Below are 72,089 nucleotides of genomic sequence, written 5' to 3' on the forward strand. Positions count from 1 at the left end.
GCTGGTGAGTATCTGCTTAGAAAATATTTTGTGGTTTAGACCCAGCAAAGAAATGCATATAAATCTTAAAGCATGATTGATTTATGATGAAAGACCGAGAGAATTAGTTAAGGATACAAAGTTCATGAGAGGTTCTGAACACGCCCAAGACTATTCTCTGATACAGCATCAAGAGTAGACCTTGGGAAAAATGGACTGGAAGAAAAAGGAATGGAATGGGGAAAAAAAAAAAAAAACTAGAGTGAAAGTACAATGACTGGAAGGATGTGGAGACTTATGCTAAGGGAAAGTATAAAAAATGTGTGGTAGAAGCGAAAAAGGCTGTGGTTGAAAAGAATGCATATAAAAGAATGATCGCTCAAAGGGAAAATGCTGTATAATGTATATAGACAGAATATCATTGTATAGAATGTATTCAAAGAGAGGAAGGAATGGTTAAGATTTAAAGAGGCAGAGAAAATGCAGAGCAATTTAGATGGAAATTTTAAAAATACATAGTTTGGGAGCAGGTAAAAAGGGTGCAAAACAAGGAGTTACCAGCAGAGGGCATGGATTTTTTTAAAAAAAGTTGTGAAATAATTTGGTATAAAACTGAACTACGTAAACGCTGGAAGGGCTATTATAGAAATTGGAATGGGAATAATATCTACGTAGTCTATGTGGTCTATCTAGGTGGTCACTAGGAGCTGAAAATGATTTGATGGCACATAATCAATTAATCATCAATCATGGGAATAATAATGATATCTCAAAGAATGGAACTAAAACAAATATTCGGAGTGTTAGAGGAAGGGAAAGGCGTTAATGGGAAGTCAAAAATGCTGTGAGAATATTGAAAATGGATAAGGTAGTAGGTGGAGTTTGTATAACTGGAGAAAGGTTTATATATAGGTTGACTATATTTCCTTGAGACAAAAACTGGACATTGGGATGGCAAAACGGGGCAGGGCTGGGCGATGGGCTGGATCGGCAGGCAGGAACTTCTCTGGTTTTCTTGGGCTGGGAATTTTCGGATTCTTTCCTTTGCGAGAGGCAAGGCTGGGCTGGAGAGTCTAGTGAAAGGTTGTCACTGACAAGCCATTCCTCCTCTGGCTGTGCTTTTACGTTCTTTTCTTCCTGCCGTTTCAAGGCAGGAGCCAATCGGCTCACCCTTTGATCACCACCTATCAGCTGATCCTGTTTTTTTCTTTTTAGGTTTCCCACCGGGTTGAGCTCTGCGGCTTTTTTCCCGCCGTTTCTGTCATGAGTAAGGATGGCGAGCAGGGGGCTCCCAACCAGACTGTTAAGTGCATGCATAGCACTGAGGAATTGGGCAGCCATTCAAAGAGACACAGATCGGGACCGCCTTAACCTTTGGGGTTTATATGCCTGGGTTTTTCCCACGCTTCTTCAGTTTGTTAGGATTCCTGTTATGTACAAGCAATAAAACATTAGAGACCAGTTCCTTGTCTCAGCGTGGTTCCTGGCTGTTAGGACAGTTTCTGCTGAGCTCCCCCTCCTTCCACTCAAAGTCAGACTGCATTCTGACAGGTTCCCAGGAACTTTCAAATTTTTAAGTAAGTTTTTTTAGAAAATGGGACAAAATGGACTTTTATATTAAAATGACGGGACAGGAAATGTTGAAAAAAATGGGACTGTCCCATTCAAAACGGGACGTATGGTCAGCCTATTTATATATGGATGTGGTTTCTTCAGGGAGTGGGTGCCTGATTTGTATAATGTGTGAAGACCGCATCTATGCCTGATGATTGGAAGGATGTCTTAATGGATCGCCTATTCCAAGGGAAAATAGCAAGAGTGGATGTAAAAACTGAGTTTGTCAAATGAGCACAGGAAGGTGTTTGGCAGAATTTGACTCAAAAGCGTATGACAGTTGACAATGGACAAAATTTGGGAAGTGCAATGAAGCTTTATGCCAGGCAGGGGGCAGGCAGACCAGCTTCAGCAGGCGCTTAGGATTGTACGAATGCACAGAAGAAAGTTTATTATATATTTGTTTATTTAGAGATAAAGTTTATACAGGTGAAAATGGCAGTATATGATGGAATTAAAGCTTGCATGAGAATTAATAAACTGCATATTAATTGACCAGGGACTAGGATGTGCAATGACCCCCTCAGTTGTTTAATGTGGAAAAACATATAACCAATTATTGTTGTGCTGATAGACGTGTGTTGGATATAGACGTGTGAATATATGTCAACTTTTGAATGCTGATGATGCTGTGTAGTTCTCTGAGAATCACAATGATTTGCAGTCAGTGTTAGAGAGATTGTATGATGCAAGAGGCTTAAGAGACCAAGACAGTTGTGTTCACAACAAAAACAGAGTACAAACAATTGCAAGTCATATATAAATGGTGAAAAACTGCAGCAAATCAATGAATGTGCATACCTTGAAATAATGTTTACGAAAGATGAGAGAAAGGTAGTGGATAGTTTGTGGTCTACTGCAAAGGATCTATGCTTGTCAAAAGAAGCAAAAATGGCTCTGAATAAAAGAATGCTACTGCTAGTCTTGTTATATGGAAGTGAAAGTTGCCTATATCAGGAATGGAATGGAATGGAATAGAATAGAGTCTTTATTGATTTTGTCATTTGACCATATCAAAAGAATAAAACCAATACAAGTATACAAGAAAATACAAAGAAAACAATAGGACAGATTCATAATAAATTGTCGCCCCTACAGTTAACTCCAATCTGATCTAGATAGTCTGTCCTCTTCTAAAGGACCTTTGATATAAAGAGTGCAGCCTTATTAGTGATATGCAAAACAGTTCCTCCTGGGTGCCCCGGTATTTTTTAGTTTTTAAATAAGAATCTAAGTAAACAGTCCTTTTTGCAGAATATAGTTTGCAATCAAAGAGTATAAGTGCAACGTCTTCAACAGCCGAAGCACCACAGATACACAGTGTTTCTTCAAATGGAACTCCATGAAACCTGCCTTTGCTTACCATGGAATTTAGTTGTTCAAAATGTGCTCTAGAAAATGCTCTTCTAAGAAGTTGGGGCATAGAAGTTGTTAAATACTTTTCTAACTGGGAGGCTGATTTGTGCTGAGCCAGCCCCTTCAAGGACTTAACATGTTTATGGGATGCAATATCAACTTGGGCAGCCACATCCATGACCCTTTGTTTGAAACTTTTCTTGGCCTTCAGATCTGATTGGACTGGGAATTGGATGGAGAAGCCATATCGTGAGATGGCATTTGAAAGTTGGGCAGCCCAAGCACAAGGAAGCATTTATTTATTTTCTATCCTGCCTTTATTATTTTTATAAATAACTCAAGGCGGCGGACATACCTAATTCTCCTTCCTCCTTGTATTTTCCCCACAACAACACTTTGAGGTGGGTTGGGCTGAGAGAGGGCGACTGGCCCAAGGTCACCCAGCCGACTTTCATGTCTAAGGCGGGGCTAGAACTCACACCCTCCTGGTTTCTAGCCCATTGCTTTAACCACTAGACCAAGCTGGCTCTTATTATGCAACTGCTCTTCAAAACAAAATGCTGGACCAGAAGAAACATCAAAATTAGCTCAATGCAATGGCAATGGGTTACTTCAGAAGCAGGGGTGGTTAAAAAAGAAGAGAAAGAATGAATATATGAACGGATGATGAATGAAAGTGGGTTGATTACAAAACTGACCAGCATAAAAGTCATACACTGAAGTGACTTGGTCATAAAGGTAGTATGAATCAAGAACTCACAAAGCAAAGATAGGAACATGAGTTTCCAACACACAGGGGATAAATGATGTTGCGGTTCAACCCTTGCAACTCTCAACTCACATCAGATGTCGGGACACACAGACTTAAGGGTGGGATTTGCACCGGGACTTCATTGAGCCACTCATTTTTGCATCATGTCTTGCTGTGGCTGCCCCTTGGAAAGAGTGAACGATTGAGAGGCAGGAGAAGATGGAGAAAGCTGTGACTGGAGGGACTTAACCAGAAAGATGAGAAATGTGAAGAGCAAAAGGGAATGTACAAAGTGGGGGGTGGAAGGAGGGTTTGTGAGAATACAAAGACATGTAGATGTATCATGGGTGGTCTTGTGTAACTAGGTTTAGCAATGTTCCCTTGTCTTGGTTTGATCCCGAGCCTTTTAATTGCTGTGTCCGGCTATTTCTTGGCTGCGCTTTGCCCAACCTCGCTTACCCCCAACGGAACTGCATGGTGGGCATATCACCTGCAGATTCCACAGGTGTCAGGAAACCGGCTCCATTTCCTCGCTCCGCTTCCTCTCGCGGCTTCTGGGACTCCTCGGCTTGCAGCCGGCGCTTCGGACGCGATCGAGGGGAGGAGTGGCGGAGAGCAGAACGGAACAGCAACCACGCACGCATATGTACACACACGCACAAAAGCACTCAAGACACCCGCCGGGGTCTCCGCCGCGGACCCCCCGGCCGCCACCCTGCCGCGCCTCCGCGCACATGCGCGCCGGCTTCCCGCCGGTCCCGGCCCCGCCGCCCCGGATCCAGCGTCCCGGCGCCGGCCCCGGCGTGCGGCATCCGCGCGTGCACGGGCGCGCGCCTGTCCCCGGCGGCGAAGGCGGCGCCTGCGGAGTCCCTTTGGGCTGGACGCCAAGCCGGTGGTATCGCCGCTCCTGCTTCTCCTCCAGGCAGCGGCGGCGGAGAGGGTCTCGGGTGCGAAGTTGGGGGGCTGGCGGTGGGGCGCCCCGTCGCCGGAATAGCCTTCAGTCGCCTCTGGCACTGAACCTGGCTCTGATTCAGCCCCTCTTGGGCTGCTGCGAGATACTTTACCTCTCTCTCTTTTTTTCCTTTTTTTGCCTTAAGTGGATTATTTCTGCTCCCCCCCTCCTTCCTTCTGTATTACAATAGCGGGAAGAAACAAAGGGCCCTTTCTCCCCGCCACCCTCCTTAATTTTTAAATGCTACTTTCCAACCCTCTTCTTTGCTTCTGACCGCTCCAACTCTAACCATCTTGCGCCTTTTTTTTCTCCCCGGTTGGGTGGATCATTTTTCCTTCTACTCCACTCTCCCCGCTCCCCCCCCCCCACCGCACTTTTGTCCGTTAAGTACTGAAATATTGGGAAGAAACAAAAGGACTCTATTTTTTCCCCCTTTTCATCGTTCGTTTTCATCGCAGAGCCTGGGTCGCAGGCAGCCTTGGGCACCTTTGGCCCCCTCTCTCCCCTTGTGGGGGTGCTTGGCTGGCTCGGTTTTCCTTCTCCCCATCCCTGCCTGTCCCCAGCGAGATCTCTTAAAGGAGCGGGGCCATTTTTCTCTTTCCCTCTTTTTGTTGTTCTTTCCACCCTCTTTTCTCCAAAAAGCCTCCAAGATGGGCTGCACCCTAAGTGCAGAGGACAAGGCGGCAGCGGAGCGGAGCAAGATGATCGACAGGAATCTCAGGGAAGATGGTGAGAAGGCGGCCCGGGAAGTCAAGTTACTCCTCTTGGGTAAGGAGATACTACCAGGATGGGTATCCTTGGATTCTCTTTCCTCCTCTCGGGTTCTGTCCTCCTCCCCCATCCCTGCTCAGTTCTTTTCCTATTGCAATATCCAGTGGCAAGCGATCCATGGAATTGGAATTCATTTGTTACCCTTTGGTAGCATCCAGTTGTGCTTGTCGGTCTGCCTGGGCTGAAGTAAATTGATTTTGGGGGCTGCCTCTGCAAGGCGATGGATCATGCTCCACCTCTACCCTTTCTCCTAGTTAACCAGTTGTTCAGAGGTCCAGTGTTTTTGGCCATAAAATTAATGGAACAGAAGGCCCACCAGCCTTCGCAGCACCCTCATTAAAGCTGGGAAATGGGAGAGGTTAACTGTCTTTTGAAAGACCATTAATTCTCCATTACCTGATCTTTTATGCAAAATTAACAATAAACGCAGGTTTAATGGAATGCAGCTTTATTGCCACACATTCTAAACTCTTCCCTGAAGAATGTCATTTTGGCCTCTCTTGTTTGATGAGCAGGCCTGTGCTCCGACACGCTCCGCCCATGGCAGAAACAGGATGGCCAACTGGATAAATAAAGGGCTGAGAACCCTCGTGAGTGCAATTAACTCGTGGTGACTTACTGTTGAGAAATGCAGTAGAAATGTCCTTTAATGCATACCATTTTAATCTCTGAATACCTGGAAGGCTGATCGTGGGATGAAAACGAATACAGGAGTAGAACATCTACATTCAAAAAACATTCCCCATTCAAAGCGTTCCCCCTATGTTTTATAGGATTTGTGTTAAATGGGAGAGAGAGAGAGAGAGAGAGCATTCCTCTGACATCTGGAAAACAGCTGGTGTGGAATGCAACTCTTAGTAGTTTTTCTTCTCCCCCCCCCCCCAAGAATTCATATGTCTTCCCCTTTCCTCAGTTTCTTTCAATTTTTTGATGCATTAGCTTACCTTTCCTAAGCTTGTGCTGACTGGGGATTCTGGGAGTTTTAGTCTTAGCACTAATAGAAGGCACAAGGTAGGAAACTCTACATTAAATTATTGCTTATAACACCATATGGCATGCAGTAAGCTGTTTGTACTTAATATATTTATTATTCCAAGGTGTTTCCAAGTCAAGGCCTCTTCACTGTGATAGCACAAAATCCAGAATGTATGTGGTGTCTTAAATCCTTTGTTGCTGCTTTGCTGCAACAGACTAACACAACTACTTCCTTTAAAAACTCCCATAATACAGTGTTACTATATTGTTGCATTCTACCATGTATAAACAATATGATTACCCCACAATAAAACACTTCCTTGTATTCTAAAGAAACACCTGCTTTGGAAAATCAACCCAGCTAAATGACTTTTACATTGTTAGCTGCAAATGTGTTTACTCAAATACAAGTTTGACTGAATTCTATGTGACCCATGCCTCAGTACATGCGTAAGCCAAATCTTTTTCGCCCATAGTATTTCCCTGTTGGCTACAATGTCTACCAGAACACATACCCCAAAAGTATTGTGTGATTATCAATGTAAAGTTCATGAGTGTCATCCCTGTGTGTGTGGTGAGTTTACAAGTTTCCCTGGAAGTCAGTCTCACTGGATTTAGTAGAATTGAGTAGAATCCTAACAATAACACCATTGTCTAACTCAGCTCTCTGCTCAGTACTGAATTTTGCAACTTCTTGTCTCTAATAGGTTATAATAAAGCTTTTGTTTAAACTTCCAGTGAAGGGAACTCACCACTACTCAAGGCAATGTCTTACTGTCCACAGTGCTTGCCTTTGGCTGCTGTTTAGCCAAACATGGCTTCTTTGCCATTTCTACCCTGTTCTCTCCAGCAACATAAAACAAGTTCAGTAAGTCTGTTAGGTAGTTGCAGACAGTTATCAAGTCTCCTTAATCTTCTTTTCCCCGTACTAAATACATTCAGCTTGTTCAGAAAAGTTAATTTAGTGACTGGGCTCTTCTCAATGTTCTGTCACTCTCCCCATCATTCTTAAAACGTGCCACCCAAAAATCGACACAACACTTTTCAATATGCAGGCTAACTAGCAGTATTCAAAGTGATACTATTATTTATAATAATCTGGTTAGTATTCTTATGTTAATACATGTATTCATGCATATGGGCTTATCTAATCTTTTTAATGCTGTATCTGGTGAAACCCCGATGTGAAATAGGAGAGGGCAGATGGCTGTAATGCTTTTCTGGATGCCTTGTAGCAAAGTCAAGAAAAGATGAGAAAAATAAATATAAAAATGGTGTTTCTCCAGAGTTAACTTGTTTCAAATAAATTGGTTTAGCTATTTTTTTCATATTTTATCCTTAAATTTGCCTATGGATAGTATGTTAGCTATGCATTTCATCTTCCCTTTTGGCCTAGGCTGTCAGCAGTGCCTCTAATTCCCAGTTAATCTTGCCTTAGATTTGGGATAGTACAATTTAGATTAATAAAAGAATTTTTCAACAGGTGTTAGATCTCTGGACAGTAAACTTTAAACCTTCCTGAATGTACCTGTCACATTTATCTGCTTCTACTAAGAATTTAGGCTCTGTTAGAAACAATGATGAAAATATTGTTGTGATGAAGTAATCCATCATTTGTAATATGGGAACCACTGTTCTGGCTTATGTGTGTTTTTATAGGCTGATGCTTATGTTTGCCAGATGAGAGGCTAGAAGAACATTTTCCAAATTGAAATTCTGTTCCTTTTATTGTCCTGTAAAGCTGTGCTAAGTACATGGGAAACAAAAAATGAAAAAGTGTATATATTGTCTATGAGTCCTTGTATATTCATCAGCAAAGTTAAGTTATTCATTTAAGTGTCAATTCACAGTAATATTGTGGTAGAAAATGCCTTCAGCATAATTTCCATTTTAAATGAGATTTTTTGTTTGTCTCCTTTTTTGCTGATAGAACCTGAAAGAATTGAGGAGTACAGTTTACGTACTATTGTGGTGAATAATATTTAACATTTCATGTGGTTTAATAAAGTACACCACGAACTTCCTCCTTAAGTGTTTGTCAAAAACTATTTTTGAGCATGATTCAAAATAGTTGTAAATCTTACCTGGTTTGGCTGGTTTGAATTTACAAGGCACAAATTTCTTGAAACGCATAGTTTAGATTTAAATCTAGTACAAAGTTATGTATATTTAACTCAGGAGACTTTACTAGTTTAACTAGTAAACAAGCTGTGTAGCTTTTCTCTAAAGATTGTGCAACAAGTGGCAGGTTTCAGCATTTTTGTTTTAAAGGAGAAAACCTAGAACCCTAAAATCCACCAATTTGCTATGCAGTTTTGATTGGGGTTGAGCTAAATATATAAATGTAAACGAGGCAGAGTCAGTTACGTAGCGTACTCTGTGAGCCATGCCCTTGTATAATATTGAAGAACAAGTCTATTTTTAAGATAGTATAAATCAAGGGTTTTTTTAGCAATCTGATTTAAATGGACAGCTCTTTGTTTTTGTGATTATTAAATAATTTGACATAATTGCTTAAACCAGTGTGAACCATCCAATAGTCCATTTGATCTCAATATACCATTTGTCTACCCCTTAAATATATAACCATTATATTTAAGAACACAGTTCCTCTTACTTCATCTGTATATTTAGGTAGCTATGGGGGAGTGGTATGTGGAGTTCCTTTTCCTAGAGGTCTCAAATCCTAGTAATAATCTGAATTATATATTTAGTAAATATGAAACTATATATAAGATACATTGAGGAGCATCTATCTTCCCCCAATAATAGTCCTGTCCAAGTAGGGCTTAGTTTCTGTTTCAATCTTAAATCTAAAAATCTACACAATTACAGAATCCTGATTTGAGGTCTGTAGGTCTAAACATCTTTAAAACAGCAGATCTTTCATAAACATGTTTTTCTGAGTTGCAGCATTGATGCAATCTTTAGGCATTCATCTCTATCCCATAAAGTTAATTTTATTTTTGGTCTTCAGGCTTCAGAAAAGTAGAAATATTCTTTTCTTAGCTAGAAATGTTATCTCAATTTCCAATGTGAGCAGTTCAAATTGCAAAAAAAAAAGGCTGGAGGAAGTACAGGTAAATCATTCAGACTTTTTTTCCAGTCAACTGAACAGCTTATCCTATTCAAGTTAAGTGTGGATCTTGATTTAATGAAGGAACAGTAGAGTATGATTTTAGGCTCACAAAACCAGTCTAGCTAATATAAGAAAGGAAGAATCAGATCTGATGCCTGTTGTCAAAGCTTTGTTGAGCTACAAATAATGAAAACAAGAGATGTTCTATGCAAACAAGTGGGTTATAAAAATGCCAGAGATCCCAGAAAGGATTTGGAATATGTGTGGGAGATCCTCGATCCCCGTTTGAAAGTAGAAGATTATTTTGTATTAATATGGAATACGGACCAGAAAATTTGATCCATATTCTAAGATGGTAACTGTCAGAGTTTAGAGATTCATTAAAGCAGTAAAGTGTTATTAGATAATGAATGTAACTGTATTATATATCCTTTGTTTTTATGCTATTAGAACAAAGACAGTATGATAGCTTATTAGAATGCAAACATTCTGCTGAAACTTCATGGGAAAATACTGAAAGCTAACAGTGCATTTTCTGCCATTTTAACTAGTTTTCATATTTAAGCCTTAGGTCACAAAAATAAGAAAAGAAAAGAACCTTATAGAGGAAAAATCTGGAGAAAAAAAATGGCCCTGCCAATACACTACTGCCCAGGTCTGCTAAATAACTAAACAAATAAACAAACAAATGAATAAATAGTGTGGCCTACAGTCACAAAAGTTGTACCTGCCCCTTAAAAACAGGGAAATTAGTTCAAGGCAAGAACCAGGTCATTGAAGTCTAGCTTTTTAAATATACAGCTGAACATGACCCTCTGCTTTGAAAAGTGTTATGGAAAATATGCCCTCTTTCCTCTTATGGCAGTCTTGGAACTTTTGAGTTCCTTTGCTTGCTCATCTCTTGACTTAGAAACAAAAATTTGAAGGTTGCTGAATTAGTCAAGAAAAGGAAAGGGTGTTTTCCCTAACTTATAGGATCTCCCCTATTTGGGCTCTGACAACTTTTAGGAAAGGCCTAAAGTTTCCACTTAAGCATTTCACCGAGTAAACTCTTGCTGGTTGGAGTCTTAGTTAGAAGTGATGCTGATTTTGGAAGTATATTTTAATTGTTTTGTACTGTGCAGGTTTTAATGTTGATTTGATTAAACATTGCTGCTGTTATAGGTATCCTGGAAATATTTTCAGCAAAACATTTGCCAAGTATACTAATACAATTGGTGGATTGCAGTATAGGATTTCAATAAATAAATAACAAGAGATTTCATAGCTATAATTTACTTAATGGTGTTAATTATATAATAATGCACACTTAGGTAATCTGTGTCCCTCTAGATATTTTTTACTTAAACTTTTGTCCATTCTGGGTTGTGGACCATGGCAAGAAATGATAAGAGTTGTAGTTTAAAACAGCTTCTCATTTGGATTAAGATTCTAGTTAAATATTTTTAGAGTCATGCTGCAAATATGCAATATAACCTCAGCAGAAACAAAAAATTCTGAAGTTATTCATCCATGCTATTCATCAATATATCATAAATTCTGCTGAAAATATATTCATGAAACTGTTCCTCAGGCATAGGTCACAGTTTTTGTGAGCCCTCTATAGATGGTGTCAGTGCTAACTAGAGGAGATACTTTGAGATTATGACTCCCTAGAGTCTATAACATAATATGTTTATGATATCCCTTCCACTTTCCATACACTTTTCAGTTTTGAACTTAAAAAACAGGTGGGGCTGTTGAACAGCGAAACAATAGCTTCTTTATGGTTCTGTGTGCCTAGAGTTCATAGCCATGTAGAGACCATTTTCTTGAACTTGGGTGGATATGAAATGGCTAAGTACATGGACATTGGAATGTATAGGTAGTCCTCATTTAGAGGCCACAGTTGGGACCGGCAACTTGGCCGTTAAGCAAAGCGGTTGCTAGGTGAAAATGCGACCAAGCTTATGATCTTACTTCAGCTTTCCTTTGCTTTACAGACCTGTGAAGGTCGCAAATGTGAGGATTGGACGGGAATTTACTTTTTCATCACTGTTGTAACTGCAAATGGTCGATTTTAATCCACATTCATCACTATGTTAGGCGTGCCATACTGAGAATATGGAATAGATGCAAACCCAGGTTGTGCCCAAAAACACCTTTGTGGCTCTCAGCACAAGAAGCATTTTATAGACAGGAAATAACAGGCAAACACAAATGGCTAACTTATTGTGAGATACTAGAACTTTGTCCACGGGAATGTAAAATAAAATCAAGAGAAGAACTGGTGGCAGAGGGAGATAGTTGTCAGTGGTTCTCTTACTTACAACTGTTAGAAAGATTTAAAGTAGACAAAATAATTTATGGTTTTGAACATTGTAAGACTGAGTTTGAAATAGAGTTGTGTACAAATAATGAACATGTAATTGCTAATTGAAATTTGAAACAGAAGAACAAGTGAACGAATGTATGATAAAGTGGGCTAAAAACCTTCATTATGATATACAGATGGAATGATGGGAAGATAGGTGGTTGAAAGGATTGAATGTTATCCTGTAAGATGTTATAATCTTAAAGAGAAAAGATACAGTTGTCTTGATCTCAGAAAGCTTCACATAGTTCTTCTGACCAATAAAAACACCATGAGGTGATTAGAAATTTCTTCAAATTGTTTGCTAATTTTTTTATAGCTTTTTTGTCTGTAGCCTATTTTTTTGTCACACTCCTTTCTATTCTCCTTGTATTATATATAGTTACTCTTGACATAAGTTGTAAGAAATTTGATGCAACCGATAATAGCATTCTTCCCCATGAATTATATCTTTTTACTTCTTTTGCCTTCAGGACTGATAACTACTATAGCTATAACTGCTATATTTTACAATTCAGGTAGTTTACAAAGAAACCTGCTCCTTAAAAAAATCTTCATAGCAATCATTATTTCCTTTGGGAAGGGCATATGCAAATATAAAGCATCTCAAAATGTAACATGCAGAATGTGAGAAGGCCCACAGTGCTAATAATTTAGCTCAAGTGGAGTTCTGGTGATGAATTGATGGCTGTTGTGGAAGAATGTCATTGCCACACTTAATTGGCCATTTCTTTGAGGGGTGGAATGAGGCTGGATTAATATATCAGAGAAGTTGGGGGAGTTGGCAGAGTGAAATGGAGATAATAAATGAAAATGACTATTGGTCCATAATCAACCGGTTTTCTCAGTAAATGAGAGACAGACTGTAAGACCTGTGCCCTATGCCTAGAATGCTGCACTACCAAGAAAGAGATGATGAGATCATATGTTAATATAATCTCATTTTGGTGTTGTGGCAGTGAGATTTAAAAGTATATTTAACATTCAGAAGAAATTGAACCACTTCTGGTTAAATTAAACCTGGTTTTCCTGCAGTGGTAGCTATAATAATGTTTTAGTTTCTCCAAAGGGAAACTCAGATGGTTGAGTGCTCAGTCTTAGGATCAAGCAGGTTTGAGGAGCAACCAGAGAGAGCATCTGCAGGCATGTCTGTATCTCATGTTGTGCAGAGATTCAGACTTTTTGAAAATGATTGATTAGGGCAGCCTTCTTCCTTCCTTGCTCAGCAAAACAGCAGCAAAAAGAAACAGCCTAATAAAACAGACTCTCATCACACCTAAGAGTTGTGGAATATTGACCACCAGCTAAAAAACATAGTTAGCATGTTAAACCTTGTTTCATCATATATTTATGGAGAAGGTATGTGGCTGGCACTGTAGCCTTTTTTTTCCCACCGAGCACTGCTTGATTTTCCAAATGGAAAAATTCTGAGTGGAATTCCACAGGAACCAGCTGTACCAAAAAAAAAGTTTGAAGGTACCAAACACCTGATATCCAAAGTGGCACTTTATCTTTCAAACATGTCAGTTTTAGTACAGCACTGAAGAGAATTCAAATGTGGGGGGGTGTCACTTTACATGGATTACTGCTTATATTACAGTCTGTATGTGCTGTTTGCATGTATGGTGACCGTGTCTGCTTGCCTCTCATAAGCAAGCACCCAGGAACAGAGTTGAAGAGGAATTAAACCCTGATCTATTAATAGGTCTTCAAGTGATTTACAGTGTGATTGCCAAGGGTCTTCAGGGTCTACTTGTTAAAAAAAAAAAGAATGTTGCCTTAAGCTTTTGGAGAAAGGAGAAGATATATATTTGAAAATAAATACGTTGGTAGGAACTCAGATGCTAACTCATACTTCAGTATGCAAGTTTGTAGTGGATGTGCATTTGTATGCAAACATGTAGCACACACGATTAATTAGGTAAATGGCTATGTTTTCAATGCCATCATTTCCATCTGCCTGTAATTGGTAGACTTCTGATTTCTACCATAAAGTAGAACCCACAAATCGGAGGTCTATAGTTATGCGTAATTAAGAAATGAAAAGGAAGATCACTAGTAATATACAGACTTCCTTTTTCAAAGAACTTGAACTTCAGTTCTATTTGTTCAGAGAATCTTTCAGCTGGAGTAGAAATACAGTTTGCACATAGCTGACATTGTGTATATTGTGCGCAGTTTAAAATACGGATTTAAGCAGAAGGTTTCCATTAAATAACACATTGTGTTTTTGTGGTTTTCTTAGGAGCTGGTGAATCAGGAAAAAGCACAATTGTCAAACAAATGAAGTAAGTATATGTAAGAGAGAGAATATAAACTAAATAGAGTCAATGGATGACATAATTAAATGCGCTCTACATGGGGCTACCCTTGAAAAGTATCTGGAAGCTTCAGCTGGTCCAGAATGCAGCTGCGCGAGCTGTTTTTGGTGCCCCCAGAAGGGCACTTGTGACACCACTGCTGCGCGAGCTGCATTGGGTACCAGTTTGCTTCCGGGTCCAATTCAAGGTGTTGGTTATCACCTTTAAAGCCCTACATGGCATGGGACCGGGTTACCTGAGGGACCGCCTCTTCCCTCAGTCCCACCCGATCGTGCAGAGAGGGCATGCTGTGGACCCTGTCTCTAAGACAACTTCGTTTGGCAGGGTCCAGGAAGCAGGCCTTCTCTGCAGTGGTGCCCGCCCTATGGAACATGCTGCCCCCGCAGGTGAGACTGGCCCCATTGCTCCTGGCCTTTCGGCAGAGTCTGAAGACCTGATTCTGCCACCTCGCTTGGGGTGGAGAGGGGAATAGAGCTACATGGGGATGGTTGTTATAGACCACTCCTCCCACACTTGGACTGTTTTAGATGTTTCATCGCTTGGATTTTTTATTCTTTATTTCTATTTATTGTATTTTTACTGTATTTTACTTTTTGTATTATTGTGATGGTTTTAATCGCTTGTTGTAATCCTCCCAGAGGCCTCTGATGGGAGGAGATGGGTGGGGATAAATTAGATAAGTAAATAAAAAATAAATAAAATAATTAAAATAAAGCGTGATTTTTTTTTCTTGGTCAGAATTATCCATGAAGCTGGGTATTCAGAAGAAGAATGTAAACAGTATAAAGCGGTTGTGTACAGTAATACAATTCAGTCCATTATTGCTATCATAAGAGCTATGGGGAGACTGAAAATAGATTTTGGGGATTCATCCAGGGCTGTAAGTATTAACTTCTTAATGTCCTCCTTAAATACTGTTCTTCATTCTGAAATTAAGAATTCTTAAAATTAGGAACTTTGATACTCCTATTACTGTTCATTCATTAATTAATTCATTCATTTTTATTTTTTCCAATTAATTTCTGCTTGGGCAGAATAAGATCAATCTCCCATCCTGGAAAGGAAAGGAAAGGTTAAATAAATGTATATACTGTAATAGCTTACTTCATTTCAAATGGGATAAAACCTAATATGTGGAGAAAAACAGCTTTTCCTGGTCAATTTCAAAGCCCAACCCAAATAAAGTACAATTGTGTAAGGCTCCTCAAATTGTAGTATGTAAAAATAAAATAATGTTCTTAGTTTTTTCTAGATGGAAATTAAAAGTTCATAACTCTTCTGTGTCATCTCATTCATATGACAGTTACAGTTCTTATTGGAAAACTCCAATGCCCCTTATGTCCTAACAGTCAGGAACCACGCTGAGACGAGGAGTAGGTCTCTAGTGTTTATTACTGCTACATAAACAGAATCCTAACAAACTGAAGAAGCGTGGGAAAAACCCGGAGAGATAAACCCCAAAAGTCAAGGCGGGTCTGATCTGTGTCTCTTTGAATGGCTGCTTAATTCATCAGTACTACGCATGCGTTTTCCCCCCTGGATAGGGGCCCCCTCCTGCTCGCCATCAGTACTCATGACACCTTATTTATTTATCTAGCACATTTATATGCCATCCAATTTTAGTTGGCTTGGAAAGCTTACACTGGTATCAACATATAATGGTGATATAATGCCATAGATCTCTAAAAAGAGTCAATAAAATATATATTTAGATATCTTTCTAGATTTAAACTAGAACAGGTCTGGGAAATCCCATGCAATTATTTTCATCAGCATAGGGAGAAGAGAAGAGAACATTTGAAGATATAACAGTATCTTAAAAAGATTAAGTCTCTCTTAGGACTGAGGAAGTGGCTTATGTTATCTCTTTGATTATTTAAATCAAGAGTATTAGAAATCTCAAGGCAGTCTACAATAAATCTTAGATAATTTCAGGTCTCAATCTAAGTCTGATTCTGGATTGGAATAAAAAGTTCACTTAATGCCCAATGTTAAATGGGAAGTAAAAGAAAGACAAAGGCCCCTTATTACTCCATGGGATTAGAGAGGAGGGGTGTAATTTGAATAATGAATAGGCAAAAAACATTCTTCAGGAAGGTGTGGTGAAAGAGAGAGGGAGAAAGAGAGAAAACTCCAGCATGGTGTAGTGGTTAAAGTGCTGGACTAGGGACACACAGGTTCTAGTCTGCTCTTAAGCATGGAAGCCAGGTGGGTGACCTTGGGCCAGTCACTTCCTCTCAGCCCTAATCCATGTCAGGCTCTGGGACAAGCTAGCTAAAAAAATGGACCCCTTTGTCGCATTGATCATTGATACCTTTGCTTGTGGGAACTGGGTGAACACAATGTGAATCAAGGAGACCCTGAAATTAAGTGAACAAATGCTAAGAAGAATCTTAATCTCTCTCCCCTCCCCAACCCTAACCCTAACCCTAACCCTAACCCTAACCCTTGACTGAGAAATTCCAGTGAATTATAAAATACGCAGCAGTCACTTCCTGAAATTTATACGTGAGTAGTTATCTCTTGGGTCCTGCTCCTAAGAACTTAGTGTTGATCATGGGGTCCTGGAAACACTTTTTCGTGATTAATTTGGTTTACATGAATGGATTTTCCCTTCTTCTAAAATCACCTCCCAATAAGATATAAACCTGCTCCACTGCATTACTGCAGTGAAAATCTCAAAGATACCCCTGAGAAATGAATAATGGTATTGGAGCACTTTTTCTTTTATGATAGGATGATGCACGTCTGCTCTTTGTTCTCGCTGGAGCAGCAGAAGAAGGTTTTATGACAGTAGAGCTTGCTGGGGTTATCAAAAGACTGTGGAGAGATACTGGTGTTCAAGCCTGTTTCAACAGATCAAGAGAGTATCAGCTTAACGACTCAGCAGCGTAGTAAGTATGAAACCAGAACTATGCCTTCTGCTGCGAATCTATGACACAACAAATAAGAGCTTTGATTTTTGCAAAACAAGAACAACCAAAGCTACTTTTGCATGGAAATATACCTCCCTATAGATCTAAAATAAAACCATTTCAGATGTTACAAAAAGTCTGTTCTTACACCAATAAATATCTTACTGGTACAGATCCCTGCTGCTCCTGATTCTATTGAAGAATCGGAGACCATTACTATATAACCACTCTGACTATCTCAGTGATGATTATTTATTACTCCTTGTTGAAGTATTCTTTCTATTGTTGTGGAAAGGGACTCTAGGTTAAAATACTGTATATAATTTCACCCTCCTTTTGAAAACCATCATGTTGTTCCGTTTTCAGCTCTTTGCGAAGATCATGTGTCATAATACTACATAATGTGTCATAATAGTAATCATATTAATTACATTTCATTAATGATAAGAATTTGAATGGCAAATTAAATTTGTTTTAATTAAACTTTTTCTTTGCTACACCAACTTTGCCCTGGCCCTAACTACTTTGGGAAGTGTGGTCACTAGCATAACCCCCAAGCATTGCCTGCCCTCCTCCCCCTGCCAAAAAAACCCTCCCAAACATTAAACATAATTTTAAAAAAATGTGCAGGCCTTCTTTGGTCCTTTGTTTATTTTCTAGTTGTTTTGTATTAGTTTTCTAGTAGCAGCCAATTCCACAGATCTCAGGAGATTACAAGGTACACCTCTCAGCTAAAAGCCAACTGAGAAGAACCTCTTTATTTATAAATAAATAAAATAAGCATCTTTAGGAAATATGGCTGTGCCTTCTGTTACGCCTGCGTTTGCAACAGGTGACTTAATTTCCATTGAGATTACAACACATAACACCTTTTTCTGTGGCACATTCCTTCCAAGCTGCTGGTTCCTTGGATGGAAAGCTAACGTTCTACAATTATTCCAATTAGAATAATGATTTCTAGTGATTGTTCCGTATTTATTTAAAAATAAGTTCCATTGAGTTATGATTCTGCTGATAAGATTCTGAGTTATGATAGATATGCTGATGATAGCATATCTATCTAGAAGCAAGTCCCATCAAGTTCAAGCTTCTGGTAAACACTGGACTGGGAGTAAGTCCTGTTGAATACAGAAATGTGCACAACTGTATATTTCAAGCATTCACATGTTACATTAGTGTAGATGTTCTCTGAACAAATCTTCCATTTTTCCATGTAAGCAACATGCCTGTTGATTATGCTTCAAGTTTATCACAGAACTGCTACTTCCAGGACTTGCCAACCACAGAGATAGTTTTGCTAGTCATAACTTGAAGAGAAGAATTATGAAGGCTATTTGGTGTTTAACTTTTAGCTAATAATTTGCTATTGCTTAGCATGGTGTAGAAGGGACGCGGTGGCGCTGCGGGTTAAACCGCTGAGCTGCCGATCAGAAGGTCGGCGGTTCAAAACCGCGCGGCGGGGTGAGCTCCTGCTGCTCGTCCCAGCTCCTGCTCACCTAGCAGTTCGAAAACATGCAACTGTGAGTAGATCAATAGGTACCGCTTCGGCGGGAAGGTAACGGCGTTCCGTGTCGTCATGCCGGCCACATGACCACAGAGGAAGTGTCTACAGACAACCGCCGGCTCTTCGGCTTTGAAACAGAGATGAGCACCGCCCCCTAGAGTCGGACACGACTGGACTTTACATCGAGGGAAACCTTTACCTTTACCTTTAGCATGGTGTACGAATTCAATCTTAGTACTTGACTTTGTAGCCATCTTCTGAATAGTTTTCTGTAACTTCTAAAAAATGAGCCTGTTGGCCATATAACATAGACCAGAGTTCCTGAAAGCAGTCTGCAACTTTAAAGCAATTAAAATAATATTTTGGTGAAGCTAATCTTTATTATACATACAGTTCATTGTAAAATTAAAAGGTCTTCAATATTTATTCTGTCTTATCAGCTATCTGAATGATTTGGACAGAATAGCCCACACTAGTTATATCCCAACACAGCAAGATGTCCTCAGAACTAGAGTGAAAACTACAGGAATAGTGGAAACTCACTTTACTTTCAAAGATCTCCACTTTAAGTAAGTAATGGCATCAAATATGTGATATTTTGTGTTCAATGTGTTATTAAAATATTTTCTCTGCGTTACACATGGGAAGAGGATCTCTCTCTGCCCAGAACATAGTTCAGAATATTTTTGAGCTGGCAAGTACTGGAAGAATTCCATGTCTTGTACATGCTGAAAGGTCACTGCTTCTGTGCTTCTGTTAAGTTCCACTTCTGCCATCACATTATGAAGAAGCTCTGCAGGCAGCCAATGAACCAAGCTGTATAATTGCAGTATTATAATTAATCAAAAGCAAGACCTTCTTAGTGTATGTTTTCAGAGCTTGGTTCCTGTCTTCTCATGCAGCTTGTAGAGATAGTTTTACAAGGACACGGGGCTTATAGGAGTGGTTAGGAGTAAGTTAGAAAAAAATAGTTTTGTTTCAGATCTTGTTTTCTTCCACTTCAGGTGCTGTTGTGTTTTGGTGGTGACAGGTGAGCTGAAGTGAAAGGAAGTGGCAATGAGAAAGGAGAAAGGAGTTTAATAGAAGTGGAACAGGTGTTTGAGTTATGCCTTGTTGCTTCTGTTATTACTATGAGCAGCAGCAAGTATTTGAAGTACAAATAAGGAATCAATAGAATCGGGATAAGACCCAGACTATGCAAGAGGAGATTTAGATTTTGTTTATGTACATGTGTACGTATTTACTTACAGAATTGCCTTCCCATTTTGCCTCCTGTGTAGGGTCAATACAAGCATCACCTTTTTATTTAGTTATTTGTTTCGCTATGCCGTACAGTGCTGGCCCTATCTCAGGACTGTTCCCCCCACATTGTTTGCACTGTCCTGGCTTAAATAGAATTGAAAGTTCTCTACCATTAATAAGGGACGTGGTGGCGCTGCGGGTTAAACCGTTGAGCTTGCTGATTGGAAGGTCGGCAGTTTGAATCTGCGTGATGGGATGAGCTCCCGTTGCTAGTCCCAGCTCCTGCCAACCTAGCAGTTCGAAAACATGCAAATATGAGTAGATTAATAGATACTGCTTCGGTGGGCAGGTAACGGCATTCCGTGTAGTCATGCCGGCCACATGACCATGGAAGTGTCTATGGACAAACGCCGGCTCTTCAGCTTTGAAACGGAGATAAGCACCGCCCCCTAGAGTCGGACATGACTGGACTTAATGTCAAGGAAACCTTTACCTTTACCTACCATTAATACTCTGCTCAGCACTAAGACCAATTTCTTATGTTAAGTATACTATGGATAAACTTTTGCTACAGCTGTATTCTGTGTAATCTATGCTCATTAGTAACCCCCCTTTCCTAATTATTTAAGAGTTCTAATTAGTTTATTCTATTTTGTTAGCAGAAATAACTGAAGTTCCACTGAGTCCTGACAGATATACCGTAGCAGTTGTTTTGTCTACTGCTACTCATCAAATAATGCAAGGCCCTTGTCCATCTAGCTGTGGGGGTGGGTTAAATTTTGTTTGTAAACTTAGTTTTATTCCTATTTGTCAAGTGCTTCTTCTTTTGAATCAGTGCCATTAACTTTAAGTTTCTTTTAAATTGTCTGATTGGGTTGTTTTACTGTCTGCTGGCATAAATCATGACTTTCTTAAGCAATCATTCTTCACTATAAGTCTTTCTGATTCAGGAGTTACTTGACCTGGTTGTGGGAGAACCAACAGGTAGTTCTAGTTATGTTTCCATCTGAGGTTTCCTGTCTTCTAACTTCTCATAATTTTACCCTTTTTAACCCTGACCGTCAGGCCCAGCCCAAGAACAACAGAGAATCAAACCAACCTTCAGTTCTTTATTTGCCAATGCCAAACAGACAGAATCTTGCCAGACTAAAGCTACTCTACCTATCCTAAGGGGAAATAATCCAGGAAGGCTCTAGGGCGGGGCTACTCTGAACCTCTTAGTCTTCCCACATTCCAGCTCTGGCCTGTGTTTTCTCTTATCTTGGTCCCCTCCTTGGAATGTGCCCCCTCTTTCCTCAGAACCATCTCACTGACTCTACCACAAACCACCACCACCACCCATCCCCAGTCCATGAATGCAGTAATGTCTTGGATCTTGTCTGGTCTTAAGATATGATCTTGACATAATTTACAGCAGTGCCATCTTCCCAATGTATTGTTCAGTTTTCTTTGCAAGGCTTATCAGCACTCCCAGAAATGCCTGTATAGTATATCCAGGCTAATCTATCTATCTATCTATCTATCTATCTATCTATCTATCTATCTATCTATCTATCTATCTATCTATCTATCCATCCATCCATCCATCCATCCATCCATCCATCCATCCATCCATCCATCCATCCATCCATCCAATTTTATTACCGCCCATCTCCCCCAAAAGAGGGACTCTGGGCAGCTTACAATAAAATCAAGCTACAACAATAAACGTTAAAATCTCATAAAGATCAGACACATTACAAATATAAAATGCAATAAATAAATATAATTAATATATAATTAATATATTTAATTATAAATAATTAATGAGGCTTCTCTCAGATCCTTTGCATTGCTTGTGCTCCTAATGTTGTCAGATATTAAACTTGGATGGGCCCTACAATCAGTAGATGCTTTCACATTTTCTTGGTTTTTTACAAGTATTTTAGACCATGTGCACATCAGTCTATATAAACCTCTAAACGTGTATTATGTTATCTTGTATTTTTAAGATTACAGCTGATCTAATATGTGGGCTATATGTTGATACTAAAGTTAGATCTGCTTATTTTTGAAAGTGGACTCTTCCTATCTCTATCAGGTTTTTGTCTTATACAGAGATGTTATGCCTTTTATGTTGTTACGTTATTACTGTAGTGTTCTAAACAGTACTAGTGCATACCTTCATTGCACAATGGAACTCATTAAAAAACCCTAAATAGGTAGCTCACTAATTGATGCCATAGTCAAACAGGTAATTACTAAGAATCTTCATCCATAACTTCATCAGGAATTGTGTGCAGGGAGAATTCAAGTCAGGCATCTAGAATGAAAATATTGAGAAAGTCCTAATAAATTGAATAAAGCTATTTTTCAGGGTGACCTCTCTAAAACGTTTACCTTCTTTAGGATCAAGCAAAACAAGTTTATTTGAACCTTTCTTTTACTATGAAGATTGCAAACAATTAATTTATCATGGCTCTCTGCAGCCCCTGGCCTCTTGCCTGACAAACAGGATCCAAGATAATACTGTCAGCTCCATGTACTTCTTCTCCCATTGATCCCTTTCTCTTTATGCTTTATTTTTGAAAAAAATATATTCTCATTTGTGCTAAGGAATAATTTGATTTTAATTGTATACTGTATTATATTTTGCTTATGAGATACTGTAGTTCATCATGTGTATCTTGTGGTAGATTTAGTGATAAGATGTGAAATAAAGAAAGCTACTACTGCTTCATAATTTTGATACTATCTTTGGTAAAAACTTCAAATGAATATAAAATCAGTTTCCTGAAAACTGTCATAATATAGTTTACATTAACCTTGGTTAAAAGAGGGGATTTTATAAGATCACCAACTCTGTTTTTCTGTACATGAGTGAACAGATGACAAATATGTAAAGCAGAATTGTTGTAGATAGGTTAAATTATTTTATTTTGCTAAAAAAAATGAAATAGAGTAAAAAAAATCAATCGATCGATCATTTATCTTAAAATATCAAAAGCCCAAAGGAAACTTAGCCATGCTGTCACAAAAGAACTCTGATAGGGAGAATGTTTAATGAGAAAAAAAAACACACTGGGTGGGAACGTATGCCAGTGTCAGAGAGCCTGTCCCACCATTCAGTCCCAACCTTCATGGCATCTGTAACCAATACTGATGATGCCAAAATAACAACTGCTGAGTGACATCATGCAAATGCCAAACTTAAATTCTTGTGTTGGGATACCTAATACAAGTATTATGTTGTGATGTTTGTGTGATGTCATTACACACCTGTCACCTCTTGCTCTTTCTCCCCCTTGGCCCTCCATGGATGCTCATGACTCTTCTCCAATTTTTGGAACAGAAGTTGCCACATTGTCTGTAACAATCCTAGAAGGAGCAGGAAATGCCGATGGAATCTGAAAAGTGTTTTGCAGCCATCTAATTTGATTTGCTAATCAAAGTGCATCCCTGCTTTGATTTTAGAAACAGCTTCAGTGCGGTGACTCAGTTGAAGCTTCAAATCCAAGGCCACTTCAGGGCTTTGTATAGACTTCAAGGACTAACTACAACAGCATTATAAGCAGAGATCATGAAGTGCTCTCCAGTAGATCTCCAGCACAAAAATATGTGCAGTGCTTCTATATTAAACATAAAACCATGAAGAATCTGTTGTTCATTCATTCAGTTTGTAACCTACTTTTTAATTTAGTTCAGTAAAAAAGATGGGCGGCAGAACACAGAACTGAAAAACAGAAATTGAAGATCCTGGGAAATAGCAGCTCCAGATGTGACACATTCGACAGCTTGTGAATGACAGTCTAATCTGCAGAACCCAAAAAAGAAAAATTGTCATATGTACTAATGAACACAGAGATATGTCATGTATAATGTGAAATGGGTTTAATTTTGCTTTCACATGTACAAGGTATTTTGGAAACTGTTTTCCATTCTCTAGGCTTTTTTTTATAGCCTTTTTCTTCAAATATAGCTGCTCTAATTAATTTTGGTCTCAGTAGAATCCGGTCTTAAAATCAGCTGCTGATTTGTTTGGCTCTTGTTTTACAGGATGTTTGATGTTGGAGGCCAAAGATCAGAACGTAAAAAATGGATTCACTGCTTTGAGGGGGTTACAGCTATAATTTTTTGTGTGGCACTTAGTGATTATGATTTGGTCCTGGCAGAAGATGAAGAAATGGCAAGTAATTCCTTTTTTAAAAAAAATCCTCTAATCTACAATTTGCCTAGGAGGACATCTGGTTTGTTTGTTTGTTTGTTTATTAAATTTATATGCTGCCCAACTCCCAGAACTCTGGGTGGTTTACAAATTGTTAAATCCATTAAAACCAGAAATCAACACAAAACCAAAAAAGAACAAAGATGGCAGAAATAACAAACCCAGTTGAGAATAAAGAAAAAGAAGAAAAGGTGGCTCTCACTCACCAAAGGCCTGGGTAAAGAGCCAGGTCTTCAGGGCCCTTCAAACACCAGTAGGATGGGGGCTGTTTGGATCTTAGGGGAAACCTCCTTCCTGAGGGCAGGTGCTACTACAGAGAAGGTGCACTTCCAGGGTCCCCAGATATGGCATTATTAAATGATGGAGCCTAGAACTCACCAACCCTGCCAGATTGAACTGGCTGGGCAGATACTATGGGTAACCAGGCCATCTTGAGATGTGTTGTTGCTTAAAAGATCATCTGCTGTATGTTCATAATCATCAAAGAAATGATTGCTTGGAAATTTTATTTTCAATTCTTGTATTTGACTGGATTTTGGCCCTGGTTTGTAGAGCTTCATTTCTATAATGTTAAAGTAAAATTCAATGAGTGATTAATAGAACGGTTTAAGTAGTGAAAGTGTGTGTCTTCTATATGCTTCCCTTGCTTGCATATATTGAGTCCATTCTTGCTTCTATGACTTGAAAATTAGAGTAAAATCTCAAATATATTTATATCCCACTTTTCTTCACAACCTTCATCTGGTCTATAGCACTCCATCATCCCGTTTTCCCCACAACATCAACCCAATGGGATAAGTTGGATTGGGAAATAATGAAGGACCCAGAGTCCTTTATGTTAAGGGTGGACTTTAACCCAAGACACTCCAGTCCTCAGTCCAGCACCTTAACCACTACCCTGGACCTTAGCATCATTGGAGTTGCCAAAGTATAATAGCCTATCTCTAATCATTTGTCTAAATGGACAATCAAATCTACCAGTATGATCCTACCTGCTCTTGCGTTCCTGTATCTTTTTCCTGCATTGAAAGTTGATTTTGAACTGTGGAGTTCTTGGTGCTCTCTGAGCCTTTTGTTTTCTTGCAGATGTTTCATTGCAGGATCAGGCAACATCTTCAGTGCGAAAAGGGAGTGGGCCTGGAGGAAACACAAGAAACCATCAACAATCTTCAATGGAATAAAATTCACAAGGGAAGAAGAAAACAACAACACACTGCCCTTCTTGGACATCCTCATCAGTAGAGGAAATGATGGCAAGTTAGAAACACAAGTCTACAGGAAAGCTACCCACACCAACCAAGTGCTCCGTTACCAAAGTAACAACCCAACCTCCCACAAGAGGAACTGTGTAAGAACATTATTCAGACGAGCACTTACTCACTGCAGCAACCCAGAACACCAGAAAAAGGAAACAGATCATCTGTACAGCATCTTCCAGCAAAATGGATATGCCCCCAACTTTATCAAAAACTGCCTCACCACCCAACCCACTACAACCCAACCAACAGAAGCTATGAAAAGGATAACACTGCCATACATCAGAAACATCTCAGAAATTACCAATAGACTGTTACAACCACACGGTTGTAGCACCCTAACCCTAAACCAACTAAAACTCTTCAAAACATCCTAAGTATCCCAAAAGACTCAGTAGCCCAAGAAGAAAAAAAAAAAAGGAGTTATCTACAACATACAGTGCAAGGACTGTAAGAGCCACTAGGTAGGACAGATGGGCAGAAGACTAGCAGAGCGCATCCACGAACACCAACTGGCAGTCAGAAGACATGACAAAAACTCCTTAATGTCATAACACATGGACAGACTTAACCATACTTTCAACTGGGAAACTATGAGCATCCTAAGCCAAACCAAATCCAAAAATGCCAGAGAATTCCTGGAAGCCTGGCACTCAGACAAAACAGCCATCAACAGACACATAGAGGTAAACAACATTTACGTACCATTCAAAAGGGACAATAGAAAAGCCAAAAGACCAGAACACCTCCTCGCCAGCAATCAACACCCAGATATGCAAAGATTAACACCAGGATTAACACCAGATGAACAATCAAACAGCACAATATACCCTAATCAAGGAGCTATTGACTCAGTCAATCAACCAAGCAGCAGACAACAGCCCAAACAACTCCCAAGGAGAGAACAACACCCCCACCAACACAAGCAGGACAAGCCACGGTATATAAACTGAGAGCAAGGCCCACTCCCTGTTCGCACTGATGATGTTGCCTAGTCTGGCAATGAAACGTCTGCAAGAAAACAACAAGGCTCAGAGAGCACCAAGGACTTCAAAGTTGATTTTGGACAAAATCCAAAACTTCTTCCCTAAACATGGGCATATGTGGAAGAAAACAATTCAGGTAGATAAAGGTTCGGTGTAGTGGTTAAGGTGCTGGACTAGGACCAAGAAGACATGTGTGCTATGCTTACTAGTTCTCCTTAGGCATAGAAGCCAGCTGGGGTGACTTTTGGCCAGCCACTTTCTCTCGGACTTTGGAAAGTTGAAGAAGCATTCTGAAAAAAACATGATGGCAAACCACTTCCACAGTGTTACCAAGAAAACTGTGAACCTATACATGAAGTCACCAAGAATCAAGACACTCCCCTCCCTACTCCACCCCAAAAATAGTGGTGGCATGGACTTGCACTTCACAGCATGCCAACTTCCTCTAAGTTATTTTTTAAAGAAAATATTTATGATAAATAAAGTTTGCAAGGCAACCAAAGGAGGCTGTGACTATATATCTGTGTTCATAGATGTCAGTTGCATGCTCCTGTTCTAAAAAAATGGTATAATTTAATCTCACTTGACCAATTTAGCAGGGGGAGGGGATTATTGCAATTTTCTATTTAGTTTGCCTTTAGATGAAACAGTATTCTGTTTTTAGGGATTTGCTTGTTTCTTTCCAAATAGTTTTCTCTCTGTTAAAAATACTTCTTAGAAATAATCATGATACTGTAACTACACTGTAAAATACTATAAAAATACTTTGTTTTGGTAAGGTAGCACAAGCAAGCAATAGCTAAACTATTTTAGATGGAGTTACATTAACTGAATTATGGATTTCATTGTATGAAATAAGTATCACAATTTTTTGTTCTTGTTTATGTAGACTGACTGTTCTTTTCTTGACGTATTTTTGAATTTCCTGATATACAGAGAAGTAAGGAAGGATAAACTGATATATTATCTTTTTTTTTCAATTGCAGAATAGGATGCATGAAAGCATGAAATTATTTGATAGTATCTGCAACAATAAGTGGTTTACAGACACCTCTATTATCCTCTTCTTAAATAAAAAAGATCTCTTTGAAGAAAAAATTAAAAGGAGTCCTCTAACTATTTGCTATCCAGAATATCCAGGTATATCTATATATGTGTTTTATGCAGGGAAAAAGGGGGTTGAGGGAAGAAGGTTGAAAAGGAGAATTAGTGTCCTGAAACTTCTGAGCACAGTAGATATTGACTAAAACATTTTTTTCCCCTAAATAATAAGTATCTGATAAGATTTGAATGGTTTTTATGGAATTACCTACATACTCTGCATTTCACCTCTCATATAAAGTAATGTGATATTTTAATATTTGAACTAGCATTGTTATTGAGTGAAGTGAAAGTAGCCTGCACAGACATAAGGTCTGTGTGATTGCATGTAAGTGTTTAACTTGCTAGCACTCTTTGCACTTAGCTGTAGCAGACTAACATTTACTGCACTGAATATAAGTAGTCCTCGCTTGACAACCATTCATTTAGTGATGGTTCAGACTTATGATGGTGCTGAAAAAACTGGCTTATGACTGGGTCCTCACACTTATGACTGTTGCAGCATCCCCACAGTCACATGATCACAGTTTGGGTGCTTGGCAACTGGTTTGCTTTTATGACCATTGCAAAGTCCCGTGGTCACATGATCGCCATTTTCAACCTTCCTGGCCAGCTTCTGGCAAGCAAAATCAATGGGGAACTGCGTGATTTGCTTAATGATCATAAGTTTGCTTAACGGCTGTGACGATTCACTTAATGACCGCTGCAAAAGGTCATAAAATTGGGTCGGATTCGCTTAATGACCTCTTCACTTAGCAACCAAAATTTCAGTCCTGATTGTGGTCATTAAGCGAGGACTACCTATAGTTCCATGTACAGAAGTAAAAAGTAATTTAGAGAGTATAGTAAATGGACCTATTAAAGCATTGGCAACTCAAAGCAAGGGCAGGCAGCCCATGGTCCCCATAGGGCTCAAGACTGTACCACTAAAATTTGGTGGCAAAGATTCCATGACTAAATTTCAGCTGCAAGATTTCTCTTCCCCTTTTCTTCCAAAATTAATACAGGAGTGGACATGGAAAGTCTCTTACTCCTAGTTCTCAACTTACAAGCGTTCGTGGTCCAAAACTGCTGGCTTTTGATCTGATTTTGGGCTTGTATAGTGTTTTTAAAAGGAGAACCCTTGATGATGGTTATGGGCCATCAAGTTGGTGTCCATATTAGTAACCACACATTTTCTCTGGGATAAATTCTGGCCCTTTTATTTCTGCTGGTGTTATTACATCCTTGAAAGATCTTTTCTGGATTAAGAGAAAGGCTGTATTTTGGGGTCAAAACTCATCCCTGTCATAAATAATCGTTTAGAAAAGGTAATAAGAACACCCTTCCATTTCCTGTGTAAATTTTAATTTTGGAATATTAAAAAGATCCTATTGTTGAGGAATTTTTATTGTAAACTGCCCAGAGTCCCCCATTGGGGGAGATGGGCGGTGATATAAATTTAATAAATAATAATAATAATAATAATAATAATAATAATAATAATAATAATAATAATAATTTAATCCAACCCAATAAAGTCAACCAGAGGGAATTGTAACAGCAGCAAAATATTTTATTTAACAAATTAAGGATCCATAGAGACTCCTACCATGATGTAGAGAGTTAAGACTAAGCCATAGAAAATGTCTTTTCTATAGGCTGTGGAGTATATTCAGAACTAATGTAGGTTATTTAGGGAATGGCTTTCAGTATGTTAAATTAGGGAAATCACATATATTAGTTGTAGCTAAACTTAACATTCTTACCTATGCATAAATCATGCAAGATCTATTCTAACAGAGGTTCTTTTGGTGTTGTTTGTGATCTTGGCAAGGCCTACAGTATGTACACTTACCTATTCCTGACGTCATGCCGGTCTGAGAATAGAGAATGAGGGAGCCATTTGCTTAGCTGTACAGACAATTTTGTTTCCTACAAGGGGAGGAGTGGCTAAGATGGGCACCAAGGTTTTTTTTTTAGTAAGGCAACTTACTAAAAGGGCTGTTACACACACAAGAAATATTTTATAAAGAATACTAAAGATTTCATGAAGAAAAATATTTTCCTCCACACTGTGAACAAGCTAATACAAATGATATATTATTACTTTTGGTACCTATTACAGTAAAGCCTAATGAAACCATTAGTAGTTTGGAGTAGTGGTTAAGGTAGCCTTTCTCAACTTTTTGACCCTGGAGGAACCCTTGAAATATTTTTCAGGCCTCAGGGAACCCCTGCACATTCAGGCTCAAAGATAGGCCAGAAGTTACAGAATTATTATATTCATTTCATGGGTAGGTCTGTATATATGCGTTAACACTGTTCTTAAACTAAAAATAAAGAATGCAACTTATCTCTTTAATAGGAAGTTGCCTGAATTTGAAATATTTTGTTAAATAAATCATGATCTCCCAGGCAACCCCTAGTGACCTCTCGCAGAACTTTAGGGTTCCACAGAATCCTGATTGAGAAACCCTGGGTTAAGGCATCAGGCTAGAAACTGGGAGACTGTGAGTTCTACTCCAGCCATATGCACAAAGCAAGCCGGGTATCCTTGAGCCAGTCACTCTCCCTCAGCCCTAGGAAGATGGCAATGGCAAACCACCTCTGAAAACTGCAGGGACTTGTCTAGGCAGTCGCCAGGAGTCAACCCTGACTCAAAGGCACCAATATCTCCATCTCCATCTATCTTAGGGATGTGCAAGGTGGTTGCAATGCACTTCAGCAAAGAGCTTTGTACCACAGAAGTGTTGATTCTGAAGGTGGCATGGAAAAGAAGATGTGCACAAACCTCCATCAAAGCCAAACACCATCAAACCTTTTCCCAGGCCTCAAATTTCTTAAAATGTAGCCCTTTGCTGAAAACAACTTCAGCAATTTTCATATCTCAAGAAGAGGATTGTTCAGTCAGTTTATTTAAAAGCTGTGTGCGTTGGTACTGTTCCAAACTTAACATGTCAAAATCTGCCCTTGTTTTTCTTTTTAGGATCAAATACATATGAAGAGGCAGCTGCATATATCCAGTGTCAGTTTGAAGATCTAAACAAGAGAAAAGACACAAAAGAAATATATACCCATTTCACATGTGCTACAGATACAAAGAATGTGCAGTTTGTATTTGATGCTGTAACTGACGTAATCATAAAGAATAACTTGAAAGACTGTGGTTTATTCTAAACATTTACATCCAACTGTACTTTTTTTTTTTTTTATAAAAACCAAATGTGCTTTTTTAAAAGACCATGAATACTTTCTGGGTTTTTTTTAAAATTTATTTATTTATATAATGTATTTTTTGTGGCCTTGGGTTAAAGAATCGGCTCACAAACTCAGTTTGGCTAGTTTATGTGGTAACAATGCATTGCAATGACCAGGCCAGTGTAGTCTTCACTTCTGTAAACCATTGTCTATATGTTCATTGGACAGGTTTGAATAATACTTGGCAACTGGGGGCACCTGCTGTGGAGCATTGTCCACAGAGTCAGTAGGATTCCTATGACTATACAATTGAAGTCCTGCCCCTTTTCCACGTGTAACACTTGTAAAAAAGGGCCAAGCCTTCACTGTGGCCTCCATCTTGACTTTTTTAAGCCGTACTGCAGATGCCTTGTTGGCAACAAATACCTTGATTGTGCATTTACTTGTGACCATCAGTGTTTGGTTTATATAAATATTGAACGCAACATTTAAATAATTTGTTGCATCTTATAGAGTGCTCATGTTTTGAAAGCTGTTATTTCAGTACGATAGCAGGATTTTGCTTTTTGGATTGTTCAGTATACTTCTAAAAATCCTTATTTTTCCTATTATGCATGTTGCCTTTTTTCTTAGATTTTATTTATAGATCTGTAATTAGTATTGTAAACTTTCTCTTGCATAAAGGAGTATTTCCACTTGCTCAGGATTAAATGGTAAATGGCTCAACCATTTTCCTAGAGTTAGTTTTCTTCAAACCCAGTGTTTAATGTTTGAACAACCTTTCCTCCCATCTTTATTCCTCAATGTCAAGTAATTAATAGAAAAAGAGAACTGTGGGTGAGAGCTAAAATGGGACGACACAATATCTCTGTGTGTTGGTCTCTCGAAAAAGCTAGTCTATGCATTCTAGATTTTCATTTGTCATCACTGAAAGCAACACACAAGTGTCAGAAGCATTCAGGCTGAGCTGGATTTTGGTCTATCTTGCAGTGGTGGAAAATGGTATCCTTATTGGCTTACTCGTCCTCCAACAAACAGGGATTGGGAACAGGCCTCTATGACAATGGACTTTCTAGCCATCACACAGGGCAGCATAGCAGTGGAGTGCTGGCATGCTTAAAAGAGAATGACAAACAGGAAATTCAGGATAGGCCATGGACACGGTGACTGCTGTGTTCCCTGTCTGAATATATAAAAAAAGGCAACATGCACATTGTGGGTTTAGAAAACTCTCCTGAGAGAATCTGAGACAATTGGCAAATGGATTGATGCCTAGTGCCTAAGCAGCAAACTCTAGCTGAAGTACTCAAGTTCCTTCTTCATTCTATGGACATGATTCCATAGAGTTCCTTAGATAAGATGTCCATATGACTAAACAAAGTAGAGTATTCATCATGGGCACATGAGAATTTAACCCATATAGAGATGAAGGACCCCAGAAGCCAAGTCCCTTGATGGTTATCATGGGCAGGTGCCAAATACACTAGGGATGAAAAGCATCAGAGACTTAAGGGATACAAATGAACAGGCAGTGCTGTATATGGTTATTTATTACTCAATTGTTTGTGGGGGTGGGATCTGGGAGCTGCAACAACTGCCAAGCGTCCCCTTTAGGCACAAATGGAGAGAAGTATGCCTCATGTCATCAAAGAATTAACTACATCAGACTCTTCCCTTCCTCTTCAAAAACAAATGGATATGAATTTCCACCAAAAAAAAAGTTCCATTATTTTTATAGGAGGTGTTAGCACCTCTAGGTAGTCTGAGAAAAGTAAATTCCAAAATCTTTAGTGCCACTTTAGGGGGGAAAAAAGGCAGGAAAACATCTAGCCAGAAACAAGGATGTTCCATCTTGGTTGAGGGTTTTCCAGCTTTGCTGCTTTAAAGCTGTTAGGCATTTCCTGGTGATGAGAAGTTGGAGTAGATGGTGTTACATCTAATAGTGGTTCCTAGCATTACTGCTTTGAAACTTAGAAGAAGTACAACTCAATCATTAAAATGGTGTGCATCTCTTTCCTATTATTGGCCTCAAACAAAAAATACCATCCTCCAGTATTGGGAATTAAAATGTTGGACATAAATAACTTTCTTCATTTTTTAGAATGAATTGTTAAAACCTCCCACCTTAATGATGGGTGGGAATTCTAGTGGATTCCAACTCAGCAGTGTTTGTCTCTGCATCTTGCACTACCTCACAGGAATCTTACTAATTTTTTTGTCTTTTAACTGTTAGTAAGTTAGGATTTTAATTTTTTAATTATTATTATTTTATGCTCCAAAAGTGGAAGGGTCGTCTCTCTCACAGAGGAAAATTCATATATGTCTGATGAATAAATTCTGCTCTTTGGAGCAATACATTAAAGAAATCTACATTTGAATGACTTACTACACTTTAGCTATTTAATATTTGTCTTCAGAGAAGGGTATTATGGCTGGCTTTTTAGCTTGAAATATACAAGGTCTTGAAATTACTATCAAGAGGGAAAACTGAACATTTAGTTTTTACTAAATGTTTTTGAAACGTTTTGTGAGTTTATATTTGCTACTTCATGTCTTCATTTCCATTTCTTTTAAACCTTGTTTTGTATCATAGTATATTATGATATAATACACAGCATTATAAACAAATTTGCAGAATAGTTTAATCATCTGCCTTTTTCAGAGTAGATCACTCTGAAGAATTACCAGCTCTGTGAAAGAGATCCAGGGACCCTGATACTAAGAGCAAAGTATTTCCAACTGTACATGAGACCATGGCATTAGTATATTGCTGCTGGATGCTGGAAATCTCCATGTAGTCATGCAACACTTCACCATAACTTGGGATTCTGTTTTATTTAGACTACATTGAAATCTTCTCATCAATACCAGCCTTCCCTTTCTTACCTCTTCTAGAATGAGAGATCTTACAGGCAAAGAAAATATTAAGCACAGTCCCAAATGACATACTGTGTTTTATGTTCTACTGGTATATCAATTATTACATTGAATTGCAGCTCTGTGGCACTTTGCCATATTGTAGGGCCAAATAAAGATTGTTTTAATACAGATGAAAATGAATTAAAGGTCTCTCTTCCAGTTTCCTTCATTTAATTCTCCTTTATCCCTCTTCCTGATTATTAATATATCTTGATATTACATCTTCAGTTGTGTTTTATTTTATATGTTATTTTTAATCATTATCATCACTCAGTTCATCACTCATCACTTGTTCTTGTTTTCTTTCGCTTCCCCTTAAATGCTTTGTTAGGAATATTTCAGCCTCATTTTTTAGCTTCACTGGAGTTTTTCAGTAGTCTCTGTTTGTGTTGTGTTTTTCTTACAGTTTGTTAGTAAAGGTAAAGGTTTCCCTTGACATTAAGTCCAGTCATGTCCGACTCTAGAGGGCGGTGCTCATCTCCGTTTCAAAGCCGAAGAGCCAGCGTTTGTCCGTAGACACTTCCGTGATCTAGTTGTTAAATTCTCATTTCCTGTCTTCTGTGCTAGCTTCTCTGTCTCTTCCACCATCTACTCTGGATGCTGGCCTTTTCTGGACTCTACTGATTTTGTGAATTCTAATTCAGATACACTAAGGAAACAATTGCTTTTGCAAATTCAGTCAGTGTACGTAGCAGAAAACAGCAAGGCCAGTGAGTTTATCCTTTATGCTTCGGTATTCACAAAGGGTCATCAACATTACATATAAATTCTCCCAGCTTTGCACAGATAACCCTCAGTTCATGTTCTGAAACAGTGTCATCATAGTAGGTGCACACATGTGCATACATAAAATAAATACATTTAGACTGGGTGTTCCCATTTTAGGGGCATTATGATCGAGAACAGAAGGTACTGAAATTTGGGGGAAAAAAACCTAACTACCCAGTTAAAGGAACCTTTGAATATCTATCTATATATCTATTTATCTCATAAAGTTCTAGCTTGTGTGCAAGTTTCATTCCATTCATCTGCAATACAAATGGTGGCAGATTATAGGTGTTTGAATTAACCTACATTTTAATGAATTTTATTGCTGATCTGGATCTTGGTACAAAACAATGTCTGCTTGAAATTGTGATGGCAGTGAATATGGGAGTTTCATTCCATTCAGAAGTGAGGGAAGATGGCCCTAGGCAGAAGGAAATCAGTCTAATATCCACCCTTTATCCCCAAAATCTGTACTAGGGAGGAATGAATTTAATTTTCATCAGAAACTGTACAAGGTAGCAAGCAATTCTTTCCTTAAAAGAAAAAAAAAAGAATGAAAACCCATGTGCATTTACAGCACTGCCACAATATTTAAAGTGGGTTCTTCTGTCTATATTTCTGAGAATTGTCATGTAGTCACAATTGTTACACAACAATTCCAAGAAACATAGGAAATGTATTATCTAACAGTCCCAGGAAATGCAGGGAGTATGTCACATGAACACCTCTTGAACAGTTCCCAGAAATGCAAGAATCAAAATACGTTTGAAAGATCTGCTGCTTCTATAAACACACCTGGTTTTTTAGTGTTAAAAAGGAAAAGTGCCTTTCAGAAATTGGCTAGGTCCAAAGTCTATCCCTAACAATGAAAAGCAAAATACAGCAGATATAACCCTGGTCTGCTAATCCACAAATTGGGACATTTAGATAGTAGATAGTATCTACTCTCTGAACCCTACCCTGAGGTTTGGTTGGTTGGTTGGAAATTCTAAGGCCACCTACCTGACCCAGGCTACCACCCAATGACCCAGGGTGTGGTGGTAGGAATGGTTAGAGGATTAAAAAGGGTTAATAGCAATAAAAATAGCAGTAAGAAAAAATGACAACCTAGGAAAGTAAACTGTGTTAAACCATCTATCTATCTATCTATCTATCTATCTATCTATCTATCTATCTATCTATCTATATCTATCTATCTATCTATCTATCTATCTATCTATCTATCTATCTATCTATCTATCTATCTATTTTCTATCCTGCCTTTATTATTTTTAGAAATAACTCAAGGTGGCGAACATACCAAATACTCCTTCCTCTTCCTATTTTCCCCAGGACAGCAACCCTGTGAGGTAAATTGGGCTGAAAGAGAGTGACTAGCCCAAGGTCACCCAGCCAGCTTTCATGCCTCAGGTGGGACTAGAACTTACAGTCTCCTGGTTTCTAGCCTGTTGCCTTAACCACTAGGCCAAACTCAGACATCTTCCCATTCTAGAATCAGGTCTTTAAAGTTCTCTTATAGGACAGTAGATCAAGGCCAAAAAGACCTCATTTATGCAGGTTCTGCAGGGAAAAAAAGTGTCCACAACACCCTTTACTTTGTTGTATATGGATTAAAAGACACAATCAAGTTGTGCTTGATTCCTGCTGACCATGTGGATATGTCCTTGGGATTTTCTTGGCAACAATATGAAATGGTATGTCACCTCTTTCTTTCAACTCTCTTATTATTTGAAGAAGCTATTAGTGTTATTCTTACTTCGATTTTGCAGGAAATTTCAGGATATTGTATAGTTGCTTCCAGTTGAACATTTACGTAGAAAATCAAGTGAATTCTGGAAACTGGTTGAGTAATATAAAATATATTCTATTTAGTTATTAGTCCTGGGAAATATCCCTGAGTGCCTGGGAATACTTAGAATTCTGCATCACTTATTTGTATGCATCCATTAATTCCATCATGGGGAAGCAACTGTATCTATGTATTTAAACATCAATTTTGTACTTCAGTGCAGTTTTATAGTAAATTCAGTGCATTTCAAGATTCTGATTGAAACTGTACCTTATGTGATTTTTTTAAAAACAACTCAGCCAATGACAATCCTTCTGTAACCATAACCTTGAGTATATGTAAAGAATTGTGGGATATACAAACATATGCTGTATTTGTGGCAATTGCTTTGAACTCCAAAACTCTGTTCTAATTAAAAGTAGGATTTTTCACCACATTCTCTTATTGATGATTTGAAGTGTTGTGTGAATATAGCCAAGTGTGGCTTATTGAAGATAAAATGGTTAATCACACAAAAAGTTAGCACATGTATGAATTCAGCCAATGTAGATATAACATCGCTAGATGCAACCACTGATCCTTCTCAAATTTTATCCTAGTTTGTTCATTAGCTGGTTTGAACTGTTTTTTTCTTTTTGTTAAATGTTTTTTCCTTCCATACCTGCATAATGTGACACTTCCTGTCAGAAACCTAGCAACTTTATTTCAAATACATCGTTTAAAAAAAAAAAAACAGGCTATCACTCATATATTATGTCTCTACTATTGTCATGAGTGCCGTTGAGCTGAAGACATCAGCGCAATGGCACACATGACAATAACAAGGAAACAGAGGAAGGGGCTCAAGATAAGTAGCCATCAACTTACAAAGACTAAAGGACAAGAGACAATGGCTAAGCGGATCGCGAGGCACACCCAAGCTGTTAGCGCTAGCGCAACGGAGATCGCCCAGCTGACAGCAATCACCGGAGGAATAGGGAAACCGATGATGGGCGATCCCGGAGCGCCAGCGGGGCCTCGCAACCCCTCACCTACCAGCAAGACAGCGTGTTGGACAAAGGGGGGTGACGTAACCACGAGTGAGGGGGCGCTGACCGGCGCGGGGTATTTAAACCCCGCACCGGTGCGCTCCTGTCACTCTCAGCTTTTTTCTATCACTGTATCTACACTGCGAATAAACCAGAGCCTGCTTCATCGGAATCAGCGTCTGTGTATTACTTGGAGGTAGGCAGCGCATGACATAAAGCTGAGAGTCATAAACTCAGCCTCGCCGAGCCCCACCAGACGACAACGATCCGCGGGAGGAGTAGACGGCGAGAAGACCAGGAACGATGAGGCCGGCGCGACGCGGACAAGGGGGGCGAGCCGCACGGCAAGAAGCAGAGGAGGACCGATCGAGGCCAGAGGCACCGCGGACTCCCGGAGCCATGGACGCCCACCCGGCCCAACCCGAGCCTCAGCTCCAACCCCAAGGGGAGATGGCGACGGAGGCAACCCGGCCTCGGGAGGGAGCAACATACCTCCTGAAACCAGCGGAGAACCCCGCGCCCCACATCGCACCCCAGCCACGGGCGTGGAGCGGCAGCCCAACGGCGGTAAGCACGGGGGAGGACGAAGAAGCAACCCAGCCGACGGCGGAGGAAGCGGACCAACGGTCGGGAGGGCCTGAACCCCACCGGCGACCCACCCCCGCCGACACACCGACGGAACCGGCCCCAGCGGCGGCGCGGATCGCGGACGAGGATGCACAAGCTAGACTCGCGGCCATGGAGACCCAACTGAAGGAACTCCGGAACATGCTTCAGTCGTTGATGCCCCCCGCGCCGCCCAACGACGTCCCCGCACAGGTCCACACCTCGAGCGAAGCGCCGAACTCCCACGGGCCAGATGAAGGTCAACAAACGGCCCAGGCGGACGATGCCACAGGCCGGGAAGCGAGAGGAAGGGGCTCACAAAACGCCCGGGCCCCAAAGGACTTCCCCATCTTCTTTGATGGGAACCCCGCGAAACTGTCGTTCTTCATCACGAACACCAGGGAGTTCATGGGGAGGCACGGACACTCCTACGACTCCGAAGCGGACAAGATCGCAGCCGTGGCGATCAAACTACAAGACCGGGCGGCGGACTGGTACGTCCAACTGTACGAGTCCAGCTCCCCCGCCCTCGCCAACTTCCCCGCCTTCATCAATGAGATGAAGAGCTACTTTGAGGACCCACTAGCCAAAGTGAGGGCGAAAAGCGCACTCCAAAGACTTAAACAGGGCGCACGCACTGTCCCGGACTACACCCTCGAGTTCAAAGCCCTCGTGGGGAAGGTCAACGACTGGTCCGAGACCACCCTGCTGGAAATGTTCAAAAGGGGGCTCAACCGCGACGTACTTCAATGGGCCCTCTACCGCGACGACCCAGAGACTCTACACGGGTGGATCCACCTCACGGGGAAAGCAGAACACGCGCACCGCACCTTCCTCATGACAACTACGGAAGACACGACCAACACCTGCACAAAGGTACCCGCACCACACGTGGGGACGGCCGGCCCCACATACCCAAGGAAGAATTTTAATTGTGGGCCCTGCGGGAGATGCGGGAAACTGGGGCACAAGACGGCAGATTGCTTCGCCAACCGACCGCCGACCAGTGTGCCTAAACCCACCCCGAAAACTAGCCCCAAACCACCTAACCCGCCGCTGCCCCCTCACCGCCGAATGACCGGAGCCACAGCGACACCAGAGGAAGGCTGGGACGCCTACTGGGGGGAAGAGGACGCCGTAGACCCAGACCAGCCGGTGGGAAACGCTCCCCGCCTGCCCTGAAACGCGTTGCGAGGCAGGCGGTGGGACAGCAGCGCGGACCACCTCGACGGAACGGCGAAAGCTCCGTTATAATGGCGGCAATCAAACTCTCTGCCGGCAACGGAGCCACCACGGCCGCGGCACTAGTGGACTCGGGGTGCTCAAAAAACCTCATCCACCCCGACTTAGTTGCCAAACTCGACCTCCGCTGCTCCCCCCTCCCCACGCCGCTGGCATTCCACCAGCTGGACGGCTCAACAGCGGGAGGGAAACCAGCCACGATGCAAACCGAGCCGGTCACCCTGCAAATGGGCACTCACACCGAACGCACATCGTTCGTCGTCACCCACATCGGACGACCCATTGCAGTCCTGGGAATGCCATGGCTCGCGACAAACAACCCGCGCATCGGCTGGGAGACCCGCACCTTCACATTTGGCGACGGCGAGTATCGGGCACCAGTTCCGGCGGGCAGAACCAACCCCACTGTGGGACGAGCAGAGGCGACCACACAGGACAACGCAGCTACCACAGCAGACCTACCGGAACAATACGCCGACTTCTCCGAGGTCTTCGGAGAGGCGGAAGCTGACCAACTACCCCCCCACCGCAAGACAGACTGTCGGATCGACCTGCTGCCCGACGTCCCCTTACCTAGACCGAAGATCTACTCAATGACCCCGAAGGAGATGGCAACCCTCCGGGAGTTCATCGATAAAAACCTAGAGAGGGGATTCATAGAGCCAGCATGCTCACCGGTCGGAGCCCCCGTCTTATTCCGGGAGAAGAAAGACAGCACCCTACGGCTCTGCACCGACTACCGGGGCCTAAACGCGGCTTCCCTGTCCAACAAATACCCCTTACCCCTGGTGAAAGACATGCTCGCCCACCTGTCCACAGGCAAGGTCTTCTCCAAACTGGACCTGCGCGAGGCGTACTACCGCATCCGAATCAGGGAGGGGGACGAATGGAAGACGGTGTTCAACTGCCCCCTAGGCGCCTTCCAGTACAAAGTGCTGCCGTTCGGACTCGCGGGGGCCCCGGGGGTGTTTATGCAGCTCATCAATGACGTCCTGCATGAACACCTGTTCAAAGGGGTCCTCGTCTACATAGACGACGTCCTTATCTACACTAAAACGCACGAGGAACATGTGACCCTGGTCAGGCAAGTCCTCGATAAGCTCAGAAGGGCGCAGCTCTATGCCAAACCCACAAAGTGCGAATTCCATAAAGCGCGCCTAGACTACCTGGGGTACCGAATCTCCGGAGACGGCATAGAAATGGACCCCGCAAAAGTCGAGGCGGTGCTGAACTGGGAGTGCCCCCGCAACAGACGCCAACTCCAGAGCTTCCTCGGCCTCGCGAATTTTGACAGGTCATTCGCCCGGGGGTTCGCAGAGATAGCCCTCCCCCTAACGGACCTCCTCAAAACCAAAGGGGTGGGGGACACCCGACGCGCCAAGAACCCGGGCACAGTATTGAATTGGACTCCCGCGTGCCAGACCGCATTCAACAAGTTGAAAGCGCTGTTCACCACGGAGCCAATCCTCGCGCACCCGGACCCAGAACGGCCGTTCGTGGTCCAAGCCGACGCCTCAGACTTCTCCCTGGGGGCCATCCTACTCCAAAAGGACCCCACAGGACTCCTGAAACCATGCGCCTACCTGTCTAGGAAATTCTCCGAGACAGAAAGGCGATGGCACGTCTGGGAGAAAGAAGCCTTCGCGGTAAAATCGGCGCTAGAAACATGGAGACACCTACTCGAGGGAGCCACCCAACCATTCGAGGTCTGGACTGACCACCGGAACCTCGAGGCCCTCCGAACGCCCAGACGCCTCAGCCCAAAACAGGTCCGATGGGCCCAATTCTTCAGCCGCTTCAACTTCCAGCTGAAGTTCATGCCAGGTAAAAAGAACTTCCTGGCCGACGCCCTTTCCCGACTGCCCCAAGAAGAAGAGCCCGCCCCAGACACCATTGGGACGGTCCTATCCGCTTCTCAACTGGGGATGGCCGTGACCACCCGGAGCGGCGCCCGGAGGCAGCTCGACTCTACGGCGCAACCGACGGCGGGACAACCTGCGACCAGACGACGCCAACCGCAACTACCAGGGGGGATACGCACGGACCTCGCCGCCACCCTCAAAACCGACCCCTGGTTCCTGGCAAACCCCGACAAGGTAACGATGGCACAGGACCTGGCATGGGGGGAAGGCAGAATCTATGTCCCGGACTCGCAACGCCAAGCGATCTTGCATAGATCCCATGACGCCAAGAAAGCGGGACACTTTGGGTTCCTTAAGACCCTGCACCTAACAAGGCGTCAATTCTGGTGGCCCGCGCTAAGACGGGACGTGAAAGCTTACGTAGCGTCCTGCCCAACGTGTGCCAGAGCCAAACGGGCACCAGGCAAACCCGCGGGGCTTTTACAACAGGTGGCAGAACCCTCCCGCCCATGGGAGGAAATCTCCATGGATTTTATAGTGGACCTCCCACCCAGCCAGAAGAAAACGGCCATTTGGGTGGTGAAGGACTATTTCTCGAAACAGGCCCACTTCATCCCCTGCACGTCGGTCCCGTCTGCACAACAACTAGCCAAACTCTTCCTCATCCACGTGTACAGGTTACACAGATGTCCCGCACGTGTGGTGACCGACAGGGGCACACAATTCACTTCTAAATTCTGGCGGGCCTTCCTAAAGCTGACGGGGACCCAACAGGCCCTATCCACTGCCTGGCACCCCCAGACGGACGGAGCCACAGAGGTCCTCAATGCCACCCTAGAACAATTCATACGCTCATACACCAACTATCATCAAGACGACTGGGCCGAACTGCTCCCGTTCGCCGAAGTCGCATACAACAACGCCGTTCACACGAGCACGGGGAAAACTCCGTTCGAGGTAGTCTCGGGGTGCGACTTCGTCCCCATACCGGAGCTACCACAACCCCCGGAACCCCAGGTGGACGCTAGCGACTGGGGACGGAAGATTGCGGAATCGTGGCCAATAATCACGGCAGCGCTGAAGGATGCACAGGCGGCCTACAAAGAGCAGGCCGACAAGCACCGGCGCCAACAGCCGACGTTCCAGGCGGGGGATATGGTCTACCTATCCACCAAATTCCTAAAGTCACCCCAACCCTCGAAAAAATTGGGGCCTAAGTATATCGGGCCGTTCCGAGTCACGCAGATAGTGAACCCGGTGGCAATACGCTTGGACCTGCCACACAACCTACGGAGACTCCACCCGGTGTTCCACACCAGCCTCCTGAAACCGGCAACCACCTCTCGATGGCACCGAAGCACGCCACTGCCCTCACCGGTGATGATCGACGGGCAACATCACTTTGACGTAAGGGACATACTCAACTCTCGCAGGCAACGGGGAACTTTACACTATTTGGTCAGGTGGAAACACTTCCCCCACCCAGAATGGGTGGCGGCGCACAACGTTAACGCGCCTGACCTGACCCGGGCTTTTCACCGGGCGTACCCCGACAAGCCTAAAACAAGACTAGCAAACTGACACCTGCATAACCCCTCCCCCTTGGGGCCCCCCCACCTACCGTGCCCCAAGGGAAAGGGCCCCCCCAAGCCCGCGACTTGGGTGGACCTCCCCCCCCGGGACTCACCCCCCCACCCCGGGCCCACGAGGCAGTAACAAGCGGTCGCCAGCACCCTCCCCCTGCCCCGGGCCCACGGGGGAGTGGCAAGCAAGTCAACAGTGCATCCTGGGGGCAACGCCCAGGAGCACACATAACAAAGGTGACGCACTTAGAACAAAAAATAAGGGCCCTACCTGGAGCTGATAAGCACCCGACCAGCCACGCCTCTCTCCTCATCTAACTGAGCCGAACAAACAGGGTGTGGCCGGAGCATGCGCACGCCCAGGGTGTGACCGGGGCATGCGCACTAAGAACACACCCTAGAGGGACACGTGGTAGAGGGCGGAACAAAGGGAGGGGCGAAAACACTCCGGCGGGAAATTCAAAAAAAAAAAAAAAAAACACCATTTTGACAGCTCTCCTGGTAAAAAACTGGAAAACCGGGGGGGGGGCACTATTCGGACAGGGGGCAGTATGTCATGAGTGCCGTTGAGCTGAAGACATCAGCGCAATGGCACACATGACAATAGAAAGGAAACAGGGGAAGGGGCTCAAGATAAGTAGCCATCAACTTACAAAGACTAAAGGACAAGAGACAATGGCTAAGCGGATCGCAAGGCACACCCAAGCTGTTAGCGCTAGCGCAACGGAGATCGCCCAGCTGACAGCAATCACCGGAGGAATAGGGAAACCGATGATGGGCGATCCCGGAGCGCCAGCGGGGCCTCGCAACCCCTCACCTACCAGCAAGACAGCGTGTTGGACAAAGGGGGGTGACGTAACCACGAGTGAGGGGGCGCTGACCGGCGTGGGGTATTTAAACCCCGCACCGGCGCGCTCCTGTCACTCTCAGCTTTTTTCTATCACTGTATCTACACTGCGAATAAACCAGAGCCTGCTTCATCGGAATCAGCGTCTGTGTATTACTTGGAGGTAGGCAGCGCATGACAACTATGAAGATAGCTGTCATGATCGCCGTTGCGATGTTTGCGACATCGTAACGGCTCGCATGACAAAGCGCGGATGCGTGTCAATGGCTGGAGAGGTGCGGGCAATAAACCGGACAAAGAAGGTAATAGGGTTGGGAGATCTACTGAACAAACAAGGTCCCATTGCCCGGTTATCGGCCATTGACGCCCCTGATAAAGAAAGGATCAGGGCAAGGTTCGGAAAGGCGCGTCCGGGCTTTCGAGGAATATCGAGGTCTAATCGCCCGGTAATGGACCATTACCTCTCAGGAAGATAAACAGGGCGATGCCCGGGGCGAATGGGGCTGGACGACCTCTCACCTATCAAGTCTTGATGGCCTGTCACCCCGTGGAACTCGTAGGGCACACCCGGGGAGTGTGGGGGTGGAGTGCTGTTTGGCGCGAGACTATTTAATTCAACTTTTGGTGTGCTTCCCTCACTCTCAGCTTTTTACTGGTGTGCATTCTATTCTAAATAAAAGCCAGAGCTTAAACTTGATTTAGAGTCTGAGTCTTTTATTTGGTCTTAGGCATTCCTTACAATAGCACACAGCCAAAGTTTAAACAATTGACCCAGGTGGACTGTGAATGTATCTTTTGCTATCTTTTGAGTAAGGTTTGGTTTTATATTGCATTGAACCAGCAAGATGTTGGTTAAGTAGCTATCTGTCAAGGACACAGCACTGAGAAGTAAAAGAATCCATATACATTTCTGTTGCTAAATTAGAGCAAAATACCATATTTTCACTTTGATTGTATATACATTGTGATTAGGGCTATTTGTATCAACTTGGCTTCTATAAATGAAGCTGTAATGCCTTTTTCTACTGCGGACCCAGTTTTTCAAGAGAAGGTGAAGTAAACATGAATGCACAGAGAAACTGAATGAACTAATATTAGATGAGACTTTATTGGCAGTGAGTAAATTTATGGATCCTTTAAAGGCTGAACTATAAAACTGAGAATATTGTTAAGACAGCTCTTGTCATCTGTGAAAATATATTTCTTTCAATAGGTGCACAAGGGAAACTCAGTCTCAACAAACTGCTCAAAAGGAGAGATGTATTTTGAAAAAGAAAAAAAAATATGTGTATCAAAGTGTATTTAATAGGCTTTATACCATGTGAACACGATCATTTCTCACCTCTTTTCCAGGATAAGCAACATTATCTAAACCATACAGAGTGAGAAATACTAAGCTAAATAAATTAAACATATGAGATAAGAAAAACAAAAGGACATACAGCTCAATCTAATTTATACCCAAACCATGCCATATACTACTCAATACATTTTTATCCTTGCTTCCAACAAGTCCATACACTGTTTATATGTTCTCTTTTGTTTTTTTAAACTTCTCTCTTCTTTTTTGGAAGATCTAACCAACTGTTCCAACTACAACTTCTTCAATTTCCTGTTCCAGATGACTTGTGTAACACAGCTTGGCAAGGCCAAAGAAGCAAGAACTACAGATTGCAATATCTTTAATACTAGTCTGAGATAAATAACAGAACCTTCAAAATTTCGCACCATCATTGAGAGTGAGTTCATTAAAGCTTTGAAGGCTTTGAAATGCTTCTTAGGCTTCTTACCACCTGGGCTGAGTTGCCATTTATCAGATAAGTCAACTGACTCACCCTCTGTCGCTTGACTGTTCATGTCTCTATTCTCTTTTCTTCCTTTTCTGGTCTTCCCAGAATCCCTCACATCACTATTAACAACCTACTTATATGCTTTCATATACATCGATGATACCCTAGGTGACACTAGGTCGTACATTCTGGCAGACAATTTAGCCATTTCATTATAATTAAAGCTAACTCTTGCTTCTCTGCATACACATTCACTCCACAACACTGGCTCACCTGCATTCAGATCTATTCTGGCCTTCCCCTGTCTCTTCATTGCACAGGCATGCAACTTCTCTCCTCTCCTCTCCTCTCTTTCATTTCATTTGTTATTTCATGATCTTTACCATTTACTCCTCTTTCCAAGTCATTATTACCCATACAACATGGTCATCCCCAGAGGACTGACGGATATTGATCTCCACTTCCCATGGTGGGTTTGGTCATTTGAGGCTTTCACATAACACTTTTCAATGAGGTAGAAAAGACATAGAATAAATTACTAGCCTTAGTTGTACCTGTGCCTTACAGACATTTTTTCCCTAATGATAAGGAAAGCATTGTTCAGTTTTGACACATTTCAGACAGTATGCCACAAGTGCAACCCAAGTCCAGTCTTATTCCAGTTTTATTTATTTATTTATTTATTGATTTGATTTGATTTGATTTGATTTCTATAGCTGCCCATCTCAGCGAGTGACTCTGGGCAGCTTACAACAGTAAAACTATAAAACAATTAAATTGCAATTGCAATTACAATTAAAACAGTTAAAATATAAAATAAATACAAAATAAATATACATGGCTGCCAAGGGAGCAATGCATGAATGTTAATACAGCCAAGAGATGAGACCATCCACACGCTCGAGGCCCCAGGCCTGGGCACAAAGCCAGGTCTTCACGGCCTTATGAAAGGCCAGCAGGGTCGGGGACATCCTAATTTCTAGAGGGAGGATGTTCCAGAGGGCAGGTGCTACAGAAGAGAAGGCACGCCTTCTAGTTCCTGCCAACCGACACTCCCTGGCTGATGGGACCCGCAGCATACCCAACCTACTAGATCAAACAACTGGGAGAAAGCAGTCCCTTAGATAACCCGGCCCCAAGCCATGAAGGGCTTTAAAGGTAACAACCAGCACCTTGAATTGCACCCAGATGCACACCAGCAACCAATGCAGCTCACGTAGTAGTGGCATTACATGTGTCGAGTACCCGGCACCATTTACTATCCGTGCAGCTGCATTCTGCAGCAGTTGAAGCTTCCGAATGCTCTTCAAGGGCAGCCCCATGTAGAGCGCATTACAGTAGTCCAGATGGGAGGTCACTAGGGCATGAGTGACTGTGAGCAAAGCCTCTCAGTCTAGGAGTGGATATATGGATGCTAGGAAATCTAATCTTGCAACCACATTGCAAGTTAACATACTTTGCTACATCCCATCAACTGGAAGTTAAACCCAGTCTATTGACACACACTCAAAGTTTCAAAAAAGAGATGAAAATCTCAGCCCCATTCTCTCAGATGGTTAGCATGTTACCATGAAGCCCTCAGAAGTCATAAATAATGAACAAAGGAAGGAGTAATTTTATTTTTATTAAATGTGGCTTTAGTTGGCCACCTCTTTGCTCAAGCGGTGTGGATTGGCTACTATAGCCCAAGCAGTAACCATGTTCCTCCATCCAACTATTCACAGTGAGGGTGATACAGAAACTACTCCTCTCCCTGAATTTACCTTCTGTGGTGGTACCAAAACTCTAATCATTTAGCAACTTAGTCATTCTTGGTTAGCAGGAATTCCAGTGGATAAGGGGCAAAATACCAAGAAGACAGAAATGATTCTGTAACTAAGACTACAGATGGGTCTTGTCATGAGAGACCACAGATGGGTCTCTGGTAGGCTAGAGTCATAACCATTTGGTCTCTGCAAAAGTGTGGATTTTTTTTGCATACAAACACGTAGTGCGGCAACAGTTCTGTGTGGCTAATGTTCAATGAGTTCAATGAACCTAGTCAAAAACTCATGTGCAGAACAGTTCTGCAAAAATATTGTTTTGTGGCATGCAAAACATTCAAAACTAGTTCACTATAAAAAGCTCAATGGAGTTTTGAGTAAATATATGTTGAAATAATAATACAAGCAAATGCTAACCCTTGAGGTAGCAGTTTCAAAACTTCTAGTGGCCTTTGTTGCAGGCCACTAAAATGTTAAGTACTGTCATAAAGTTCTGTCATAAAGTCAGGAGAAATATTGCTTTATGGCTTTACTTTATTGTTGTGATGTATCTTTTTCAAATCTAGATAATTTATTTACAGCCAGATTTGCAGAGTTCCAGTTGCGATTTTGCCTTGAAGGTAATGCTAAACTTTCAGTTCAGTTTCTTTCATCTCCATCACTTTATAAATACTCTTTCAACAAAAAAAGAAAGAAAAATGGACTAGATTGGGTTTTATATACGTAGGTGCTTAACTGGAAAATTGCCTGAAGCTGTGAAGACTTCTTTGATAATGAAAAGTGCTTGGATTAATCAGAAAAAATGGAGAGCGATCAAAAGCAGTAGCATTGTTTGCCTATAAAGATACCTGCAGATAGAGATGCACAGGATTGTGTCTATAAATAGGACATCATTTTTCTCTACTACTGAAAAGCATGGATTATTATGTCACACAACAGGAAGCTTTCTTTTTCCTGGGTCAACTTGCAGAGAATTTGCAAATATGTCAATGCCATAAAACATGGAGGTGAGAGCATATGACTGTGGCTATTCTTTTTCTGTGTCTGTGTTGTATTCAAAGGCAAAAATAGAAACCAATGATTTATTAGACAGTTCTCTATTTTTTGAAGCAGAGCAAATAGAAGTTAGCGTGAAAGGAAAGGACAGAGCTTATTTTAGACATTGCATAACAAAAAATGACACTTGTCATTGTCCAGCTGAAGAGAGCCATGCATTGTAAAGAAGTAACCCATGACTCATCACTTGCTGGATTAAGGAACATAGGCATCTTCAGGGGGAGGGGGTGGGGTGGAAAAATAGTGACATATGTATGATGATGTCATCACAAAGATGGTGCGACAGATTGACTTGTGTCAGATGACATGATAGATATAATTATTTAAGTGTGCCATGTGCACAGTGATGTTATCATGCACACAATCATTTTGATGGCATGGTGACTTGTTATGGACACTGCTGAAAGTGAGCATAAATTCAGTCTACCCTGTGTTTATTCTTTCTGAAAGTGATACAACATGGGATGAGCAGCTTCTTGTTGCAATATAAGGATGTGACTAGGGCTAATGGCATCATTCAATGTAACACCTTTGACATTTATATCCAGCCCTTCCTGTAAAGATAAGTCTGACTGAAACATAAAACAAGAAGGTGCTTGTGCTGTATCATGTATGTCAGCTTACTTCAGTCTGGGCAATTTGCCGTCACTGAAAACTCCTAACTAGATTAAGAAGAGATGTGACAGTCTGAGACATAATGTTCCATTCATGAAGATGTGCTGGAAGTCTCAAGAAGAACATGTCAGTTGGGCTGCCCACTTGCCTCTGTTGGATGATAAAGCCAAGCTTATCTAATGACACCAGAAGTGGTAAGGATTATCTCTCTTTGCCTTCACTTGTGAATCCAGCAAAGATACAAGTCAAGTCTTTTTATTTAGGTCATTGACCAGCAAAAGAAAGCTTTGAAAAATAGGATTATAGCCATCCTGCTGAACGAAAAGTATAACCTATATACTATAAAAATGGATGGGACAGTTTTAATCACTGGCACAAACTATAAAAATCATGATACCAATCCAACTAAAACTGTAAGATTTTAAGTATGGAAGTGAATATAGTGAAATTTTATAAAGTTTAAGTAAAACTATAGAGTGATGACTTACAATAATAAAAATATCTAAGATGAAATATAAAATCATTATATTTTTTAAAACTGTAAATAAACTATGTTTAATTATTGTGCCTATAGCCTCCTATACCTCTATAATGGTATAGTGTAAAGTAGAATAATATGTAAAAGAGTAACATCTAAAAAGTTAAAAAGCGCAAATGCAATAACTGGGCTTATGCATTACTAAAGAGAGCTGTAGCAACTGATAATAATAAAATAAAAGAATAGAAATAAGAATCAATATCAATACAAGCACATACAAGCATAATGCATAGAAACAGATAAATGACTAAATAGACAGCAACGGCGGAATAAGATAATCAATTTGAGCCAGACAAGAGATGTGTAAGAACTATTTGAGGAAAAATTGTGGTGTATTGTCCAAACAGTAGAACAGTATTTGGCAACATTCAGCGAAGTAGAATGAGATAGGCCTGATAATAATAACTGGATGTAAAGGGAACCAGAGAAACCAGATGCAGGACTAAAAGTGGGATCACAATTCTCAGTGAGCATCAGCATAGAATGAGCAGCACAGTATAATCTTATCTAGCATTTCAATTGCTATAGTATAGCCATATTTCACTTCATGCATTGCCTATTGTTCTTCCTCTCTTGTCTTTTAAAGGATCTCATCAAGTCCATCTAACTACAACTTTACTGGTCTTCCTCTTTCTCTTAACCCTTTCACTTTTCATATATTTCCTATGGGATGAAATTTTCATTCATTCTTTCTATACGACCAAACCACATCAGCTTATTTCTTTCACACTAGTCACTCACTTTTGTACTCAATCCACATTCATTTGGCACCCATTCATTCTTGATCCCAACCTTGTTTTACCACACACACTTCTTACTGACATCCCATTGCATTCAACGTATTTTTATGTATCTCTTAACATGCCCAATTGTCAATTCCTTATAGCAGACCCCATATTACCCACTTTCTGCTAGCATCTGCACTTCTCAAATGTCTTCTTCTATTTTGTCATCTTTTGTAAACATTTTTTCTTACCAAAGAACATAAATTATCTGTATTTCTCTATACTTTCTGTTTTTGCTTCCTTGACAGCTATATGGTAAGTCATAATTGTACAAATCATCCCCATAAACTCAGCTCTCACTCCTTTGTAGCAAAGCGATCAGAAGCATGCTCTTACACATAGCTAATTTTGCTTCCTTGTCCAACCTTCATTCTTTGCAAAAAGGCCACATGTCCTTTCTACTTGCATTTGCACATCTTAAAGTGCCTCTATCCTTTTTCTCATCTTTAATACACACTCTACCAAGGTACACAAATTCATCTCATTGGGCTTGCTTTTCATCAGTTAGGTATAAATTGTTCACTCAGTTTTCCCTGTTGAAGATAGTGACCTTATTTTTATACAAATTTTCAGATCCCTACTTCTCACTGCATCATAAAACTTATCTAACTTTTGCTGCACATCATTCATGTTCCTAACCTTTTAGCACTGAAGATGTTGCCTAGTCAGGCAGTGAAATGTCTGCAAGCAAACAACCAAGCTCAGAGAGCACCAAGGACTCCACATATTCCTAACCAATAACACAGCATTATTTTCATGTAGAAGTATAAGCACATCTCCCCAGCCAACACATCTCTACTGTCAGGATGAGTACTCCTTATGCATGTATCCACTCATCATTCCACCAAGTGTCAGTTTTTATTCTTCATATCTATGTAATTCTATATATTCCTGTGGCCTTCTGCAACATAATTATTTTCACTTTTTTCCAAGAAGCTTCCAAGTTCATTCTGTTGGGACAGATTAATCTATCTTCTAATAGTTTTTTTTTCATTCAGACTTGTACTTTAACTTCCTGTAGCCATTCTACTTTCACTCTTGTTTCTTCCATTCCTTTAATTTGTTCCATGTCCATTTTCTACCAAAAGCTGCTCTTGACACTATCAAATAATGATTGGGCCCACATTCAGAATCCCCCATCAATCTTGTATCTTTCGCTAATTCTCTCCATCTTTTATTGCAAAGATAATCAATCATCCTTTTAGTTCATTCCTTTTTCTTTATATACAGTATGTATGAACAGGGTTAATGATAAAAAATTCCCTTCTCAGCCCCATGGATGGTGTGTGTCTTCCTCAACCTTGGGTCCTCTACCGGAGGCCTGGGAGTTTGAGGGTTCTGCGCAGTATCTTAGCTGTTCCTAGCGGAGAGAGCGTTCTCCTATCTTAGCTGTTCTCCTAGAAGAGAGAGAGACAGTTGGTGTGACTTTTTTCTAAGCAAATACTCAGCAAATAATCCCCATTCTCTTTCAATCTTGGATTCCTGAATGGCTCAATCTTTTTTTTTCCCCCAGCCCTCTCTTTTGGTTCACACACATCCATTCAAGTCAGTTAATACAATATCCACCCACCTGCCCACCCACCACCACAACTGCATCCATTCAGAAGTTTGCACAGTGTTTCAGAAAACTCATCCCTGGATCTTCCAGAATCTCTGATTGCTGGGACAGAACATGTAACTATCATTAATCTATGGATTACTACTTCCATATGCATCCATAAGGATGTGCAAAATTTACTGATGCAGGAAGGGGAGGTTCCAGAACAATATGTTTTGCTTTAGATCATGCCAAGTCTCCTTCTGGACCATAGCATTCCAAGTGTGATTTTGCAATTACCCATAGTAAAGCCTCTGAACCTGAGGTGTTATGGGGCTGGTCTAGTTTTGATACTTTTATTACTTTGTAACATAATCTGAAACACAGTACCATTTCCTAGGGAATGGATGGAAAGTAACTCCTAAGTCCAATTAAATCAAACATGATGATTTATCTCGGTGTTCGTCTTCTGTCTAGGTACACTTAGAGGCTGAACAGTTTATTATTGTGACGTTGAAATGTCTAGCAGCCCAAATAACTCCACTGATAAGCACTGGGCATGAAGAGTTATAAGATGCACTAGGCTTGTTTTTAGATTTATATATACAAGTCATCACTTAGTATTGCAATCACTGAATGGTTCAGCTGCATCTATAAGCCTACTTTTTATTCTGAAAGTCTCATGGGGTGGGGTGGGGTGGGGTGGTAAATTCCATCTCAAATCACACATGACAGCCCTTAGACACTCTGTCAGATGGAATGGTACTTTTCCTTCTTTGCTTTTCATTTAAAACAGAGGCCCATTCCACTAACATCTAAAAGAGGAGGCGACTCACATTTGGACACATCAGCCCTACCAACAGCTGGACTACATATTTTTTGTAGGAACATTACTTAGAATTTCACATCAGATAGCATGCCAGGAAAGAAACATCATAGTTGCCACAGAAACAGCATAAAAGCATTGCAGCCACAATGCCAGCAGAATACTGAGTACTCTCCGCTCCTATGGTTTCTGAAATTACGTCTCTCACTTCCTTCTCTCTTGCTCAGGAAAGCATCATTTCTACCATAATTGCAGAAATATGTTTCCTCCTTTCATTCTGTAACCCAGTTCTTTCTTGGGCACTGTGTGTATCTATTTCCCCCAGCCTCTATACACCATTCTAGCTTTCTCTGACTCTCCTTTTCTTTTACATTTGGTTCCTTTCACCATGGCACAATGCCCTCTCTGCCTCTCACACCCTATCTTTGCTATTTCTAATATATTAACTCAAATGTGTCTCTGAAGGATAGTGGGCAGCCCTCTCATTTTATACTCCATCATTCTCCTTGTATAGGAAAATGAAGGAGTGTAAAACTCCTTGGATGATTCTGTACCCTATCTCTACCCTTGAGACTATCTCCTGTTTGTTTGTTTATTTATTTTCTATTCTGCCTTTATTATTTTTATAAATAACTCGAGGTGGCAAACATATGTAATACTCCTTCCTCCTCCTATTTTCCCCACAACAGCAACCCTGTGAGGTGGGTTGGGCCGGGAGACAGCAACTGGCCCAACGTCACCCAGCCGGCTTTCTAAGGCAGGACTAGAACTCTCATACCACGCCTGATTGGCTCTTGGGCTGAGAGAGAGGGACTGGCCCAAGGCCACCCAGCCGGCTTTCATGCCTAAGGCAGGACTAGAACTCTCGTACCACACCTGATTGGCTCTTGGGCTGAGAGAGAGGGACTGGCCCAAGGTCACCCAGCTGGCTTTCAGGCCTAAGTTTACCCATCCCATGGAAGTTCCTTCAGCCCCTCAACCTCTGAGCACTTTTCCTTCCCCCCACCATCTTTCAAACCCCTCTGCCCCTCCATTATAATCCCCCTTTTCATAATTATAATTTCTCTGGATTTCATGTTACCCCATTGTTCTCTCTAGGATCAAATTGTGCTTTCCCTTCATTTGAATCACCATCAATAAACTGTTACTTTTCACTTTTTTGGAGAGGGGGGGCATTTCTTCACTGCCCTCTTTTCTTTCATCAGCTTGCATTTTTTCTTTCTTTTCTAGGCCATTGCTGCATTATTCTCCTAGCAATTCATATCAATGAAAGAACAGCAGTGACAGATTGGCAAAGTAGAATACGGTTCTCCTATGCACATTTGTTCCAGAGGATGCGTCATGAAGATATAGTGAGGCTGGTAATCTTCCATTCCTAATCCCACTACCAGTGGATTTGAACACTGTCTACATATTTCTACATATTTCCAGTCTTTCAATTTCACCCATATTGTCAGAGTAAAAGTTGCAATAAAAGGGAGGTATTACCACTCTGATATAACATTATCTCTTTAGAACCTCACTTTTGTCCTCTTCTATCATTTGTGGCAGACACACTAGTGAAATTTAGCAGTGGGCCTAGGAGAACTTTAGGATAGGGAAACAGGTGTTGAATGGATGTTGCTTCATTGGTGTAGCTCAAGACTGGGGAATGAAATTAGGTTTTGCCTGTACAGTGTTGGTGAATTTATTCATTTCTATTCAGAGACTAGTCATCATGTGCCACACCCATGCAAGACAGGAGCATGAGCTTTGTGCTGTGTCCATAGGGGCATATAACCACTGAGGTTCTATGCTTTTTACCTAGCACTAGATGGTCAGGTGAGGAAAAAGCCAGTAGAACCAATCCCACTGGAGGGGGCTTGGTGAGGTATCAATCCTCTACTTTTGCAAGATCTGTGACACTTCCCAGTGAGGTTCCCACACTTTAGACTATATGGGTTCCTATGTGGGCATTCTGGGGTATACAGTGCTTGAGCAACTTATACAATATCTCCCTGCCTCCTCAATGTATGGGCACCGTTCTTCCAGTTGATTTTGACTTGTAGACATCCACATGGGATGGTTACATATCTGGCAAGATATGAGCCACACAGTGGTTTGTTAGAAGAGGCCACTTATGGGCACCATAGAGGATTACTTGGAGATCCAGGCAGCTCAGATCCCAACATGCTTTAAGCGACAAAGATATACTTTGCCAAGAAGATATCATCAAGGTGGGAGATGACTGGGAAGTCATGCAGAGCTTCTGGGACCTGGGCTTCTACTATTGGGTAGGTGGGGGCTAGGGACTTCATCTATGCACATATCAGCTCCTCTACAACCCCAAATTCTACAAGAGAAAATTCTTGGAGGACTGTCACCTCTTTGACTTTTTTCCCTTTCCCCCCACCCCACCCCACCCCACCCCAGATTACCCCTTCCTACCCACTGCTGTTTGCTTGACCAGTGAAGAAGAACTCTTGGTCTTCTGATGGAAGAACTCATGAGATATCTGGAACCTCTGGTTTCTACTGGATGGACTTCACTAACCCCCAGATTGGTGACCTTTGACCAAAGTTAGCATTATTTTTATTTATAAGCATAGAAGCAAGATGTGTATTGCCTGAACTACTGGTAAGTAACATGGTCTGAGTTAGGGACGTTGTGGGAGGAGGGCATAGAATAGCTCGTAATTCTCAGAGTTTATTTGGAATATCGGATTCTATAGAGGTTTTGCCACTGTTGTATTATAATTCATACTTGACTTTTGCTTTTAAACTCTGTGTATATGAGACAGTGCATAATAATTTGCTGCCCATTGTTTGTGATTAATTTTATTTCAGTCTTCTGAAGTGGTTTCATCAATGAAACTGCTGCTGCGGGCAGCCAATCTATGAACCAAAACCTTTGATCAGCAAGAATTTTTTGTATCATGTAATTATGCCCTTGGCTGCATTTTATGCTGGAGATTTAACACCCACATTTTTTTTAATTCCCAGTACCTTGGGTGATTATTCAAATTTTAATTTCTATTAGCATTGTTTAAGGAAGCTTAATGTGCTTGGTTGTTTAAAATTGGACTTAGAGGCTTTGGAAAGCACAGCCATTCATGCTTCAGATGGGAGATGGTAAATCTGGTTTTCATTTGTACTCTGGACTCTCAGTTTTAAATCAATATACAATAACAAATTCTAAACAGCCACTCTGAGAGAAAGGTATTCCACACTCTAATGGAATCTCTTCCTTCTGGTTTTGTATGCAGAAAATCTAGAGAGGTATTTGTGGAACTCTTCTGGGTATAAATATTGGAGTTGTTTATAGCAAAGGTGTCTCTGCTCTTGACAGATTGGATGGATTAAATCAATCTCCTATCATCCCCCCACACTTGTGTGGACTTCTGGAACTGTAAAATGTTGTTGTTGCTCAGTCATTAAGTTGTATCCAACCCTTCGTGACCCCATGGACCATAGCACGCCAGGCCTTCCTTAAATATAAAATAAATGTAAAACAAATATAAAATCAAATTAAATGTAAAATAGTTAGTAGTAAATAAACCTCATTGAACAATGAGACTTACCTCAAAGAAATTAGGTTCAGACATCTGATGTGCGATGCTCTCTACAGACCAGAGGTATTAAAATGGATTTTCAAGGATTATCTGTTCCCTGATAAAAAAAGTGGATTCTGATGATCAGCTTAAGGAGCCAAATCACCTATTAGTTGATTTTGGCATGGTAACCATGTAATATCAGCAATGAGCAATCATCACTCCAATTACATTTCAAAGGAATTCTTACGAATTGTGACTTTGCTAGTTAGTCATTTCTTCCACCTCAAAGATGGTTTCGTTATGACATCACGGAAAGGTGAAAATACACTTATTATTTCTGAAAAATTCAACACAAGGAGCAGCCTTCACCGTTATTTTGGTAAGGAAAGGGCAGTTTAGACACAACACTGTTATGATCAGTGAATAGAAAGGCTAGACAAATTGACTTCAAACTATGGATGTATAGACAGTTTCTTACCATTGAATGAAAGGCAAGATATAAATCTAATAAACAATCCATTTTTATTTTCATTTTAAAAATTCATATGTATATGTATATTTCCAAAAATATTTGAAAGATTGTGTTGAAACAGGAAAAAAAAATCAAATTATACACTTATTAGAACCTTCTTTGGAAGCCTTTCAGACATTTACTCATGGCCTGGTCTACAGTAACATGCTCTACATAAGGCTGCCCTTGATGACCACCTGGAAGTTTTAACTGGTCCAGAATGAAGAAACACAGGAAGTGATACCCATGTAATACCTCTGCTTTGCAAATTACACTGGTTGTCAGTTTGCTCCACATGTGATTCAAGGTGCTGGTTGTTACCTATAAAGCCCTGCGTGGCATAGGGCCTGGTTACTTGAATGTCAGTCCTTCAAGGTAGGCCAGACTAGGAAACCACAGTCGTGTAGGCCAATACTACTTTTGTTGTAAAGATCCAAGTACTAACCAGGGCTGACCCTGCTTAGCTTCCGAGATCAGACGAGATCAGGTGTTTTCAGGGTAGTATGGCCGTAGACATATTGTAAAGATATAATAACAGAATCTTGCAAGTCTGAATGCATTTCTCCCCTCCCTCCATTTATCTTTGTGAGAACTAGGGAAGATCCTTGTCTGAGATGTTTTCTCAGGTTACACTTTTGCCCCTGACTCAGCTCTCTTTTATCTGAATATTGTCTTAATAGTGGCTCTTCCTCCTGTCCCTCAAAGCCATTCTGTCTTCCCTCTACATTGATGGACTGCCCATCTGCCTGGCTGATTCAATCTGGGAGGGTTGGGACACTCTGGGTTCCTTCAATTAAACCATGCTTTCTATTAGGACTCAGGAACCATGCTCTCTCTGCCATAGTGCTTGCCCTCTGGAATGAGGATCTCCCTGAGATCTGGATGGCCCCCTACCCTGCTGGTGTTTCAGAGGGCCTTGGAGATCTGGCTCTCTGCCCAGGTCTTTGGCAAGGGTGATTATACCCCTTCTGGATAATATAGGTGTCAGCAATTGATCATTCGAGCATTCACACATACACAGTCAAGAAGCTGGATCTCTTTGAACTGTTTTAATGAAGCATAATGAATGGTACTGAAGGCAAGCTGCGAATAAAGATTGTCCGCTCAAACCTAATTTAAAACTACATCCCCTTAGTTAGTCCCCTTTCCCATGAAGCATGTCACTCCCCCTCCCATCCAGATGGTATTCCTACCGTATCTCAACCCCGCGTCCTTGATGTGCTCCATAGCCATAATAAACCACTTTACACTCCAACTTCGCACCCCCTCCCATCTGGCAACATGAGAGAATGAAATGATGGGAGATGCCCTGATAAGGGTTTCTGTGAAACCTTTGATCGGGGGATCTGACAGTAGGTTTGCTCCAGTTTGTGCCATCTTTTGTTCTTTGTCCCTGTCCCTGTCTTATTTTAATTTCTGTTTGTTTTTATCTATGAATTGCCCAGAGTCTCTGGGAGGCAGGCAGTGTAAAAAATAAAAAAAAATAAGTGAATTAATGTATGTGCATTGACTGCAGGACTCTCATTAATCATGATTCCCAGACATATGGAAGAGATTTACTTGCATTCAGCTGTTGGAAATGCAGGAAGGAAAGCCAGTGAAAGTGCAAGCAATTGGCTTTCTCACCTCCTACATTCAGTGTGTGCAAGGGGGAATGTCTCTGAAAATTCCACACAGAGGAACTTTCCTTGCAAATTAGGTACTTTCTGATGAATATTCAACAGTCATTGGATAGGGGATGCCACACACAGGCACTCCAGTTGCTATATACTTAAGAGTTCTGCATAAGGGATGCTATTATATCTCTCCTCTGCCAACATTGAAGGGAAGGCATTAAATATCATTAACATGAGTGCTCTTCTATTGTAGCAGAAGTCATCCTATAAAGGCAGTTAGGATTACAGGAGGGCTATAAGAGAGGGGAGCTATAGTAACATCCTTTAGGACTGAGTCCAGTCAAACCATGGCTACATAAATCATCAATAAACTACATGTCTTCAAGTGCTGTATGACCTAGGCTTTAGCTTGATTTCTAGTGAAATATGATCAATGGAAGCTTCATTGAACTTGGCATCTGCAGCATCTGAATATTCCTATTGTTCTGATACATCTATAGCCTTTCTATACACATTCAGTAAATAAGCTAATGTCAATTGAGTTTTCCAGAATTTCACTGCTATTTATTTATTTATTTATTTATTTATTTATTTATTTATTTATTTATTTATTTATTAAATTTATATCACTGCCCATCTCCCCCAATGGAGGACTCTGGGCTATTGGGTTTACAATAAATAGCACTAAAAACATAGCCACATAACAATTACATTAAAATATACATAAAAACAAATGTCTATTTGGCTCTGTCTGTGTGACATTACCTTCCTGAAATTTTGAAAACTGTTTGGCTTGCTGGATTATGCAAGCTGTGGTCCTAAAGCCATCCTGCCACCCCCAGTTTTTCTAAATGTGGGATCCAAGTCTTGTGGAAAATCCATTCCCTCTCAATGAAGGTATACCAACATACAGAGAAGAGTTTCTTTTGAAGCTCATTAACAATGGACATTGCATCTGTCTCAGAGTAGAAGACAACCCCTGGGAGAACATCATATTTTATGCCTTACACATACATGATACTTGCAAATTCATGAAGCATAGTGACTGGCTAAAGTGTACCCATTACAGTAGATGGAATACAGGCAGAAATACCTTTTCTTTATCTTTAACCCCTTTGCTCTTTGTTATCTATACTGTCTGCATGGCTTGGATGCTTAATAATAATGGCACTGACCTATTTTTCAGATTTAAATGGCAACATCTGATGTCTTGCTTTGATTCAGATGTCAGGAAGAGTAAGAAGAATAAAGAGAAACATCTTACCCACTACTCTCCATTCTTTTTTTTTTTTAATAAATGCCTGTACACATATTTCTATGTTATCATATAGAAATGTGATAAATAAATAAAAATATTCAGATATGAATCTTCAGGGAAATACTTTGGCTTTTACATTTTCTATAGGGTTCCTCTCTGAGGACCAGTTCATTGCTTATTTGGCTGCTAAGTCACTCTTTCAAGAAAGAACATATCACAGGCTAAATACTGGCTGAGTCTGATGAGGTTTCATTCATATAAGAATGAACTGTGATTCGGGAAGCTAAATCAATAACATGACTGAGTCCCAACAGCAACATTTTCTCTTTGAAAACAAAACAAATTGAGTTATTTCCTTGCCACTCTTGAATGCAAATAAATCCCTAGCCTAATGCCAGATTCCACCTTCTTTCAAAACTGGTCTCTGACTGCTGCAAATCAAAGCTAACACCTTCCTTCAAACGAATCTTACTCCATTGCCACATCTATAAACATCTTTTCCAGGAGATCTGAAACTGAGTGACAAGTCTCTTAGGAATATTCTTGGTCAAAAGTTTCTCAATTTTAATATTCAGACTGCAAGTAGTGTTTGCAGATCATGCAGGTCACTCATACCCTTTCAGACAAACTTTCAAATTGTGGAATTGCTAGCTTAAAAAAACAAAACAAAACACTGCCAGCCAGTTGTGTTGTTCCTGTGCTGTGCTCCATGGCATTCAGTAGTTGCAAGCTGATCCTCTTACTGCATATGTCAAATCTATAAAAACTACTTTCTCTATTCCAAGCGCTTTGCACCATCTTTGCTGTGTTGGTTAACACTGTGCCTGCCAGCTTCTGCTTTTTCTGCTAATTAACCAATTAACTTCCAATACTGGAAACAAGCCACAACTCTGGAACCTCAATGTTGTGCCTTTCTAGGAGAGGTCAATCAGCTAGGCCAACATGTCTGGCATCCCAAAAAACTAATGATCCAACACAGTAAAGCAGAAATATCCCCCGAGGACAAATCAGTGGTCTTCTGAATCTTGCTTAGAAGAGGTCTTGGTCAATGTACCCTCCTTAACCTTCTGCTCCTGATGAGGATAGTTCTTTCCAGGAGGTGTCAAGTTTTCCTGGCATCTTAGAAAAGGGAGTGGTCAGAAGTAGCAAAATCACATCATCCTCTAAGGGCAAATGAATGGTCATTCATCCCTATCATGCCAAGCCTGGCACCCCAGAAAACCATGTAGAAAAGAGCTTACTTTTTCAAATGGATTTTGAAAAATTGTATTTTTAAATCAGAGTAGATACTTTCTACGTTGGTTCACCCCACTTCTCCATCAGGTTCTTTTCTAGACAGTTTGGAGACTGCTCTATTGTCTTTTTTTCTTAATTTTGCTTTATCTGCTCTAAAAGAGATGTAGGGAAGATTTCTTTTTTGAAAAAATGTATTAGCTAGCTGAAACTTGATAAAATTAATGTCCTTGAAGCCATCTGCCATCCTTTCTATTTTCATCCCATTCTGCCAAAAAGAAAAAAAAAATCCCAAACCACCCTTCAGATTGTTGAAGTTTCCCCTTCTTCTTTTTTTTCCTCTCCTCCTCCTTCCATTCCTTGTGAAGGAATGAGGGAAAAGAGAATAGGCCTACCAGGTCTGGTCTGCAAAAATCCAGATGTCCATAGATGTCATCAAAGAGATAAAAAAGTCACCTAGTAGTCATCTGGATTTTTTTTGCAGCCCAGTTCTGGTAAGTCTAAGAGAGAAAGGCTTGCAGATGACCAAAAGGGGTGGGTGGGAAGATTCTCCTGAAGGGAAGGGAAGTGAATGCTTTGGGCATGCATGGTTGTATTTTCAATGGAACAGAAAAAGGCCTTCCCACATGAATTTTCCAAGCAAGAGGAAAGGAGGATACTTTGAGTAATTGAGGTAAGGTGAGACCCTCAAGGGGCCTCAAGCCCTCTGCTGCAAAGTGGTAGGAAACAAGTGGTAGGAAACAACTCCTCTTCCCTTTCTCCCACTTATTCTCAATTGCCATATCCTTGGGGCAAGGCATCATATCAGAGCTTCCCCATTGTAAGGGTGGCTTCCATCTTAGGGCTCAGAGAGCACTACAGTTACCTGGGATTTTCCCCCCTTTTCAGACAATTAGCAAAATCTGCCCTTCTGGGGAGCACCCTGATTGTGACATTTAAGCCTATCCTTCAGAAGACCTCAATTACAAGGTTCTCCTAGGTTTTTTGAGTTCTTCAGAAAAAAAAGTGGGTTAAAAGAATGGGTTAAAACTGAAGTTAGCTTGCCTTTCTGGAGCCATTCCACTCAGCTCTAACTTACCCTAAAATCCAGATTTGACTTTGAGTATTAAATGAACCATTAATATTTCACATATTTGCCTTCTTAAAAAATATTAACTTTGGGTAGCTTCTGGAGTCCAAATTCAACAAATCAGTCTTTATAATGGTCTTGATTTGGATGCCTTATTTTGATGTTCCTTTCTGCTACTGCAATTAATGTATTTAGCTGTATTCAGTTATCTAAGAAATCTTAACACAGCATTTCCTAAAGGGAGGACATATTTAAACCCCAGCAGTGTTTATTTCTTCCTGATGAGACATGCTGTATAACTAAGCAATCTCTCAGCAGTTTCCCTGTATCCAAGAATTTTTAATGGAGTAATGGAAACATTATTCTCAATGTTCTTTGGTTATCCATGTATATTTATAGCATTCTTTATATTAACAGAGCCAGCTCTATGGCAGCTTCATACCATATGCTTATATCTGACATTTGACACATTCATTTCTTTCCATATGTGTTTATTGGAAGAACAGAGCCATGTTAGTCTACAGTAGCCAAAAATCAGAAGGAATCTGGTAGCACCTTTTTGCCTTTTCATTTTTTTTAAGGCATAAACTTTTGTGGGCTACATCTCAATTCATTCAATGCATGGATGCAGGATTTCAATTGACATAAGATGGGGGAGAAAGAGAGGAAAGGCAGAATTATGCAGAATCAGGTTATATCTGAGACAGCTGATAAATACCTTATCAATTAACAATAAGAATGTCTTAAAAACCCATTGCATTTGTTTAATTTGTTGAAATTATCTGAGACAGCCTGAAACTTTTTTATGTACATCAATTCAGCAGTCTCTCACTCAACTGTACTGTTAAAGTTTCTTGTCTCCAAAATGGCTACTTCAAGGTCAGTAATGTAGTGTCTTGGGAGACTGAAATACCCTGACATTACTTTATCTGAGTCCTGATGTCACACTGCTGTTCATTAATTCATTTTCATGGAGTATGGCCTGATTGTTCTGTGTAGAATCCAGAGGGGCGTTGCTGTCGGATTAGGGCATATATCATATTAAGGCATAAAGCATGCATAAGGTACCTCTAATATTGTGTGTGTTGGGGCCTGTGATGCTACTGCTGGTGTAAATGTGGGAGCAATTGGGAGCATTTGGTTTGTTGCTGGGTCTGGTTCCCAGGTCAACATCATTGTCCTATTTCATGTTACTTGTGAGGATTTGATGAAAATGGCTGGAAATGAGTTTTAATCATATCAAATCTTTTCTTCTCTTGCCATCAAAAAACATGTGTTTTTTTGAGATCAATTTTATATTTTGTGGGATCAGAGAACTGTTGCTGCTGTTTTCTCTCCAGTTCTCACCAGCCACCATCCTAGCTCCATTTTAGTAAACAAATGTACATCTGCTCCCTAAACTATTGTTCTGGGGAGCTGGTGTTAAGAGAGTGTCTCCATTATTTTATAGCAAATTAAGATGTCAGATATATCAACAATAAAACAGAAGAACAGTGACGTTGTGTTGGGAAAAGAGCTGGATATCTGCTAGAGATGTAGAAATGGAAGTGGGAAGCTTAACATGAATTTACATTTACATTTTTTTAAAAAAATATTTCTTCCAATTTGCTTTTGTTTTGCTACTGTATTTCAGAGCATTCAACAGCTGATGTATTCCTTATTGATTATATTTTACAGAAAAAAGCAGTGGCAAACCATTTCTGTAACCCTGCCAATAAAATGAAATTATTATTATTATTATTAACTAAATTTGTATTTTAGGTACAGTGATCAGTGAATCCCCTTAACTTGATTTGGTATTACATTTAGAAAGTCAAATTATCTTCCTATAAAATAAGAGCAAACCCAACAGAGAAATAATTACAAAGAAGTTTCCCTTTTCAATAACACTTTGGATCTGTTTGTTTTCCTCATAATAGCAGGAGCACAACAGGAATGAAATGCTTTTTGCCCACCTTCACCTGCTGGCTGGGGAATTCTGGGAGTTGAAGTCCACACATCTAAAAGCTGCCAAGATTGAGGAACCCTGCCCTAAATTCTCCCCTTTTCTTTTTTCTTTTTTAATAATATTTTTTATTAAAGTTTACAAATACGAAGATAAAAAACTAATACAAACTAAGAAGAATATAAAAAATATAAAAAGTACAGAGAAAAATAAAAAAAATGTAATAAAAAAGAAATATATATATATAAAGAAATGACTCCTCCCTCCCTCCAGACAAGTACAACTTCAGTAACTTATCACCTTCTCTGGTATTTCAATAAAAGATACCTTCTTCCCATATCTCATCTCTTATCAATCGACAAATTATAAAACCTCATCACTCAGTCCTAATCAGCAAAAGTCCATTAAGGGCTACCAGGAATAATAACATATATATTTTAACCTTAATCAAATAAGTCAAATATATCCCTTTACTTTTAACACAGTAAGTTATCACTTTCTCTAAAAATACAGCAAAAGAAATATCTTCCCATATCTTATCTGTTATCCATAAACAAATCTTTAAAACCTCTTCATTCAGTCATAGTCAAAAGTAAAATCAGTTAAGAGCTACCAGAAACAACAACATATATATTTTAATGTTGATCAAATAAATCCACTTTATATCCCTTCCATTTACTTTTAAAAAGCTCGATGTTTAATCCCTTCAAATAATGTCTCACAAGTTGATTCCTTATCATTTTCTCTCTTCTCTTATCATTTTGTCCCCTTTTCTTCTTACATACCTAAATTCACTTGCACTTGATTAAGGCATCATTATTCCTCCTTCTCTCCTTGGTTCTCTGAATGATGCACCAGCAATGTTACGAAAACAGATTATCTTAAGGAACCATCTGCTCCAGGTAGAATCTGCCTGACAATGATGCTAAGGTGTGCTGTGTGTTCCCATTCCTTGTGAAGCTAAAGAGATAGAGTCGAAGAAACATGTTACTGCCCCAGTCTTGTGAAGTAAGCTACCTCCCCAGGTAAGGATGGTTCCTCCTGCTGACATTTAGGAGAGAATTTTGCATGATTTTCTTCCCCTAGTCTTTTGAAATCATAATTCCTTGGCTATTAATTTTTGATATTGATTCAGTATTAATGTATGCAATACTGATGTATTTTACCAATGGGTTTATTCATTTTGTGTTTTTTTAGTGTAATTGTTTTATGTTTTATTTGTTTGCAATTACTGTAAAATGGCCAGAGTACTAGACTGGTGTAGAAATAATGTAAAATCAATCAGTCAGTCAATTAATCAGTCAATCCATCTATCCATCCATCCCTGGGCTGCATGGTTAATATATCACCATATTAAGGTTACCTGTGGCTTTGAAAACTGCAGATAGACAGTTTTTAGAAATGCCACTCAGCTTGTAATGTACTCAAACCATTCCCAGATAGATAAGGTTATACTGTCAGCCAGGGAAACACGGTTCTGCTGCTATTGTACCTTGGAATATTGAACAGCAGATGACCAGATCTTGGTTTTAAAAATCTCTAAGAGAAATAAGATTTTTTTTTTCCAAATGAATCTATGTTAGCAATAATATTTCACATACTTGTACCTACTGATTATTTTAATATAACATTTTTCATGTTGGGCTGATGCTGAAGAACAGGAGGGAAGGGAAGGGAAGGCTTACTTCCAATGTGAACATGATATGACCTCATCATACATTATGGCCCATTTCAGTTTCTTAGATCTTTATTAAATTGTATACTTTGAAATGCCAACAATAAACTTTATTGCAATGATTAAAGTGCATCTAATTCCACCAAACTGATTTACCATTACCTTTGGCTTTCTACAATATTATATGATCTAGGATTTAAACCCTAAATGTAAGCATGTACAAAAACATATTTCCTGAAGGCAGGATTAATACAAAAATAGGTTGCTTAATCTGAAATGAACGGGAAATGTGCCAAGAAACATCTGATGTTACTAGATTTATTTACAGAGATTTATAAATACAGGGAGTTGGATGAATCTCTGTAAATGTATAAATCTACAGGTATGGATGTGTTTCCTTAAAAAAAATAAGCACCTTTTAATCAATGGCAGGAAGAGTAGCTCCAATCGTTATGTACCAGACCTCAGGCACTTTTCATCACTGATAAATTTTACCTTACTACATGAAAAAGGCTGCATGTGTACAGTACATAGGATATATGTTGCTGATTATATCACCAATCTTCCAGAAGCTTAGCATCCAATAAGACAAATGCATCTCTGAATCTACTTAAAGTAACACTTCTTGTCAGTGTTGATATGAGTATATTCTATACCCTCACTAACCCATTAAGGGATGTGTGAGTGAGTCATCACAAATATCATGTATCGAGCAGAAGATACCATGAGCCATATATAATGGGGAATTTAATGTCTGTGGAAATGCATAAATTGCACATAAAGCAATAACGCTCTTCCGCTTTTGCTCCATTGGTTGGTATACTGATGTAGGAGATAGAAAAACTGCCATTAGTAGCAGGCACTAATACGATTATCTTCCAGGAATCCCCTTTGAAAGTTGCCACATGATGACCCATGTCTATGCATGTTGCATTGAAATCTGTCTTGCAACTTCTGTCTTCTCCTGCAAAGGTGAGTTTATTTTTTTCTTTTATTCTTATGGTCCATGGGAATTTCTTCTTAACTGGTGTTCCTGTTATTTTTTGTTTGCTTTCCAAAGCAGCATCCAGTCTGAAAAAGCATAACGGGAAGTCTTCCTTCAAGTTGTTTATCCTTGGGATAGAATGGAAGGGTGGGATGGCTGCAGACCCAGGAGAGAGGATTGTACAATGAAGATGTGAAGGTACAGTATCTGGGAATGACCTTGAGAGACAGAAGTAAGAGCAGACTAGGCAATGGTCAGATAAGAGGCAACTAAGCCCATGGAAGGAATGTGGGAATGGCAAACATCTCAAATAAAAGGGAGGAAAGTGTAAGAAAGAGAACAGCTTTTGACACAGAAACATATGCATAAAGAATAAGAACAAATTATTATTAATTGCAACCTACTTTTTCACATGTCAATTATAGAATAGCATATGAAACATTATGCTGATCAACAATACATTAATATTGACTAGTCAGTTTAGACATTTCTGCCATATGACTGGGCAGCTGTTGGATCAAAATAAATTGATAGACAGCTAGATTTGAATAACGATTGCTAATGCTGAAGGATCCTTATTTAAATATTCATTGTTTATAATAAACACACTGAATTATCTAAATTAGCAGAACACATATTCTTATATTCCTTAATTTTAGCTAACAAACTTTTTCTTTTCCTTTATACCATCTTTCTCAGAATGCTTGCTAAAAAAAAAAAAGGATTGTTTTCTAGAAAATCATAGGCATCCTTAATATTAAATGAACCAACTTACACAGTTTGCAGTGATTAACCTCTTTGATTAAGAGAATAATACTTAACCTCTTGAGACTTACTGGATTTTTACTTTCTACATATCCTGGTGAACTCTCATGGCAATGTACATATTATAATAATACAAAATGATTGAAATTTTTTTTTAACACTGACAAAAAGTATAAATAAAATATCATGGTTCATTCAAAATCATATATATTATTTACTACTGTTTATTTTTAACATCTTAATCTTTTATTGTTAAAAACAAATCCCAATTTTTTAAAAAAGCAGAACCTCAAGAAGAAGTCAACATGAAATACCAATGTTCTTCCTCTTCTTAATCTTTGTGGCAATAAAAATATTTATTTCATTTTTTCATAAACCAGTTTTCCCCAACTCTAGGGTCTGGCCTTCAGGTTTCTCTATTTCCCACTTTGCTAAGAATTCCACAAGATGAAGTCTATATATTCTCCTACAGTGTGGTGAAAAATACTGTCCCAAGTGTACAGAATCCACCAAATCAAATCAAATCAAATCAAATCAAATCAAATCAAATCAATCATTATTACAATTACAAACCAGCATATAAAATCCACTATACAAACAGCAAAAAGGCATCTGAGCATAATATATATCCCCATTAGTAGTTAAATTTCCAGGGCATTCAGATTCAGTCTATTTTCAATATCTTTCATCTGATAAAGGTGATGTACTTGCATTAAATGTCTTGAAATATTATTATATTGCCTACAGAAGCTATACTGAAATGACTGTTTAGTATTAATGTTTTTTTCTTACTCAGTCTCATTGTTTTAGTAATTTTACCAATTTTGCATTAATATAATTTTAGTTTCATCAGTTTTGTGGTTTTGATCTTAGACCTTAGACCTTTGATCTTTGACCTTGAAATCAGACAGCAAAATTGCCCAGTTGATTCTGTTTTTCTGGAGAAATTCCACCTTTTGCTTTACGACCATTGAACATGCATTATAGACTGCCTAGTATGTGTGCCAGCAGTTGCCACTTTTTATGAGGGACATTTTGAAACAAAATTATTATCCATCTTTGGCCTTCAGCTCTTCAGACAATGTGCAAGTTTAGGCCAATGGGCAACTTTAATATTTCTCTTAGCCATCTGAAAATAGCTTCCTCATGCCATTTGCAAAATGTATGCATTGGAATCCCACCTCAGGTGTGTAATATAAGACATTCAAACATCAGAAATATTTTTTTTGTGTTGTGAAAATATTTTTTGCTTCTGTTTTTTTAGGAATCGTAACTGGTCCTCATTAAGGGAAAGATGTAGAGCCAAACTTTTGCCTCTTAGAGGCATTTTTAATGCACCCTATCTGTTCATAACAAGAACAGTGATAATTCTCCATAATTGAGTGGAACCATTTATAATTAGTCTATTTTGTCAGGAGACTTCCTGGCAGGAACTTCTCATAAAATTCATAACAAACTAAATCATAAGATGCCTTAATTAAAAGGGTTGGGGGAGGGGATATCTATAAATGATGAAGTCCCAAAATAGCCCTTAGAAATGCTAAAAATTTCAGTACTAATTTGCTTTCAAAATAGTGCAAGGACATATTTTAGTGCTGATGGAAGAAAAACAGTGGTGGATGGAAAAAAGGATTGCTGTTATGTTGTGAATACAATTTATTGATGTAATAACCTAACAGGGGCTTCTGTGATGTACATGTGTGTGTCAAAATGTGCAAGATGGAGGTGGAGCATTGTGATTGAAGCCTTGGCCCTTTGTAAGGGTATACAAATGGATGGGGGCTTTTGATTATGATGACATGCTAATGGTCATAAAAAAATCCATGTAGAATTACTCTCCACATATTTGCTGAATGTGGGAGGCTAGCACATTCTGTTTCCACTTCAGTTTGTTTCCTGGAAGGCCTGAATAGAGAAGTTTCATTAGGCAGTGTCCTCCAGATGTGTGGACTTCAACACCCAGAATTCTCAATAATGGTTGGTTGGGGGACAGAGATAGAATAGCACATAATGTAACACTGCAAAGGATATAAGCACAATTTTTCTGAGAGTTCCAAATACTTCTTTTAAACCATCAGTGGGGCTTGGGAAAGAAAAAACAGTTCTAGTTTGTTGGATTATGTGTACTATATATTTAAAAAAAAAATACCACTGAGGCACCCTGAATTGTAGCCTAAATGATTATGATTGTCTCTTATTTGCATATTCTGAAAGGCTCACTATTATGCATAATCCATTCTACTCCCATGAGTCATTGGGAGGAAATAAACAGCTATTCAGGAAATGATTCTGCATCTTATCACCAGTGAAAATGGAAATGTCATGCAGCATGTCCTCTGGTCCCCATGACTCCAAGGCAGTTTGGAAATACCCTTTTGGAATTCCATTTTTCAAAAAATAAAAGGAAGGGATTCCTAGGAAGACAAATTTAGGGGATTCATATTTTAACCTTTTTCTGAGCTGTTGGTTAAGCGCAGCTTGAAAATGCCCTACACCCTTTTAAGGGACAAATTCTTATGATTTCACCTTCCTCTTATGCCCCTGTGAAGGTAGCTTACCTTGGTTCCAGTGTTAAAGTGTTGCTTTCCCTCTTCACCCAACATAAATGCTGTACAAATTAACTGCAAGGCTGTTTGACATTGTGGTCAATGACACAGCGAAGAGTGGGGATCTGCCAATGTCCACTGGCCATTTCAGGCTGCTGTGGACACACTCCCTCCCCTCTCAACATTGTTTTCCAGGGCCATTCTGTTTTTGGTCATGGAAGTGCCTGATTCCTTCAAGTCAAGTTCTCACCCATCCAAAGAGTCATTGCTCCTTGCTTCTCCTGCAACCTCTGGCAGATGTGGTAGGAGACTACTACACTGCTACGGCTTGGAGCATGGAAAATGCAAGGGAGAGTTGACTCTATACCAGCTCTCCACTCCAACAAAACTGCTCCATATTATTGGAGAGCTGGCAAGAAAATACCATTGCCCTCTTCTTTCGCTAATGTTCTTAGTGTGGGCGTGCCATATTTTCTAAGAGCCCATCACCTTGGTAAGCTTTAGTTATTGAAGGATTTATTCCACCATGAATGACAGTTGGGGCTGGCAGACAAGTAACGGAGGAAAAGCTTTGGAAAATATAGATTGTCTCACTGGTTGAGTCACACTGGTTGAGTCACATTGATTATAGCAAAGCTATAAACAAACTGTACTCCTAAAAGCATTTGCCTTGCACAGCAAGAAAGGATTACTTTTAGAAATTTAAGGGGGAAAGGAAAAAAAAAAAAGCCCTGAATGTTGTGGATTTTCAGATTCGTAAGCACAGTTGTGTGCAAGTTTTAAGGAGAGCAGTGGATTGTTAAAAGCTGCACAATAATCTGGATCACCTGATTATTGGGTATTTCATGACCTCCTGTCCTTGTCCCAAAGACAGTATAAATAAAACAGGAGGTTAAGTTTCAGTCTTGCACAACTTATTGAAAGAAAATGGTAATAAACTAGAACCCCTGTAGTCTATATTCAGCACTGTTGGTGATTACTGAATTGCCATCCCCATATTGCCAATGCGGGATGTTTGAGGCTCAAATAACAGATTAATTCCTTAGGTCACTCTGAGTGTTCACTGCTGAGAGTTGAGCCAGGAACTTCTAGACCAATGTTGGCTGGAAAATTCTGGGAATTGAAGTCCATCAGCTTAAAGTTGCCAAGGTTGAGGAACACTGTTCTAGGCTCACAATGGTAGCCCTTATACTACATCAGTTCTTGGTCACTTCAGGAGATGCATGCTGTAGTAGCACAGCATAAAGGCTTGGATAACTTCTTCAAGAGCCAGGCTTGGAGAGCACCTAAGAAATACTGTTTAAGAGCAATCCCTCTCCACTTCTCTCTTTTAGAAGAACATCCAAGCCAGAGGAAAAATCTAATTTTCCCTCCTCTGTCTCCTCCTCTTACCCTGATTCTTTAAGAGCAGCTCAAGGGTCTAGAAACCTATAAAAGATCATTCTGAGTGTTGTTGCAAGTTCAGTAACCTTCAATATCTTGGGCTTTGCCATGCAGTGTGTCTGGGCTGAATTGGACAAATCTTTCTTATTTTTCCTCATACATTTCATTTACTGATGTCTTTAACATATTTCCATACTGTCATGCAGTGCATCTCCAGAAGGTCTATAAATAAAAGTGCATTTAAATAGAATATACAGCAATAGCAGTGTGGAAAATACTGCAAGATGCAATAACAAAATACAAGATATAATTAATGGGATATACCATGATGGCTTCTGAAATGCCATTGTGAATAATAATGTCAGCCTTCTTGAGGGAGGGGGTGGTGTCTCTAGCCTTGAAGGAGTTGGTGGTACTCCCCATCCTCAAGAGGCCATCCTTGGACCCAGTGATTTTAGATAACTATAATCTTGTATCAAACTTTCCCTTTTTAAGGAAGGTGATTGAGAAGGTGGTTGGACTACTGTTGATGAGAACCTGGAGGAGATGGATTTTGTAGACCCATTTCAGACAATTTCTATGCCAGGTTATAATATTAAGACAGCCTTGGTCATGCTTGTAGATGACCTGTGGCAAAGATCTTAATTCAACATGGGCCATCTAGTGATGACCATGGCAAACAAAAGATTGAAACATGGAATGTAAAAGGAGTAAGTGGTAAAGAGTATTCATGGCATGGCATGGCATGGCATGAGAGAAATGAAAATAGGTATATTGTGTGCCTGTGAAACTAAGAGAAAGTACAATAATATAATGGATTGGAATGAAGGTGATCTGACCTTGTGAAGAAGAGTTGATAAAGACCAGCAGGAAACTGTAGTTTTAATTACGATGTATCTCAGAGAGTATGAATTGGGTGGCACTGCAGGTTAAACCGCTGAGCTGCCGATCGGAAGGTCGGCGGTTCGAAACCGCGCGGCGGGGTGAGCTCCTGTTGCTAGTCCCAGCTCCTGCTCACCTAGCAGTTTGAAAACATGCAAATGTGAGTAGATCAATAGGTACCGCTTCAGCGGGAAGGTAACGGCGTTCCGAGTCGTCATGCTGGCCACATGACCCGGAAGTGTCTATGACAACGCCAGCTCCAAGGCTTAGAAATGGAGATGAGCACCGCCCCCTAGAGTCGGACTCGACTGGACTTTACGTCAAGGGAAACCTTTACCTTTACCTAGCTGTTATGTATGCATATGAAAGTAGGGTTCCATAGGTTGCATTTTGCATGCCAATGCATTGTGATAATAGTCTGGGGATACCTCTGTTGTAGCAATATAACTTTTCTCAGGTAAACCATAACAAACATGCTTTGTTATAGGATCATTCGTCCTTGGGCAGAACTGGAAAGCCCATTTCCCTTCCAAGTCTAAAAATAAGATGTTGAGTAAAGAAAAGACAGATATGTACCAAACCTATCATTCCAGGAA

At 40.5% G+C, this 72,089-nt stretch overlaps 1 protein-coding gene across 1 annotated transcript; it reads left to right on the plus strand.

Moving 5' to 3' along the window:
* The first annotated feature begins 5,253 nt into the window (after nucleotides 1–5,253).
* Nucleotides 5,254–30,605, plus strand: GNAI1 (G protein subunit alpha i1). Its single transcript, XM_063308088.1, has 8 exons — nucleotides 5,254–5,420; nucleotides 14,076–14,118; nucleotides 14,890–15,031; nucleotides 16,888–17,045; nucleotides 19,011–19,139; nucleotides 23,848–23,977; nucleotides 27,245–27,398; nucleotides 30,328–30,605. The coding sequence occupies exons 1-8, from the start codon at nucleotides 5,303–5,305 to the stop codon at nucleotides 30,516–30,518; spliced, it is 1,065 nt and encodes a 354-aa protein (XP_063164158.1). The 5' UTR covers nucleotides 5,254–5,302; the 3' UTR covers nucleotides 30,519–30,605.
* The last annotated feature ends 41,484 nt before the right edge of the window (nucleotides 30,606–72,089 follow it).

The sequence above is a fragment of the Candoia aspera genome, chromosome 7 (genome assembly GCF_035149785.1).
Source record: "Candoia aspera isolate rCanAsp1 chromosome 7, rCanAsp1.hap2, whole genome shotgun sequence".
Taxonomy (NCBI): Eukaryota; Metazoa; Chordata; class Lepidosauria; order Squamata; family Boidae; genus Candoia; species Candoia aspera.

Excerpts from the sequence above, each read along its gene's own strand:
- GNAI1 (XM_063308088.1), top strand. The coding sequence starts at position 5,303 with ATGGGCTGCACCCTAAGTGCAGAGGACAAGGCGGCAGCGGAGCGGAGC. Across the intron at positions 15,032-16,887 it reads TTGGGGATTCATCCAGGGCT|GATGATGCACGTCTGCTCTT; the intron begins GTAAGTATTAAC and ends CTTTTATGATAG. Across the intron at positions 27,399-30,327 it reads TTGCTATCCAGAATATCCAG|GATCAAATACATATGAAGAG; the intron begins GTATATCTATAT and ends TTTTCTTTTTAG.